The 53,489-nt window shown below is 36.0% G+C and overlaps 9 protein-coding genes and 1 long non-coding RNA gene across 11 annotated transcripts in view; 6 read left to right on the forward strand and 4 right to left on the reverse strand.

Annotated features, from left to right (window-relative positions):
- Window positions 1–1,549, forward strand: part of LOC114717306 (UDP-glucuronic acid decarboxylase 1) — a 4,639-nt gene extending 3,090 nt beyond the window's left edge. The window contains exons 5-7 of the mRNA XM_028902413.1: window positions 1–23; window positions 556–648; window positions 944–1,549. The exon at window positions 1–23 is cut by the window's left edge and continues 52 nt beyond it. Coding sequence (XP_028758246.1) covers window positions 1–23; window positions 556–648; window positions 944–1,150 — 323 coding nt within the window. The 3' untranslated portion in view covers window positions 1,151–1,549. The remainder of the gene's footprint in view (window positions 24–555; window positions 649–943) is intronic.
- A 2,153-nt stretch (window positions 1,550–3,702) lies between these two features.
- LOC114717309 (protein SODIUM POTASSIUM ROOT DEFECTIVE 2) lies at window positions 3,703–5,672 on the forward strand. The gene is made up of 3 exons (XM_028902417.1): window positions 3,703–4,813; window positions 4,926–5,001; window positions 5,149–5,672. The coding sequence occupies exons 1-3, from the start codon at window positions 4,214–4,216 to the stop codon at window positions 5,298–5,300; spliced, it is 828 nt and encodes a 275-aa protein (XP_028758250.1). The 5' UTR covers window positions 3,703–4,213; the 3' UTR covers window positions 5,301–5,672.
- Window positions 5,673–7,319: 1,647 nt separating this feature from the next.
- On the reverse strand, window positions 7,320–8,731 carry LOC114717308 (protein SLOW GREEN 1, chloroplastic-like). The gene has a single exon (XM_028902416.1). It carries the CDS (start codon window positions 8,629–8,631, stop codon window positions 7,540–7,542), a length of 1,092 nt encoding a protein of 363 aa, XP_028758249.1. The 5' UTR covers window positions 8,632–8,731; the 3' UTR covers window positions 7,320–7,539.
- Window positions 8,732–12,201: 3,470 nt separating this feature from the next.
- On the reverse strand, window positions 12,202–13,522 carry LOC114717311 (uncharacterized). Its single transcript, XM_028902420.1, has 3 exons — window positions 13,307–13,522; window positions 13,053–13,158; window positions 12,202–12,804 (listed from the first exon to the last, which is right to left on the reverse strand). Exons 1-3 carry the CDS (start codon window positions 13,343–13,345, stop codon window positions 12,659–12,661), a joined length of 291 nt encoding a protein of 96 aa, XP_028758253.1. The 5' UTR covers window positions 13,346–13,522; the 3' UTR covers window positions 12,202–12,658.
- A 4,338-nt stretch (window positions 13,523–17,860) lies between these two features.
- LOC114717310 (uncharacterized) lies at window positions 17,861–19,577 on the reverse strand. Of its 2 annotated transcripts, none has more exons than XM_028902418.1 (2): window positions 19,440–19,577; window positions 17,861–18,676 (listed from the first exon to the last, which is right to left on the reverse strand). In XM_028902418.1, the coding sequence occupies exons 1-2, from the start codon at window positions 19,470–19,472 to the stop codon at window positions 18,035–18,037; spliced, it is 675 nt and encodes a 224-aa protein (XP_028758251.1). In that variant the 5' UTR covers window positions 19,473–19,577; the 3' UTR covers window positions 17,861–18,034. The 2 variants fall into 2 exon arrangements, with proteins under 2 accessions (XP_028758251.1, XP_028758252.1); XM_028902419.1 differs by having other exon boundaries at window positions 17,861–18,706.
- Window positions 19,578–21,483: 1,906 nt separating this feature from the next.
- LOC114717307 (diaminopimelate epimerase, chloroplastic-like) lies at window positions 21,484–25,241 on the forward strand. Its single transcript, XM_028902414.1, has 9 exons — window positions 21,484–21,828; window positions 21,993–22,160; window positions 22,366–22,436; window positions 22,659–22,716; window positions 22,918–23,097; window positions 23,438–23,522; window positions 24,084–24,143; window positions 24,278–24,351; window positions 24,925–25,241. Exons 1-9 carry the CDS (start codon window positions 21,550–21,552, stop codon window positions 25,039–25,041), a joined length of 1,092 nt encoding a protein of 363 aa, XP_028758247.1. The 5' UTR covers window positions 21,484–21,549; the 3' UTR covers window positions 25,042–25,241.
- A 1,630-nt stretch (window positions 25,242–26,871) lies between these two features.
- On the forward strand, window positions 26,872–33,851 carry LOC114717265 (kinesin-like protein KIN-5B). The gene is made up of 24 exons (XM_028902363.1): window positions 26,872–26,892; window positions 27,099–27,296; window positions 27,626–27,755; window positions 27,869–28,024; window positions 28,123–28,460; window positions 28,541–28,679; window positions 29,050–29,147; window positions 29,239–29,395; window positions 29,489–29,558; window positions 29,654–29,730; window positions 30,166–30,219; window positions 30,300–30,380; window positions 30,456–30,567; window positions 30,670–30,756; window positions 30,845–31,020; window positions 31,107–31,268; window positions 31,384–31,491; window positions 31,601–31,759; window positions 31,856–31,939; window positions 32,035–32,240; window positions 32,686–32,787; window positions 32,876–32,985; window positions 33,087–33,238; window positions 33,324–33,851. Exons 2-24 carry the CDS (start codon window positions 27,118–27,120, stop codon window positions 33,522–33,524), a joined length of 3,138 nt encoding a protein of 1,045 aa, XP_028758196.1. The 5' UTR covers window positions 26,872–26,892; window positions 27,099–27,117; the 3' UTR covers window positions 33,525–33,851.
- Window positions 33,005–33,422, reverse strand: LOC114717266 (uncharacterized). Its single transcript, XR_003737698.1, has 2 exons — window positions 33,338–33,422; window positions 33,005–33,261 (listed from the first exon to the last, which is right to left on the reverse strand). It is a non-coding gene; the product is annotated as an uncharacterized LOC114717266 (long non-coding RNA).
- Window positions 33,852–34,112: 261 nt separating the features above from the next.
- On the forward strand, window positions 34,113–34,784 carry LOC114717301 (zinc finger protein ZAT11). The gene has a single exon (XM_028902409.1). It carries the CDS (start codon window positions 34,177–34,179, stop codon window positions 34,669–34,671), a length of 495 nt encoding a protein of 164 aa, XP_028758242.1. The 5' UTR covers window positions 34,113–34,176; the 3' UTR covers window positions 34,672–34,784.
- Window positions 34,785–41,288: 6,504 nt separating this feature from the next.
- LOC114717305 (zinc finger protein ZAT11-like) lies at window positions 41,289–42,036 on the forward strand. The gene has a single exon (XM_028902412.1). It carries the CDS (start codon window positions 41,349–41,351, stop codon window positions 41,832–41,834), a length of 486 nt encoding a protein of 161 aa, XP_028758245.1. The 5' UTR covers window positions 41,289–41,348; the 3' UTR covers window positions 41,835–42,036.
- Window positions 42,037–53,489: the final 11,453 nt, after the last annotated feature.

A 53,489-nucleotide genomic window follows, 5' to 3' on the forward strand; every position in this document is an offset into this window, starting at 1 on the left:
GCTTCCAATATGTCTCCGACTTGGTATGGCGCATATTATTTTGTTTTGAGACAATTTCTTTGGATCCTGTTTGTGCCAACTGCTGTCGCTTATGCCTACAATGGTTTTTGAAGCTCCTCTTTGGAGCTTGGAAAATTTATTGAAAGCTTTTTAATATAGCGCAAGTTTCTAGCTGGCAGAGTCAAGTGTTAAATGGACACTACATGTGAATTTTTATGTCATGACAAAAGTTGAAGTATAAAAATTATGAATTCCCGCTTCTGATGATGCTTAATTAGGATGCATGACCTGATTTTCTTGTGTGAAATTGCAACTCCTAAGACCACTTGTGCGCTAATACAGTATCTCTAGAGAAATAGTGTTTCGGAAGATCGAATGAAATGATTGGTCTTCACATATGGTTTAGGTAAGATGAATATGAAAATATGATGGCCTCCATTTGCTCTTTCAAGATGGAAATATATTGCATCGGATAGGTTCAAGTGAAAGAGACTGAGAACCTGTGCAGCATTGAAAATGATGCTATGATGAACTTAACTTGTATGCGATACACAGGTTGAAGGGCTTGTGGCTCTGATGGAAGGGGAACATGTGGGACCTTTCAACCTTGGTAACCCTGGGGAGTTCACCATGTTAGAGCTGGCTGAGGTATCTCATCTTTCTCTCTTATTTTCTTCTTTGCTTTGTTTTGTCATCTAATCATGCCTGTTCCTTATGTAGACGTTCAGATCAGATTTGGATGTGTATATTTTACACTTTTTCCTAAATGAATGGATATCCGTCCAAATCATGATATCCAAGATATCCATAGCGTATATTTTTCTTTTTCAGGGAGGGAGAGGGGGGTTGCAAAGATCAGAGATTTATGCTGACATCTGTCTTCTTGTCACGTTCTGTGTGTGTGTTTTATCATTATTAATTTTTAAATAAATACAATACGCAGGTTGTCAAAGAAACAATTGATTCAAGTGCTACAATTGAGTACAAACCTAATACAGCAGATGATCCACACATGAGGAAACCGGATATCAGCAAAGCAAAAGAACTTCTAAACTGGGAACCAAAAATCTCACTAAGAGAAGGGCTGCCTCTTATGGTCAACGATTTCCGAAATAGAATTTTGAATGAAGATGAAGGAAAAGGGTTATGAATGAAGAATTGATGATGAATAAGAAGGGATGAAACGAGGATGGAGGCAGACCTTGTATCTTTATGGTGAAGAGAGCTTCTGTCCTTCAACTTTTGCGTCTACGATTACCGCCATTAGAGCCAGAATGTTAACAACGGGTCCATTTACATATATGCTTGCTAAGCTCCCGATTGACTTGCTATGTTAAATTTTTGACAATTTTTTTTACCCGCACTTTTCTTGCCTGATGTATGGGTTAGATTTTTTAGTATCTATTTTAGTCTGGTATGGCCTGAATGAAAGTATTCTATAGAAATCGTGATGTGATTAGTCAGTTGAACAAAAACGGAATTGGCATTGCGGGTTGCTGGTAGTCACAGTATTCATCCTATGTAACAGATCCGAGTCTATTCCATTTTAGTTGGAGATTGCGTATTCTTTAAACTCGTGTTCGAGTATACTTCCAATAAAACTTTAAGTTTTATTTGTTACTAAAACTAGTTTCATTGATTCATGGGTCACCTTAAAATATTTTGCGGCACTCTTAAAAGTATTTTTTAGATGCATTAAATATCTTGTATCTTAAAATATTTTGTAGTTTATTCGACATCTTGAAATATTTTTTTCAAGTGCATTTAGTATCATAAAAACTATTTTATGGTGCTTGATATCTATTTATTTAATAGACCTTTTGAGAAGTTAACGACAAAGTTAAAATTACTCATGAAATAATACTTTAAAAGCACGGTTGCTTCTTAAAAAACTAATACTTTAAAAGTAAAATTATACCATAAAATATTTTAAAATATTAGATATATCTAAAAAATATTTTAGGGCGCGGAATGCAATGCATAGTAAAATATTTGAAAGTGCGTTTATAATTCAGGGTGGAGACGCACATTCCCGTTCAAAGGAAAGGTGGAAGCGGGGAAGGAAAGCTGGGAAGTTGGGTAGCAATGTAGCACCAGACTTGGCCCTTGTTGTAAAATGAGTCAGGTTCGATTTAATTGCAGTCTTTCAGCCCACACTTCTTGGATACTTTTACAGGCCCAGTTTCTGCTGCGGCCTTGGTGACCCAAAAATTTAAAAAAAAAAAAAGGAAAAAAGAAAAGCGACCCTGGACTGGAATAACATCCTCAGGAGGATTGAGGATTTCTGCTTCCATGATTATACATCCTCTTGTATTATTAAAGTGGATAGAGTGATGATAGTATTGGTATTGCAAGACCTCGTTCTGGTTAGTGAATTAGGCTCCCCCCAATTGAAAAAGAAAAGGTGATAGCATTTCATATTGTCAACCCAAAAGAGATGCCCTTCTATTTCTTTCTTTATGCTTTCGGTTCTGATGGTTATTCGGGATCACACCCACTACTTGGTTCTCCTGGACCACGCGTCAGAACTCTAGAGGAATCAAAACCCTATCTGCCTGTTGGAAAATGTAAATCAAATTTTCCTTCTAGTGTTTTAAAAACGGTTTTGTTACATTTACCCATGATTGACTCGATGTTACTATTTATTTTCCTGGTTCATAATCAAATATCAGCGTTGAAGAAAATTATATTAATATCTGCGGCTTTCTAAGGTTTCTTTTCCCGCAGCTGTTACATGGCTCGACGAAGGCCTAAATTTGAATTTTTTCCAATGAAAAAAGATAGTGTGTCTTGTGAAAGAAGCTCAAGAAGGACGCGACAAATAATCGTGAAAACAGGAAAAGGCTAGCCTGGGGTCATCAACTTAAGATGGGTCAGGCACGGGAAGGAAGAAGGAAAGCCATGGAAGCATCTGATTCCGCAAATTGTGAGGAGGACTTTCTTTTTTGTTAATGGAAGAGACGAAGAAAGTGGCTTTGCGTCTCATCCTCCCACAGCAAAGCAAAATTCGAAATGGTTTGCTAACTGGCAGCATTTGTTCCCTTAGAATCTCAATCATATTGCGTTTCCATTCTCTTTTACAATCCTTTCTTTATTTCTTTCTTTCTTTTCCTCATAATTATTATTATCATCATCATTAGGTTTAAGTCTCACTCTTCATGTGCAACCAGGATCGAACGTTTGTGCTAGTTTGATGCTTTTTAATTTCTCTGTGCTTTCAGAAAAGGTTTGCAAAAACAAAGAAAGCATTATTCTCAACTTCAAATGCCATTTTTAAAATTCAGACGATGTGTTAGATTTCTAATTGCTCAATTCAAAGTAACCAGAAAACGATACCTACTTTCGTTAATGATCTTTAAATAACTTTATTTAATCACTAACGTCAATTAGCATCACACTGCACTTAACATATTTGATTCAATGTCTTAATCTGATAAGTGCCCTCTGTCTTTAACAGAAAGTTACAGACGCATAGCTCTCAAGTGCTAGGTCTGAATTAAAACCTGCAGGGCATGCCCAACATGTCAGCAGGTTCACAGAGCACAAGCATTTTCACAGTGCTTTAGGTGTTCGTGCCCCCCCTTTTTTTTTTTTTGGTCACTTCGCTTCACTTGGAAGTAAATAATGCATATCACTGTCATATATATTATAATAACAATGTAGTTTCAAATTTTTAGGACAAAATCATTACAAAGGAAAAGACATGCTTCTGAGTTACAGTGAAGTTGAGAATCGAAGCTACAACAGAACTGTAGTCCTCTATACTTGTGAGACCTTAGAAACACCCTTAAAAAAGAGAGGCAGGGTCTAGACTGGTTGTTATATTATCTATTTGTGAATGGGGTCCCCAGAGAAATAGAAATGTGCCAGCGAGGCAGCAACTGTCTTAGGTGGTACACTATTACGACATACATCCAAACTGATTTGAATTTAAGTCTTCGTCCAAGAGAAACATGACTTCAACATTAGCCCTTTGATTCTTTCATCCATATTCATAGAACTGTAGAAAAACTTTAAGCGTTTCCTGCCCACATTATCTCATTCGAACCTTACACTCTCTTTAGCTCACCTCAGACAGCCCCAAGGAATTGAAGTTTAAAAGCAATCAGTGCCAACCTTTTTTGCTTTGCTCTTTAGTCTCTATATCTTCCTCTCTGTTTAATGCTGATTCTCTATACTAGTACCAATTCTTCTTCGTTATCACTATCCAAAGATGAAAGGCATAGAAATCTTCTGCGCTTCGCAAGCCTCAACAGCCATATGTGTTAGTACGGATGAAGCCTCCTCTTCCTCTTCTAAATCTGTTCAACTCGGTGGACGAGCCATCGACCGCCACAACCCCATCATCAGAGATTCAAGAAGAGCCCCGTGTGCTTCTCCTTCCTCCTCGCCTCTGCCACCAAAAGATCCAAAACCTCAGGAGCAACCCCAAAAGGCCAAGAAAAACTCATCTTCAAAGCCGAGGGACGAGAACAAGAGGAACTCAAGGAAGGGTCATGATCAGAGGAAGAAAAGTGCTGCGGCAAGGCTGACTGAACATATCACAAACAGTTACTCTTCGAAGCCACTTGAAAGTATAATTCGAAGAAGCTGGGTTAGGCCACCTCCAGATTTGATCACTCCTCCAGGTTCTTCCAGATATCTGCTTACTGAGACTTCCGTGTTGGATGGCTTGTCCAACTATGACCCAGTTTTGGCCTTGACTCCGTTTGATGATAACAACCAGAAGGCTCAACCTGTTCATCAGGATGAAACCAATCGTACTTCTAAACCCTCCACTTCTTCTCTCTCAAGACCTCCTTCCTCAGACAAGGTTAGTTATCTCCACAATGTATGCTCCGTGTTTAGGATTCTCCGTCGTAGCCGGCCGTCATATTGCAGGGTAATGATATACACAAACACCTCTGTGTGGATCTTTCTTGCAGGTAGTGGTATTGAGGGTTTCTCTGCACTGCAGAGGTTGTGAAGGAAAACTCAGGAAACATCTCTCCAGAATGGAAGGTCAGCTAGTCGTCAAGCTTCTCTTAAAACTTTCTTAGCCCCACGAGTTATTTTTGCATGGTGTCGAAATTTCTTTGCCATTAATAACATCATTCTCTTGATATTTGATAACCAAGAATTCACTCAAAATTCTTACGATTTTGGCAGGAGTTACGTCCTTCAACATAGATTTTGCAGCGAAAAAGGTGACAATAGTTGGAGACGTGACTCCATTGAGTGTATTGGCAAGTGTGTCGAAGGTGAAGAATGCACAGTTCTGGCCAGTACCCGCAACCCCAACAGCTGAAATTAGGAAATGAAATTAATAATTTATATTGTCGAAGAAAAAGAAATTTAGTAGAATATTGCGGTGGAGCAGTATGATTTTTAATGTGGATCAGGTAATGATTTAATTAGTGTAAATTGGAAGCGTTGGCAAGTGTGGTTGCCGATTTGGATCATGTAAACTGAAAAGCGCTGACGAGGTAGGAAAGTTGATGTAGCCGAGAAAATAGTGTCGTCCTAATGCTTTATTAGTGTCGGAGTTTGAATTGAATTTGCTTAATAATTTTGCTTTCCTTTTCGTTAATCCAATCCAAGCCACGCTTTCTGAAATGGATGGATGAATGATTGGATATTGCAATCTCAATCAAACATGCCTACTTTTCCACAATTATGATTATTTACGCCAACAATTACATCCAAATGTTCCTGTCGATCTCTAGCTACTTAAGAGTGGTCAGATGGAAATATATTTATTGTTATTCGTCCTTAGTTCGACATTAATACCGACATCCTTTCAGATATCATGTTCTGTTTACTTATTGTGAAACAAGAGACCTTGCACTTTCGCTTCCGGCTCCCAATTTTTCAACCTTCCATTAAAGGTCGAACAAATAACTAAGCTAGGCAGAACGTCCCCAAAAAAAAAAAAAAGGTTGGAAGCTGACTCTATTTCCTGAAGTCTCAACGATGTTCTAAACTGGGCATGTTAATTTTTTTATTGTGATATAGTTTTAGTATTTTTTGACAAGTAAAATTTTATGATTTTCTTGGGGCAGATACTATCAGTATTTTATTTATTAAAAGACTTCTATTAAGGACATTTTTATCGTTTAATTAGGAAATCTACTGAGATTAGATTTTTATGTACACTCACAAGACAACCAGGATTAAAGATAAAAAGGCAGTAGAGAATTCAAGGCTTCAATCAAGTCATATTTTCGTTTTATTTTCTCACTTACATCCACATATTTAAATACTCGCCGTCTTCTCAGTTTTTCTCCGGCAATCTTCTATTTCCAGGTTTCTGTTGACCTAGCACCATCCAATCCCTCTTTCACAATTAATGCATCCCTCTTCCTCACCGCTCGGCTTCCTTTTTTCATTAACGACATCTTCCTCCTCCCTGCAACTGCACCAAGAACCACCATTCCACTATTTCTCTCAACCAGATCGCCACCTGAACAGCAGAAGTACCTGTGGTGAAGTTCGTTGCAAGGGGTGCGAGGAGAAGTACCAGGTTGAGTACGATTTGTCGACCAAGTTATCAGTGGACTGAGACAAAGGGCCGTAGAACCGAAAAAGGGGCGCAATCCTGAGAATTTAGACTGGAAGCTTTGTGGTTCTAGCAAATGCGTTGAACCTCTTATTGCCAAGAAGAAATCCACCAATTGGATGTTTTTGTTGCAACTACAAATGATTGGGTATTGCAATATCACTCATCTCAGGTACTTTTGCAAGTGTGTCAACTTTCACAGGGTCGCAGCCAAAGATTGCTTTATTCCACTTGCATGGATTTACAACGGCAATCAGATACAAATGCTTATGTTCTTTAAGGCCTTTTCTTTTATTCAATCTTCGCCCCATGATATCTCCAAAAGAATTTTTCTTCAACAACACCATTCATGTTGTATGTAATTATAAAATACACTTTACAATGCAAAGAAACTAGCAAATTTCAACCAAAAGAAAAGGTTCTCGTCATGTTTTTCTCCAGCAGCCCAATACCATCCATCCATTACTCGAACTACATTGTATGTCTTACGTACAATTCAATGGAGTAAGCATTTCCAGAATTTGCATATTCCTACTTAACCAGGAATATAATCCCATTATCATCTCAAAAAAGCATAGCAAGTGGGGATCAAATCAATGCATGCATGCTCTGCTGACAAGATCCATGTTATAGAACGTAGGAAGCATAAGGGATAATCTAAAGACTAACATGATGTAATAGATGTGTTTCATCCTTTCAAAATTAAAAAGGTTTCACTGACGACCCCCACCCCGCTCCCCAAGTCCTAACAATTCCGAATCTACCAAAGAGAACGAAAGCAGTAATTCTCAAACCCCGTTAGAGGGCTAACAGATGCTCTATATTATCAATGGGGTCGGTATCCATCATCCAAATCATTTGACCAGACAAGAGGAAAGAGTCGCAAGAGAAATCAAAATTCCCATTTAAAAGCGAAAAAACAAAAAGAGAAAGACTAAGGACAACCTTTTTATTAACACGGTCATTGTTATGTAGGGAAAAAATTCAGTAAGCCATGTTGCTCAGCTCCTTGTTCCAGCCCCCTCCCTCTCAAACTTCTGCGAGAAAAACTTGGTTGCGAACATATTGTCCTCAAGATACTCCTTGTAAGGGTGATTCTTTGGGACGAGCCTCCGGAACTTTTCAAACTGTTTCTCCGCTTCATCTTTCTTTTTCAGCAGGGTATATATGATACCCTGACATAAGTACGGCCTGAAATCTCTTGGTTCTTCCTTGACAAGTGCCTGATAGGACTTCAGCGCATCAGTAAAGGACCCCTCCATGACTTTAATCTGCGCAAGTAATAGCTTCAAGTCTCTGACATCTGAGTTCCTCTTTTCCTTTTTGCAAAACTCCACTGCTTTTTCAACCCTTTTCACCAAGTCGTTCAATGGCTCATTTGATTCGGAAGTAGCCATTGCAAGGCCATGATAAGCTTCAAAACGGTAGGGATCTTTATTCAGAATGTCTTCGAACCCACGTTTGGCCAATTGGTAGTCACCATTATAGATATACATATGAGCTTTCATAAGCGGCCACTCAAAGTCCTGGGGTTCAAGTTCAATCAGACGGTCAAGGACCTGAATAGCCTGTCCAATTTTATTCGCTCTGATTTTAAGCTCCAAGAAAGACCGAAGAGCTTCGACGTTATTAGGGTTATCCAGCAATTGCTCTACAACAGGTCTCTCCTTTTCATCAAACCAAAGTTTATCCATCGACTCTTGGGCGGACTCCACCGTGGGCGACGAAACCGGAGCTGCAATAACAGGCATATTCTGAAAACGCATGAAGGAAAATGCAGACGCGGCTATAATGATGCAAACAGTTTCGACAACGGGCGACAACAGAGGATTTAGGGTTCGGAGCAGACGGGTCAGAATGGGTCCGGGCTTATGAAATGAGGGATCGCTGGAGGAGGATGAGCACGACGATGGGGAAGAGGCTCTGAGAGGCGATAAGCGGAAGGATGAAGAAGGACATTGGAGGGGCGAAGCCGGGGGTGGTAGTGATCTGAAGGAGACCGAGGAAAAGGGGCTTGGAAAGGACAGGCGGTGGTGACTAGTTGATATGTGCAACGGTTGGCCACAGTGGTGCAATTTAGAGAGAGACTCCATAGTGTGAGGTCTCTGTGAGAGAGAAGGAGGGAGAAGAAGCGAAGATAGGGGATCGGGAGGTAGCCTAAAACCCTGATTTCAGACAGCAAATGGTAATTGATGGAAAGGAGAGGGGTAATCGATTGCTCTCACCCTGGTTTGAGGGATGAATGTAGCAACGATGTCGTTTCGTCTCCTCTATGGCTTTTCCTTCGTTCCACCGCTTTTGAGTTGCCCAAAAAAAAAAAACTACTTCCGTTTTTAGTATAAAAAATAATTAACTCATTTAAGTAAAGTAAAAAAATTAGTTAAATTAGTTATTTATAATAAATATGTATTGTCTTTCTTAAAATATTTTTGTTAATCAAATATATTGATTAGAATTATCATTATTATAAAGACTATTTTAGGAAAAAAATAAATATGAGAGATAAAATAAATTAAAATTTTATATTTATGATCAAAATAAAAATTAAACAAGATGTTATATTAAGTACTACCTCATACCCTTAATATAAGATCTTGTTTAACTTTTATTTTAATCCTAAATATAAGATCCAAATCCACCTTATCTTTTATATTTATTTATTTATTCTTAATGTAGTCTTTTTAACAATGGTAGTCCTAACTAGTATACTTCATTAGCAGGGATATTTTAGGAAAGACAACAGCTATTTATTATAAATAACTAATTTAATTTCTTTTGTTAATCTTCTCAAATTAGTCAACTAACTCTTATAATTAAAACCGGAGGTAGTAAAACAAAATACAGAGGAATGGGGTGTTTGGATTAAACCAAACCATTGTTTGGAAAATAACTTATGAAGAATAGATTTTTTTTAAGAATAAATTTTGTAAAAAAGTGATTCTGATAAAGTGAAAGTGTTTGGATAGTTGTTATCAGAAACACTTTTTATATATGCAAATTACTAAAAAGGGCACAAATTAATATGATAATTACATAAAAGATAGATTTTATAATATATTTTAATTTGAAGGAACAAAATTGTTAATAATAAAATTTTTACCAACATAATTAATAATATATAAGATAATATAATTAGTAAATAATTAATATGTGCATATATATTTATAAATTATAAGATTAAATATATTTATAAAAAAATAATTAAGAGATGTTAAAGTCATATTACCATTGAGATCTACTGTAACAGTTACAATCATACTTTCCGATTTGAGTTAGAAGCAGAATATATTCACTTGTGTTTGAAACCATGGTTTTGAATAAAAACCGTGATTTGCTGATTTCTTTCCTGTTTAGCGAATTCATGGTTTCGGTCCCAAAATTATGGTCTTAGCCATTTGCTAAACAGACCCGATGTTATTAGTCAGGCATTGTGAAAAGGAGATGAGAACGGTAGTGCAGTGAAACTGACTTTTTTCTCATACACATGTTGAGGTCGAAAAGCATGTCACTCCGTTGTTCTAAGATTGGCAAAGAAAAACTGGCAAAAAAGTTATAAAAAAATATTCTACGAGAAATTAATCAGTTCGACCTCTTTTTTATTTTTCGAGAGACATTTCATAAAAGCCAAAGTAATGCGTTATCAGTGAACCTCAATAAAATGAATTGAATATAAGAAAAATGAAAACATCTTTTTTTTATTTCATAAAGGATGAGATGCGAATGAGAGGGTCCAGCGAAGGGAACGAATTCAGTATGTACTTAATTTTATTATTACTTAAAAAAATAATTATGATATATTTGTGATAGTTTTTATACCAGGAATTATTATGATATACAAATAGTGGGCCCGGATTTTTTGGGCAACCGAAGGAGGATGCTTGAGTTGTGATGGGAGGCCCATATAATAAGGCCTGTACAAGATTTAACGAATTGCCCAACTCATTGTGAGCTGTGCCGTGATCCTCCTCCTTTCAAAATTTTTCATGCGATTGATTCATGAAGTTTCTGGACCCTCCATGAAAAATCTCTGTCCAACACCTCAAAAATTTCTTGCTTTTCTTCCCCTCTGAATTGAATTTTAAATTTTAGCGCGGTGAATTATCAGCGAATAATACTGTGCTCTTGTTATGATCCGGGGGGGAGAAAAATCTTATACTCCTGTGCATGAAAGTTTCTAAATATAAAGTCATTAATTTAAGCCTGCCTATAACCTCAAGCGGATAGTTCATACCTCTTTCTTATATCTTTCCAGATTACAACGACTCATGATTCATACATCATGATCATACAAAATCTAACATTTCATCCTTCTCCTCGTTTAGATTGCCCGTGCAAACTTCACGCAAATCCCCCTTCTTCTCTTGTCTCACCAGCATGTATCAAATTTTTATTATTTATGTAATTCGTATTCAAAATACAGAACTTTGCATAGCAAGTATAACGGGTCAACTTATGCTTTTTCCTGCCAGCTAATTTATAATACATTTATATCTCGATATATTATTTTTTTAACATCTTATAAATTTATTTTGCTCACCAATTGTTACTTTAATTATTATGTTCACAAGTTTTTCTGCATGTGTGATGTGGTGTTTTTGGTGGACATTTTGATTTTGAGTTTACCTATTTCTTATATCTTTGCAGATTACATGAAGTTCAGGACAAGAAAAAAATTACAGGAAGTTTTTTTTCCTTTGCTCCGAATTTTTAGCCAAATTTTACTTTTTTTTAATAAAATTTTTATCATGGTTTTTTATACCCTCTGATTTTTAAATATTATAGTAAAAAACAAATGAGATGTGATATTTTCATACCATCCCAGTCGAGACTCAAGAAGACATATCGGACACGAGACAAAAATGTCATTCTGATTATTACTGAGGGGGTGTTTGGATGAGTCTATACATTTTTTCGCAAATCTATACAAACTTCTCCACATATTTATTTCGTAAATCGTGAAATCACTTCTGAAATTATAATTTTGTTTATATCTAAACACTCCTGAGATGAGGTTGTTCTAGACAAAATTAAAAAGCTACAAAGAATCTTGAGTTGGAAAATAAACATTTGAAAGTAATCTTACCTCGAATATGAAAACGATCATTTTAAGCGAAGGTGAATAAGTATTTCCCCTGCTGGCAAAAAAACAAAAAGAGAGAGAGGGTATTTCCTCTTCTTTTTTCGTGGCGAAGGGGATTGGATTGGATCGGATCTTTTCATCCGACATGGATATACATGATACTAATAATTGTACTTCGCATCAGAGAATAGTGCTAAAAAACAATTGTGCGTTATATAGATAAGCGTAATAATTGTACTTTGTGATGCTGCTTACATGCAAAGCCAGAGCAGCCCATTACACGCGAAGTCGAAATCTGTTATTAGCTTCATGCGATAATTTATTCAATTTTTATTATATGTACTGATGACGCCTTACTAACAATACTTTTTTGCTATTACGTGGTAAATAAGAGACGTGCTTCTATTTATTTGCGTTAATCAATCATGTGATGTGGAGTCTTCAGTTACATATGTGTTGACTGTTGGAGATCCATCAGAAACTGACAAGTTAATAGATAGCGGTGTCTTTATTATGAATAATTGAAGAAATTAAAATGCGATCTGGGGGACCAGAAACAGGGGGGTCCAAGAGCATGCCACCGTGATTATCAATTTCCAAAAATCCATTACAAAGCAGGCACATAAGGCGAAACGATACCGTATCAGTGATGGCAACTCAGTCCCTTACAAAACAATACAAGTCAACATACTATCAGTCCATCACCATTCGGCGGTGTGAACTATACATAACACCAAACGACACAACCGTCACATTATACTACGCAGGACGGGGGCTGGCTGTGGCACGCGTCTCGTATTGGATCATCTCCTTCGCATTTACACACGTGTACGCCGTGTCATATTTCCCCCGTCGCTGTGGAGTTCCCATTTCAAACTCCTGGACCACTACGACGACGTTTCATCCCTTTTTTTTTTATTTTTGTCTTGCTCCGAAGAAAAAAGGTCGCTAGCTAGCAGGCACTTGGCAGGGGCGTTATTGCGGGTACTGTCCGTCTTGAATTATTAATTTGAACGACTAAGGTTGTTTGCGTCCGAAACCTAAACTCCATGGGAGGAGGAGGAGGAAGACTCCGAAACCACGTCGTGTATCCTTCTCCTTGTCTCTGTCTCTGAAGCCCTATCCGCTCTGTTTCTCATGTATGCCTCGAAGAACTCCTTATTCTCTTTCTCCAGCTCCTTCCACACTGCTTCCCCCACATCAATACATCATGCATGCACGTGTCTCATTTATTCATTCATTCCATACATGTTACTTAACATCTATATATTTAAATGCAACAAATTGTACTTTCTACCAAAAAAAGGGGAACAAATCATCTCAATATATCTACGTATATGTATCCATACACTTCCATACTCGCATAATATATATAAAAGGGAGTTTTATTATGTGACCTATATAAAGGAAAAGGTGGGAGCGGTGGGAACTGACCGGTGGAAGTAATGACTGGTTTGATGTTGGCGTGTTTGGAAAGAGCTTCCATGCACTCTTCCTTGCTCATGTTGAACAGGATGCATTCCTCAATTAGACGGTGCACCTATTCATATATTTGCCTTTGATTAGTTCAGCCCTTGGGCTAATACTCATCAACTTGACCAAAAGAAGGAGGTTGAAGATTAATAAAGTAGAAATCGTAATTATATGATTAAAAACCGTGCGCATATATATAAAGGGATAGAACTAACCAATCGGATATAAGAATCAGGGGATGAGCAGTTTTCCATGCCGTCCGAGTTGCTCGTTTCTGAACCAGAGGACGAGACGGTAATATAAAGAATATCTGCAGGGAGAGGGAGGGAGATCGCAGAAGTTGAAATGAACAGAGATGAGCGAAGAAGCTAGAAATTAAAGAACGATCTTGAGCTGGAAAAGAGAGAGATGATGGGAGAAGAAAAAGGGAAGGAGGAGGGAGACGAAGAAGGCGTTGGATTTATATGGAAATAGCTGCACAATGAGGGGAATGAATTGAGTCCCACTGTGTGTCAGTAAAATAACGATTATTGAAACCTAAACAGTAAAAGAGAACATAGACGAGGGACGCCCCTCATGAACATATCATGCCATGCCAAGCGGCTGTGGGGTCCATACTCCCACGTGGGACTAAAACAGCGATTGGTCGAGAGGCGATTAGGGGAGATTCTATGAGTTTTATGATGACGTGGAGAAGTGGGCCATTGTCCACGTGAATACTGGGCCCCGTGTCCCTCCCTCTTTCGCCCCGCCACTCTCACCCACTACCCGCGAATGACTCCCTTATTGACTTGCTTGTTTAGGCAAGAATCCAACCCTCGTAATCAACCCAACAAAAAATCCAACGGTGATGCTCCGCTTTTTCGCTTTGCACGAAAATTTTTAATTTTCTTTAAATTAATATATATTTTTTCACCCTTCATTTGCCAACTTGTTTTTTTTTTTTTTTTTTTACCTCTCCCCCTCTCTCTCGAAGTAAGGGTTGGCAGGTGTGGCCATTGCATAACATAGCGCAGACGGTGACGTGGGTTCCCTGACTTTTTTTGTCTCTAACTTTTCTTTTTCAAATTTATATTTAAGACTGAAGTAATTAATATATATATATATAACCATGGCTAAATTAATAAATATTTCATAAAGTAAGTAGTAATTACTAAAGCGATAATGATGAGGGGGCACAAATATAAACCAAGTTGAGAAACATTACAAGTTGCATCCCAATATCGATCAACAATATATGATATGGTAAATTTGATAATTCCTTTTTTGCCGGCAAATTTGATAGTTTCTTTAATTATCTTTGATTGATTTAGCTTTGATCGGGCTTTCTGCTTCTTAGAACATAACTTTTTTTATTCACCATACGCAGTTTTTTATTCTAAATAAAAAACCTTACATGATAACAAGTTTCCTCGATCAGTAAAAAGGTGCCTGAACTGAGAGTCTGAAACCAAATTAGTGAGACCTGTATAAATTGATCTCACCATAAAAGCGTTATTTTCACCGTTTTTAGACTTCAGAGCTGAGCAAACCAATCGAACTCACTTGTAAATATTATTCCACTTCAACTTTTTGGCCTCCTGGGAGTGATCAGAAAACAAAAGTTTTGTTTAGCTCATTGGCTTCCATGCAGTACTGATCTTGATCTGAATAATATCTAATCTGACTGGTGAATCACATGCCAGACTTGCCTAGAGACGCATCCTTGATTAGCTAAATTAAATTCGAAAAATATATTTTCCTCATGATAACTTCTCGATCAAGTTATTGGGAAATAAAATATAATAAATCCGACGAGAGTGCAACATTTGCTTTGATGCCGTTCTACATATATAGGCGTCAACCAAAGTATCATTTATGCACAGGTTATTTATATTTGTGCTGTGTACCAGATTTGACTTTAATTGCGTGTATTTGAATGTTATGAAGTATGAACATAACATTTACTATAAATAAATGGCCAGCTGTGCCCACATTCTTTTACTTTTGGACAAATATATACAGGACAATGGGGGAAAAAAGGACGGGATGGGGAATATATGCATATAGAAATCAGTCACCAAGCCACGAACTGTTAAATGAACAGATTAAGGATCTTTCTGGGTTTAAATTCTGATCTTTGTTAGGTTAACAATACAGCTCATCATCGAGGGCCCCCACCATATATATCTTGATCTTATTATGAGCTTTGTTGCAGAACCGGTATTGCATGATTGAGATTGGCAAATACTCCTCCAGTATTTAATATAAGATCTAATTGTCGAGTTGATTCTGGTTCTAAATATGAAACATATTTATCATATTTATCAATTTTTCTTAAAGTATTCTTATTGATACTCCTTCAATCATAATCAAATAAAAAAGAGAGGAATAATATTAAGAAAGAATATTATGATGTTTGAGGAAAAACATATCATATTTTTTATAATTAGCTAACTTACCTAACTTTCTTAATCTAGCTGAATTAGTTAAATATGTCTCACATTAAGCACCGAAAGAGTATTAAATCCATGTGTCATGATTTTAGAGGTTATGTTATTTCAATGAACTTATTTTTAATTGGTTTTGTTGAAGGTTTTTGAAACACAGATTTTTATTATTCACATAATTATTACATATTTTGTTTGATTAAAATAATTTAGACATGTTTCATGGAGCTTCACAGATGAAAATAACAATGCAACTTATTGTAGAGACTTCATCTGATTACTAGCTAAAATCAAACTTTTATATCCAAATGAGGTACAGAACATTTAAAGGACAAAAGTTGGCAAAACAAATTAATGGGTGAAAATAACTCATAACATACATTTTTTTCCCCCGGCCATGACTTACGCACCAACTGTCCTTTTTACTGAAAATTCAAACATGTAATCTCATCGTGCTTAAAAAAATGTATAGAAGATGCTTAGTGCCATACAGTCAGATGATTTCAACAGTTTTTCTTTGGGGCATTGATGCAGTTATAATTAATTTTGAATATACTTATTGAAAAAGACTAATTATTTAACATGAAACGTGCATGGCATATAATGTTTTTCCCTATAGCAATTTGGTTTGTTGTAGCATTTATAAAAAATTAAAATCTATGTTAAAATATATTAATCTAATAATTAGAGATTTAAAAAAAAAAAAGGAGGAGAAGTTTCGAGCAGTTAACAAATTGAAAACTTGTTTCAAAAGGTCGCAGTATTATTTTAAGGGCAAACAGGGTGACATAATTATGCGTGTCAACCACGCTATACCGTGGGGGAGTGTCGTCATTTGAATAATATATTTAAAGTATTAAGCACTATATCTGATATTATATATTAATTAAATCACGCAATTACTTTATGGTAATGATGGTCTCACATGAGAGGCTTATCGTTTATCTTCCAGATCACCTCGTCTTGGTCCCGTGATGGCTACCCTTGTACAGTGTCCAGGCTTCGCAAAATGCGATGCCCATCGGTGGCACCCATAATTAATTAATTAATTAATTGAGGTCCGATTCTTCTTAATTAGTTATACTGCTTGCGATAATAGTAGTATAATACAGCAATCGAAGTATATATGTGTATACAAATATGACGTTCATTAAAATTTTGATTATGTTTAGCATTAATTAATTTCGTCCCTCTTTTTTCATGTTTATCATATTGTTTTTTTGGTACGATGATCTGTCTCTCTTTTAATTTTTTTTTTTTAATGCCCCGTATGTGATTCACGTGATGATGTTGAGCAAATTGAGAGGCTATATGGAAAGAGAAATCACGAGCATATTTTACCTCTGTTTATGCTTATACATATTAAGAAGAACGCACCCAACCGTTAGGTTTCAAAAAAGGCGTACACCTAAATGTTACTCTTTCGATCCTTAATATAAGACTCAATTTTTAAGTTGGTTTTGGTCCTAAATATAAGACCTATTTCTCATATTTATTAATTTTTCCTAAATTACCCCTATGAATACTCCTTTAACCATAATCAAGTAAAAGAAGGAGAGGGGTATTAAGAAAAATGATTATGGTATTTTAGAAAAAATGTGTTACTTTTTTTTTATAATTAACTAACTTACCTAACTTTCTTAATATAATCAAATTAGTTAAATGTATCTTATATTAAGGACCGGAGGAGTACGTTTTTTCTTCTTTAATTTGTACGGGCATGAGCCTTGGTTTAGTGCTTGTTTGGAACTGCTTGTATGTTAAATGCTTATAAGCATGTTTATGTAAGTCGGGTTAAAACTCTACTAATATACTTATCTTGTATTTCATAAATCATGATTGAAAAGTTACTTTTTGACGAATGCTATTATCATTTCAAACATAGAAATATATAGACATGCATATATTTAGTAATGTACGAGATGAAAACTTGTAGAGACCGAACAGCATCAAAAAAATAAAATACTCAGGGAATGAAATATGCTGCTAGATCATATATATTCGCGTGATGTTGGAAATTGCAACAACGAACCTATATTGTAAACTAATCGCCAAGCATGATTTTACCTGAATCAATTAGGATCACCTCTCCATTATATGATCACTCAAGATCATATGCAACTTGGGCATTAAATCCTGATTAGGGATCTCCCTGCTTCAAGTTTTAACTCTATCCAAGTATACTAATCCTGAAACTGGTCAGGGAAGTTAGGCATTTGGGAAATCTATGAATTCTATCAAAGCTAAAATTGTTATTGTCGCCTTGTCGTGACCTCAGCAATTAAAGTTTCCGAAGATGCGATCCCCTTGCTGATGTGGTCTCAGTGAGAGGTATGCGTGTAATATGCACATGACTTCCCTTTTATTAGAGAAAACGAAGTTGAACTATTATTAACCATCGAAATATACACACAAGCACCTGTTACTTTACACACACGGACGCACAAACACACAAAAGCTAGGCAGAGATCAGATTGAAGGGGGAGGGCAGGGAACAGAGCTAGCTTTCCACCCTCACAGGAACCTCCTCTTCTTTCCAGTAAAATTATGATGAGTAAGATGCACGATACCGGGATTCACATCCAAAGATGGTGAAGACATTCGAGAATTGCCATGAAATGCTAAACTCAAAGAAGTGGGAATAACATCATCGACCTTCTCATTATCATTGTCAAAAGGAGGAGGGTTTCGCCACTGTGGAGGCGGTGCAAGGAGAAGTGTGTGAAGCAAAGGACCAGCCTCTGTCACAGTTCGTAGCAATCTACCTTTCTGAGGCAAAGGTTTGCCACAAACCAGTCTATCAACCATATTAATGTCTCTAGAAAGAGCGACATAATCTGACTCCTTTGTTCCGCCACTGGCAAGAGATAAATAATCACAATGAGAAGTGAATGATTTATAGCTCGTACCTGAGCAGTGTTTGGTGCTCACTGATGATTTCTTGCTCGTGTGAGGTGGAGTACATGGCTGCAATTTTCTGAGTAGGACTTGAATTTGGCGTCTTGCTTCATCTCTTTCTTGGCAAACTATTTTCAACTGCTGCATCAAGCGTTTAATGGTCTCCTCGTATTTCCTTATCTTTGTGTTGTCTTCCATCGTTGACGACTTCCATTGATGTTTGGTGCGCGCTAGTTTATCCTTAATCTCATCTATACTCTGTCATTAGCAAATGGTTTTAGCTAGCTCCTAGAAACTCAAAAGTAAGCATAAGAGAAATATCAACTTCTGATCATAATATGAGGACCCGAAAAAAGAAATATTGTAGCAGGCTTGTTTGGGTGCGTCCTACAGCTAGGCAGCTAGCAGGGGCTCTCTTGTTATACTGTGTGTGTGTGAGGACAAAAGAGCGAGTATGCGGTAGTTAATGACTTGCTACTTGTTAGAATAATTGTTTTACATTTGAAACATCAGTTTCAAAAGTTGCACCTTGAAACCTGTTATTAATCACACACAACTTGGTGAAAAACTGGAAAGATGAAGCTATATCCACACCTAGGGATATGTTACATACGATTATTAGGACGAACTATTCTTTAATTAAGAACAGTCTAAAGTACGTTTGCTTCACTATAGAGTAACATAACACATACTCTTCAAACTATAAAAACTACTGATAGATACCATAAGGATAATTGATTACTACTTGCCAAATTAGACATCGATTATGGGCTTTAATTTCAACCCGTCATTGTGCCGCACTCGTCTTCAATTTGTATTCAGAAGTGCCTAAAGGAATTAATGGAGATTGACTGATTCATCATAACTATCACCTAATAAAATAGTTTTACTGGCTTGTCCTTTTGCCGCCAGTGAGTTCTCATATATATATATATATATATATATATATATATCAGAGCAAAACCAGTGGGAGATAGAGGGTGCATATAATAAGAGAGGAAAGAAGAAGAATTATTATTACCTGGTAGTGAGGGGTCCAGAGATGAGGCATCATGGCCGCACGGAGATGATGAAACGGAGGAAGACGAACAAGCAAGGAAGCAGATTAAGCGATGCAGATACTAGATAGCAGCAGTGACTGGTCGGAGTGGGTGGCCTTTTTCTGTGAAGTTGGGGAGACAACCTTATATACGCGAACTGCATACATGCACCAAAAGTTTCGTTGCAGACAAGAAAACTATTTAAGGACAGATTATCAAATCTAAAAAAGCCTGTGAGATTAAGATACACACACACATATGTTTTATTATTGGACAAGGGTTGCGTGGATCGTGCCCCTTTCCGTGGTTAATGGGATTCTGTCTCCCCCCAAATTATCGTCCTTTCGTCAAATTAAACTGTGTCAGGACCTACATTCCATTCCACTGTTACTCCGTTTCTGAACTAACAGCTTTCACGGCTTATCGACACCGCTCCTTGCTTGTTGCTGACCGCATCTCACACTGATGTCTGATACTACATGGGGAAATGTCTCTGACTTGTGTTGATGGAAAATACATCAGAGTATCGATTCTGTGTTTACAAAATTCACATGATATAATACTCATCTAATTTTTAATATATGATCCAATTATTGAGTTGGTTTTGCTCTTTTATATATAAGACCCATTTCTCATATTTATTAATTTTCTCTAAATTACCCTTATGGATACTCCCTCAACCATAATAAAGTAGAAGAGGAAGAGGGGTATTAAGAAAGATGATTATGGTATTTTAAGAAAAACGTGTCGCATTTCTTATAATTAACTAACTTGCTTAACTTTCTTAATCTAATCAACTACGAACAGCTATAGCTCATAGAATTTTATATCTTCCGGTCGTGGGCACTTGGAAATGCTAGCATAGGGATTTGAGGGGAAAAAGCGGGGGTGGAAAGTTGATGAAAAATATTTCGTGTGTTTCCTAAATGACAAAGGGCCTCCATGTACATGCATGATTTGACTTCAAAAAGAGAGTTTTCGACGCGGCAAGGTTTCCTCAATAGTAATGCCGTCGGTCCCTTCAGAAGAAAAGGAACAGAAACAGGCCTTGACCAGTTGACCCGTTTTTGTTAAGAAAAAATTATTATTCCGTTTTCTCCTCACCGCCAAATGATTTAGTTAGAGGATAATTTAAAGGCAGAAACAACTCAGTTTACCTCAGGCAAATAGCAGTCAAAGATAAATTAAAGGAAATACCACCTCACTCCTTGATAGCTAATTAGCTAATTTGAGTATATTAAATAAACTAATTAAGTCAAGTATTCATAATAAACATGTGTTCTCTTTTCTAAAATATCATTGCTAATCATGTGTATTAGCTAGAACTACTATTTAATAAAACTTTTAATATGCACAATTAATCATTACAATGACTATCTTAAAAAAAACTAATGAACATGAAAAAAAAAGTCAATTAGGGTCTTATTCTTATATTAAGAAGTAAAAGTCGTAATAAACAAGAACAAAGGGAAACCTTCAGTCTTCATGACTAGAAGGGAAAAGAAAAACTTAATTTTCATTTTATATATAACTATATATGTTATATTAGAGTAAATTTATGACATGATTCATAAAAATATTTTCTCAATTAGCCTTTGCAAATTAAAATCTCTTAATTTAGTTTTTTTTTTTCTTGATCAAATAAGCCCTTCTTTAGACAAAGCGACGATAAGTTAATATATTATGAGTGAAAAACTCATGCCTGATGTAATCATCTGGATGGCTATACAAATTTATTGAACTATTTGACTATCTTTACCAACCCCACTGCCGCCTCAAAAGGGAAAAGAAAGACTGCTCTGTTTTTTAAACAAAGGGACAAGTTATAGATATTGAGAAAATTAACTACATTAATTATTAATATTAAATGTGTATGTTTTCCATAAAATATTTCCGCTAACCATTATTAAAAAATTATCAATTTCTGAGGCATAATCTGTAGACAAGCCCGATAATAACTTAGGCCCAAGTCCAATGAGATGCATAAAGCAAAATACCAGCCAGACTGTCGGGACAACTGAGGCCGCCGTGGAGTTTTTGACAGAAGACGACGGCTGGTGAGAGGGAGTTTCCACCACTGTTGAGTCAGACATGGCCATGACCGCCACCATTTCTCTTCCTTTCACATCCTCCCGTCGCCGCTCTTCACCGTCCAGCGGCCTCCCTCGTTCTTCAACATCCTTACGTGCTTTCCCTTCCAGTTTGCCTCTATCTCGATATTCCGTCGAGTGCCCTAGTTTTCGCATTATAGCTTCCTCAACGAGCATTGAAACCCCCGTGAAAAGTTCGTCCGTTTCTTTCTTAGACAGAAAAGAGTCTGGGTTTCTCCATTTCGCCAAGTATCACGGCCTCGGCAATGACTTCATTTTGGTAAGTCTGAAGTCAATGCTTGCAGTCTTCCCATTCTTCACTCTGATGAAGTAATTTGGTGCACTATATGAAAACTTAGATAATAATTATTTTTAAATGTTCCTTGCTTTTCTTTTTTCATTATGATTTTAATTTATTTGGCCATTTTGAGTGATTTTAAATAGGTCGACAACAGAGACTCTCTGGAGCCTAAGATCAGCTCAGATAAAGCTGTTCATCTATGTGATCGTAACTTTGGGATTGGTGCCGATGGAGTTATCTTTGTCATGGCTGGCACTAATGGCGCTGACTATACCATGAGAATCTTCAATTCTGATGGTAGCGAGCCTGAGGTGATTTCTCTTGCCTCAAGTGTTATATTTCCCTATCTTACGATCCCGTGGGTCTTTTTGTTGGAATTTGGGGACATTTCGATATCTTCAGTTTTTGGAGAGTGCTGGATGGACCAGTTCTTTCTTTCTTTCCTTCCTTTTTCTTTTTGTTTTTTTTGGACGATAGACTTCATCATGTTTAATAATTTAACCTTATAATCCTTAGATGTGTGGAAATGGAATGCGGTGCTTTGCCAAATTCGTTGCTCAGCTTGAGAACTTACACGGTAGGCAAAGGTAAGGACCATTTTTTTTTTTTCCTTCCATTGGTAAGAACATCCACTGGTGGAGTTTTCTTTTCTTTTTTTCTTTTTTTTTTCCTCCTCATCTTTTATTTCGTGGTGAAATTTATGTTAAAAACATAATTTTTGCATACTTAAACAGTGGCGCCTTTATAATTATCACTAGATAACCGATGTATGTTCATATTTTGTTGAACTACTTTTTCTTATCTTGCAGTTTTACTGTACATACTGGTGCTGGCCTGATTATTCCAGAAATCGTAGAGGATGGAAATGTATGTTCTTTTGTGGGATTGTGTCGTTGTATACTTTAAAGACACTAGGTCATGTCACCTAGCTGCCAAAATGCCTTTCATGCCTGAACGCTGTAGTCATTATCATTTTGAATGGTTTTAACATGTAAGGGAGGTCCCTTTCTGTCCCTTATCTGGTATTGTTTTTTTGGTCTAAGTTGCTACAAAATGATGCTGGTTCAGGTCAGAGTTGACATGGGGGAGCCAATTCTTAAAGCGTCAGATGTGCCTACTAAATTACCTGCAAATAAGGATCACTCAGTTGTTAAGGCAGAGCTAGATGTAGATGGAGTTATCTGGAATGTAACATGTGTTAGCATGGGAAATCCACATTGTGTAACATTCGGTACAAAAGAAAGTCAGGTTCGTATTCTAGACATATGTGTTATAGATGCTGCAAATTTGTAATTTTTGTGTTATGTTTTCTGTTTCCTGAACTTAGAAATGTATTGAAAGGAAACATACCTGTAATAGGATATGCATACTTGTAGATGCTGACACACTCAACTGAAGATTGAACTCAGCCACATCAAAAGAAATTTTTTTGAGAATTTGCTTTTCTAAATGTCATTAATCTTTAATGGGCTTACTTAGCACATGTTTTAAATGCAAGCATTCTGCTATCTTACAGCTGTGCCAGACATTTGACTTTTTCTTTCCCTTTGGGCATGTAGTTCATGTTTATTTTGTTGCTTGTGAACAGAACTTATTGGTCGATGATTTGAACCTAGCAGAAATTGGTCCTAAGTTTGAACATCACAAGGTGTTTCCTGCACGAACAAACACAGGTTTGTGTTGGCCATTAATATGATTGAAATGCTATTTTAAACTTTTTTAGAGGTTTTTTCCCCCTCCTGCCCTTTTCATTTTTCCTAGTATGATTTGTGCCTCTGCTTTCCTTTTTCTTGCGCTTATGGTTATGATGCTGAATGTATTGGCTGGTAATAGAGAGTCACAGGAGCAGAAAATGCTTCCGGGTTGATGGCTCCTTGATCTTTATCAATGCTACCTCGTTCAATTTGTGGGTAACACTACTCTTGTTGTTTGCTTTTTGTTTTTTTGGTAAAAAGAGTTGCGGTGGTTAGTTGCATCAAAGGACCCTTATCACGTGCCGTCGACTCCTGGCACAAGTCTTTACAATTTTATTTTAATTACCATTTTTTAGATTATTGCGAATTTTAAAACAATCCAATTGATGAAACTTCCTGGGAATTCCACGTATCCTTGGAGATTACCATTCCTCTATTATAAAAAGACCTAAATGATTGTGGTGAGATCATTACTCTTATCATGTGGCTATCCCTCTCACCTCATGATTGGCATGGTCTGTCGTGTGATTTCATTTGCAGAATTTATTCAAGTTCTGTCTGATCATCACCTAAAGATGCGTGTTTGGGAGCGTGGAGCAGGTTAGAATGACTAGAATCTATCTTAATGCATTTGATAAGTACATAGACATTATTGCTAGTCAGCATCTAGCAAAATCAAAGGTGCACCTAACTTTTACATTTGAGGGCTCTTCTTTTAAATTCTTAATGTGCAGGAGCAACTCTAGCCTGTGGAACTGGAGCTTGTGCTGTAGTTGTTGCGGCAGTTCTCGAGGGTCGTGCGAAGAGGGTAAGCATGCTAATGTAGACAAAGATCTGCAGTGCTGTGCTAATATTTTTCATTTGCTATAGAATTGGGCAAACTACATCTATTTGGTTGGGAAAATAGGGATATTGTGCCCCCTGTAGCGTAATTTTAGCGGATCTTTTATTTCAAGGAATCTGGGGTAGTAAGTGTGCCTGCAAGTGGCAACATGAAAATTGTTAATTGTTTATTACCAAATTATTAATTATCTGTTCAGAACAACCAAGTGACGCTTCAATCGAGTTTTTTTTTTTTGGGGGGGGGTTAAATCAGCATTTTGATGCAAATAATGAATTCTTTCGATAAAATTTTCTAGTTTTCCCTGTTAATCGTAATTATTTTGTTAAGTGCTTCTCTATTTTAAAATTCTTGTTAACTGTCTTTTGCATCAAGAGAACTGTTTGGCTTTATAAATTAGAGATCTCTATTATCTGGAAAAAGGCTAATTTATGATGGATATTCAGTTATAGTTCAAACAGTATCGTCTGATCTTGATATTTTCTATAGCTAATCCCGCTCATTGAGGCCATTAAAACTTTGGTTTGGGGATTGTGACAGATTTGCAGGGTTGATCTACCCGGAGGGCCATTGGAGATTGAGTGGAGAGAGGAGAATAATCATGTGTATTTATCGGGCCCAGCTGAAGTAGTTTATTACGGATCTTTACCCCTTTAATTTGTTGTTCTCTCTGATATTTATGGTTAAGCTTGACAACCTTCTGGACTTTCCAGCTCTCTGTATTATAGAATGGCAACATTTGTCCCGTCGTAGTTTACTCTCACTTTGTGTTGATTTCAATATTTTCGAATTTAGCTTTGGACGGGTTTATTGTATTGCATTCACCGTTTCCCTAGGAAAATGAATTCCTGTCTGCAGATATATCTTTGGAATCTGATAATAAGATGAAATTTTAACATGCTACTGTGCGATGGGCATTTTTATTTTTGATTTAATTCCCAGGCATACTTTAGTTAGTATTTGGAATCTGATGATAATATGAAATCATGCAAAATGAAATTTGGATGATCAGGTATGGTACAAAAATATTCAGTCATTCTAATTTCTAAGTTGAACTACTCTAAGATTTGAAGTGTCTTAAGAAATTTTTATTGATGATGCAGTAAGATTTGTGTTTTGCTAATCTGAATTTTCTTCTGCTGAAGTTGTGGGAGCCGACGCAAGTTTAAAGATTAGTGTAAGCAAAAGAAAAGGGAAGACAATATTTTTAAATAAATAAATAAATAAAACCTTGGGCTTAGCCACTACTCTTATACCAGAAAAATTCCAAATCTGTTAATCTAGAGCTAATACAATCAAGAAACAAAAGACCACCGGACACGGTAACATACCAATTGAGGCAGTGATTCGCGGTTCTAAGTCAGATTAAGTTAACTCGGAATCAAATTAGTCATATTAAAATAATAAAATATAATTAAAAATAATAAAACACATAACTCCTAACGTAAATTATTTGTCACGATTATATAGTGTTGTTTGGAATTGCTCCATTCATGCAGCTTACCAATAAGAATCGGTCTAGTTGATAAGAAATCAGCTCATGACCCACAAAGTCGTGAGTTTGAATCATATTGTCGATATAAAAAACCTTATTAGTGAGTAATATGCAAATACCTCTATAACCGTTTTTTGAGCTTGAAAATATATCTTGGTCTTGACAAACCCAAGACCCAACTTATCTAATTTTCTTTTTTTTACAAAAAAAAAAATTCACGTGGCTTATTTGTTACATTTATTAATTAATTAAAAAAATTTATATAATACGACAATTTAGCAGGTGGGACATAATAGTTGGTCCCGACACGTATTTATGAAAATTTATTATATAATAAATCATAACATATAGGTTGGAATATGAAACTTAAGGTTGACATATATTACCTCCGATTTTATTTATAAGATCTTTTATAAATTATAAATGAGGTCTTATAATTAGAACCAGAGGTAGTATTTGAATCAATCATGCATAATTATAGGATAAATATAAAATTTTCACAGCTACTTCAATTTTTCTCTTTAATGACTAAAAACATTATGTGCAATTTTTAATTCAGTTCCCATCATTAATAATAATAGTTACGTGTTACATAAGAATGGAGATTCTCCATTCTCTGCTGAGATGTTTGAATGGCTCTAAATATTGAAAGTGACTTTCAGCCCAATAACGCGACCCAATAAAAAGGTGGGAGTCTTAGGGGAAAGGCAAGCGCCTGGTTTGAAATTTTGAGAGATGGCGGGTCCCACATTCCGCCCAGTGCTGGACCTCTCTGCATGACTCTAACGGCTATCTCGGCCTACAAATGCTCTCAATTAGCCGTTGCCAGTGCATCTCACTCCCATTTTTCACTTTTGAAAATACGCTTCTAAACAGCGAAATTCACCCCCAAGTAGAACTACCAAAGTCGGGGCAACACTCAGATCGCCAAAGGAAAGATCAAAGGAATCTCTTTCTGATCACTCTTTCTCAGGTTCTCGGCCCCTCCGTGCATATTCTCTGCCAAGATAACTGTACGTTTTTTCTTCGGTCTTTTATCTTCTTACTTCATGTATGGGTTCATTGGTTGCTGAGAAATTTGAGCTTTCAATTCAATCTCCGGACTTCCCTGGTCGTTCGATCTGAGATGTTCAATTTGCAATTGGGTTTTGCAGTCAGACAGAGATTATCATTTTTATGACAATATGCTGATGGGTGCTCCTCATTTTTTTTTATGCAGGCTATTGTAAAAGAGAAAAATGGTGTCAGTAACGCCTGATCAGTCTAAGAAGGTGGGATTGGGACTGTCAGCATCTCCATCTCCATTTCTCACTCCCCGCCCTGAGCGGCGACGCCCCGACTCAAGAGGTTCTGACTGGAACCCTAACCGTCAGGAGAGGGATAAGGAGACCAATGTGCAAGTTTTGCTTAGATGCAGGTTGCTTGTTGCGTTTTTTTTCGCCCCCTAATTGTTCTTGCATTTGCTTAACCTCTAAAAGACTTACGTTGCGAACGTTGTTTTTGTCTTGTTCTGTTCTGTTTTCCCTTTTCCTTCCTAAACTGTCTGTCATCCTTTATCTGAGAGCATTACTTTACAGTTTGAGCTTAACCAAGTGATAATTTGGATAGTTGAGCTACAAGTGTGGCAAGCTTGCAAAACTATTCTAGTGTATTCATTATTGTGTATGTTATTTGTAACCGAGAGTATTGGGTACGCATGTTGATCGGGTTTGATGAGAAAATCCGGATGTTCAATCTTTAAATCAGGCCATTAAGCGACGATGAACTAAGGCTGAACGTTGCCAGCATGGTCTCATGCAATGAGCATAGAAGAGAAGTCACCGTTACCCAAACTCTTGCTAACAAGCAAATAGATAGAGTTTTTGCCTTTGACAAGGTATACTTCTTTTACCTTTTGATGCTATCTTGCTCAATGATACTACCTATGGTATATGCTGAGTAGTAATTTGACTTAACCTCAAGTTAATTTTTACTTTTTGCGTTGCTTAGGTTTTTGGACCCAAAGCACAGCAAAGATCAATATATGACCAAGCAATTGCCCCGATTGTTAATGAGGTCCTTGATGGTTTCAACTGCACTGTCTTTGCTTATGGCCAAACAGGCACCGGTAAAACGTATACAATGGAGGGTGGGATGAGAAACAAGGTATTGAATTATTGTCCATCGTGCTTCTATTTTCCCTTATTGTGTTATGTGTCTTTTTTATCACGGCAAGTATGTCATGTCCCATGATTGATGCATAGGGTGGAGATTTACCAGTCGAGGCTGGTGTTATTCCTAGGGCAGTTCGCCAAATTTTTGATATGTTGGAGGCACAGAATGCAGACTATACCATGAAAGTTACATTTCTTGAACTTTACAATGAAGAAATTACCGATTTATTGGCCCCTGAAGACAACTCTAGGTCTGTAGAAGAAAAGCAAAAGAAACCTCCTACTCTTATGGAAGACGGGAAGGGCTGTGTGTTTGTAAGAGGTCTAGAAGAAGAATCTGTTTATGGAGTAAATGAAATTTATGCCCTGCTGGAACGTGGGGCATCAAAAAGGCGCACAGCTGATACATTGCTTAACAAGCGAAGCAGGTGGATTTCCTTTTGACCTACCAAAGTTTTTTGAGCAAGTAGATGCCATTTTTTCACCCAATCATGTTATTTTGGTGCAGCCGCTCACATTCAGTCTTAACAATTACCATATATGTGAAAGAAGCAGTCATTGGTGGTGAGGAATTGATTAAATGTGGCAAGCTTAATCTTGTTGACTTGGCAGGTTCAGAAAATATATTGCGCTCAGGAGCACGTGAGGTATAGGCAATGTTCCACTTAATTCCTGATCATTCATTAATTGCATGTTCATCAACAAGCAAAGCAGCAGTACTAGTATCATGTTCAATTGAACATCTAACCCCATTAAGTCTGCATACCTACCTTTTTCCTTTTTTTTTTTTTTTGTGGGTTCTTACAAGCAGAATGACATTCTGAGTTTGGTGTACATCTCATAAGATGTTGGAAGGAAGTGAGGAAGGGGGCAGATGGTTTTGTTATGCTTTTGAAGTCTGGAAATTTCAAATGACTTTCATGACAGTTGTTTTTTCCAATTTTTTCGGTGTTTAGACCTTCAATATGCTTGCCATAATTTCTTAATTCTGTGTGCATTAACAATTGCCAATTGCAGGGTCGTGCAAGAGAAGCAGGGGAGATAAACAAGAGCTTGCTTACCCTTGGACGGGTCATAAATGCACTTGTGGAGCATTCCGCTCATGTGCCTTACAGGTTCACCCAAATATCTTATTCAACCATAATGCATGCATTTAAGGTCTTGATGTTTTCCTTAATATGCATGCCATTTTGGTTTTTGTTCCAGGGATAGTAAGCTTACAAGGATTTTAAGGGACTCCTTAGGGGGGAAAACAAAAACATGCATAATAGCTACTATTTCACCATCTGCTTATTGTTTGGAAGAAACATTAAGCACACTGGATTATGCTAGTCGTGCCAAGAACATAAAGAATAGGCCCGAGGTTAGGTTCACCTCTTGTGATCTCATATGGATTTCTAAATGTAATTATTATTTCTTTGGGATGATGATCGAAGCTCATGTTAATTATTAACAGGCGAACCAAAAGTTTTCAAAGGCTGTTTTGCTGAAGGACTTGTACATGGAAATTGAGAGGATGAAAGAAGGTCTATTATTCACCATGGTTTTTCCAATTTTTTTGGGATGTATAGGGATGATGTAGAAATTCTCACGGCATTTTGTTACTGAATATGAAGTGCAGATGTTCGAGCAGCAAGAGAAAAGAATGGTGTATATGTTCCTCATGAGAGATTTGCCAGGGAGGAAGCAGAAAAGAAGGTTGTTAATTTGTTTTTTGTTAACATCGAAATTTTTAACCTAAAACTGGCCTACTGCATATTATTAGTTAAATTATGGTACTAAACAACAGAGCTCGTAGTTAACACAAATCAAGTATCTCAGATCATAGCATTTCTCATAAGTCAAATTGCCTACTCAAAAAAAAAAAAAAAAAAAAATCAGATGGTAGGAGTATATTTCAGTCAACATTTAATTTTTTATGAGTTTCATTAAGGATTGTAATGCATTACTCATAGATAAGATAATTGAGCAACCTGAGTTTCAAGGGAAACTGCAATTTTGTGGATTAAAGGACTAACTAATAACTAATTATGAAATGGTCAGTCAACTGTCTCATTATATTATCATTGAGTCAAAGGTACATGGGGGGGTTTGCCCGTAGCTTAAGTAATTTGCTTCAACTATAACCTGCAGGCAAGAAATGAGAAGATAGAGCAATTGGAGAATGACCTCAGTCTTAGTGAGAAGGTATTCTTGGTATCCATGATTAAAATACTCCATCTTCATTGGGATAAGTTATTATAGCCATTTTCCCATATATCTTGCAGGAAGTGGACAAGTTCCGGGAGCTTTATCAAAATGAGCAAGAACAGAAACTAGATTTGGAATGTGAGCTTAAGGACTGCAAGGTATTAAGTGGAACTTTTTCTTTCATGTTTTTTATCAGCCACGAAGGTTTGGTCTCAATCAAATTACTCTGCTAGGTTAATTTAGAGAAAACAAGCAGTGCTTTGCATAATCTCCAAGAGACTTACAATCAAGTAGTGTCAACTTTGAAGGAGAAAGAGCTTACAATTTCCAAGTTATTGAAATCGGGTTAGTCCTTGGTGGCACTCAACAAGGCAACTCTTATACTGAGTTTGTTAAATCCTAATTTTTCTCACCATATATGATTTGCATTCTTCTATGAGTGAACAGAAAATTGTTTAATTGAGCGCGCAAAGGAGTTGTGTACAGATCTGCAGAATGCATCAAATGATATTGATTCACTGTCCCTTAAGTTGGGTAAGGCAATTTTATCCCTTGAGTTTTCACATTCACGTTAAATGATCTAGGCTTTAGTCTAATCCTTTGGAGGTTTTCATCCTTGCAGATAACAAAACAAAGATGGAGGCTGAAAATCAGAAATTAATCTTGAATTTTGGTTCTCTACTGAACCGGAGATTAGGAGACTTACATAAGACGATCATGGGGTCAATTTCTCAGCAACAGGAACAACTAAGATGCATGGAAGACCATGCCAGTTCTTACCTTAGGAATAAAAGTGAAGTAAGGAAAAAAGATGAACACACTTGTTTAGTTCTTTCCTGGTCTTTTCACCCCAGCAATAACCGATTGACAATAATTTTCTCCAGGCAGCTCAAGCATTAGAAACAAGGATCAAGAAAATGACTGAGATATATACTTCAGGAACAGGGGTCCTGAAGGAGCTAGCCAACACATTTCATGTAAAAGTTTCATCTGATATGGAGCAGATCCAATCTAAAGTGTCATCACAGACATTGGCTGCTGAGAGTGTAAGACAACAAAAGCTTGTTCTGTTAATAATGAAGTTTGTCAATCATAGGATACCAGAAGTCAAAAGAATATATTATTTATATCCAAGATTGATTATGCTGTGCCCTTTTGCAGTTTCTTGCCACTGCTGTGGTCGAGGCTGAGGATGTTATATGCAGCATCCAGAATTCTGTTGATGAGCAAAAACATTTGCTAGAATTCTCCATTCAACAGCAAGAGGAGGTAGGTTGCATTTATACCGAGAATTCGTTTTTTGGGCGTGTTGTGTATTAGCAAAGTTACTTGTACATGATATCGAATTACTGCTAAAACAAGTTCATCCAAAATATAGGGATTGAAGCAGAGTCTGACTTCAGCACAATTGATTTCGGAGGCAACTGTGAATTTCTTCGATGACATTCATCAACATTCTTCAAGAGTAGTGAAAATTATTGAAGAAACTCAACATGAGAGAACCGACCAATTAGCTAACTTTGAGCAGTCGTTCAAGGTAAGCAAAATTTGAGCTTGTTGTTCCAATGCATACTCAAGTCTCATGGCACTCCTTGAGTCTCATTGTTAATTTTATTCCTTTCACCTTAAACAGGAAGAGGCCGCCAGAGAGGAAGAGCAGGCCTTAGAAAAAATCGCTGCAATTTTAGCAGACCTGACATCCAAGAGAACTGCTAGGGTGATTTGGCATTGTTCTTTTCTTTTCCTCTTTGTCCTGTTTTTTTTTTTTTTTTCCTTCTTCAAATTCTTACTGTTGAATTACATATGGTTTAGGTCTCAGAAGCATCAAGAAATATGCAAGACGCAAGCATGAAAGAGTCGAAAAGATTACAGCTTGCGATGTACAGCATGCAGCAAATTTCAGAAGATGCTACAAAGGAAGTTGGGAAGTACGTAGAGAATGCAAAAAGTCATTTCATGGCACAATCGATCTCTGCAAGTGATTCTAAGGCGTTGATGGAAGATTGCCTCCATGATTGGTTAGTTTTCATTTCTTATTCCTTATTTCTTCGTTATCTTCTTCCTCATCATCATCTTTCTTTCTGTCTTACATGTGTTTTCTTTAATTACAAATTTCTCTATACTGATGATGTCCTTCACCACTTGGATGTTGCAATTTAAATTAACCAACAATTGAACACTTCGCCGTTTGTACGTGCGCGCATCATTGCATGTATCAATAATGTGATTCTGTTCTCAAGTCAAACGGAAGCAACGTTATTACGGTCTTTTTCAAATATTTTGATACTCGTACTCAAGTTGAGCTTGAAATGAACGCTTTTGCATATATTAAACAAGATACCCAAGGACGAGAGTTCGTGAACGATTTAGTATGCTTGTAATTTAAATGCTTCTGACATTGCTTGTGACTCATATCATTGGTGAGAATTTAGATTTGTACTCAATTCTCATTGGTATATGCAGCTCAAGGAGAGTGAACCACGCAGGGGAGCAGTGGGAAAATGCGCAGATGTCCTTGAACACTCTCAACAAGAACAATCTTGCAGATATAGAAAATACAGTAACGTTAGTTCTCTCTGCTGGCATGGGAGATTTGGTATGGTGATCATTACAATTTTGGATTTTCCTAAACTTTTGCTGATATATTTGACAGGGCAAATATAAACTCAAACCACACTTTGAATCAAGAATTTGTGTCTGCATCATCATGTATGGATTCAGATTATGATGTAGGAACCCACAACCTGGTAGAAGCTGTAAATGGTAATATGAAGTTCTAACATTAATACTACGCAGATTTCTTCTTGTTAAATTATCATATGAACTCTCTCTCACGAGAGGAAAAAAACCTGCGTACTTTTCAGATTCACTAATGTTGGACCGTGAGAACAAGAAGGAAATTGATTCTACGACCGCACAATGGTCGGAGCAGCTCCGTTCTGTACAAGAGAAGCATGGTGAAAGCATATCAAGCATCCAAGCCCAAGCAGAAAAGTGCCTTGAAAATGATTACTTGGTAATATGGAATTTCTGCAATACCTATTACATAGTGAAAATAAGCTATTTCTAAGGTGCGAATTTGGTGTTGTGTATGAGAGCAGGTTGATGAGCATACAGGTCTAACACCAAAGAAACGAGTGAAACCTCTGCCCAGCCATGCATCTATTGAGGAGATGAGAACACAAATCACTGAAGAAGACAACTCCCCAGAGGAGAGATCCAAATGGATCCAAGCAGAGTCCAAAATTCCGCGTCTAACAGCAGCATCTCCAAATCGAACTCCTTTTGCCGACGTCAATTGACTTTGCCTCCGCAGTTAGCTCGACGGATCTGGGGAAGAAGCTCATCGCCCGATGAGCTCCCACTCCTCTTTTCCCCTGTAATGTTTCAACTGGTTCTTCCCAGAACCCAGGAAAATTTTAGGTAACCTGTAGCGTATGCTTCATTCTTATTTGAATTTTCTGTACTTGGATCCTAGAGAGCTTGAGGAGAGATGCCTGTGGGACACAGCACAAGTCATATGAAGTCCTCCGACGAAGGTGCTAGACCTTTTCCTTTGAAGCATGTAATGATACTATTCTAATTTCTATGTAATGAAAATAGAGGCTATCTAGTAGCATTCTACTGTTGTACCGTGTCTACGCGTAATTGGCCGCAAAAATAATAATAATCTCCGCAAGTAAAACATCCGAAGCTGCTTGCGGCCCACGTTCACCTTTATCCACGCGCCTAAGAAACGACAATTTAGTATTCCATAGGCGGTTATGTAAGCATAGTTTCTTTCGTCATTACAAGATCATCGTCGAAAGTTCTACACTCCGTCCCCCAGCCGCCATGCCATGTCTTGTGATTCTGCCTATATAAACCCGTCCACACGCTCTCTGGTTTCTCATCTCATAACTTCACATTCTTCTTCAACACTTCATTCTTCTTCGCGTTTGCACTAGTTCTTCCATGAAAAGACAGATAGAAAACCAAAACAGAGAGAGCTTAGATCTGGCCATCTCTCTAATGCTTCTCTCTCAACCGGCATCCAAGGCCCTCAACATGTCATCGTTGCCTCATGAATTTGAATGCAAGACCTGCAACCGCAAGTTCTCGTCGTTTCAGGCGCTCGGAGGTCACAGAGCCAGCCACAAGAAGCCCAGACTTGATTCCCAAGTAGAGTTACAGAAACCCCATTCGGAGAAATCGTTGCACGAGTGTTCTATTTGTGGGCAGCGATTCTCTCTGGGACAAGCTCTGGGAGGCCACATGCGAAAGCACAGAGCAGCCATGAACGAAGCCTCTGCTTCCATAAATGAGGTGATTTCTGATGTCCCAGTTCTCAGACGATCAAACAGCAGCAAAAGGGTTATGTGCTTGGACTTGAACCTGACCCCTCTCGAGAACGATTTGAAGTTGCTTTTCGGAAACAAGGCTCCTTCTGTTAATCTTTCCATGTGCTGACCATCAGCTTTTCTGTACTTATGGACCATTCTTTCATTCTTATGTTGTTTATGTAAACTAGGATGCTCTGTCATCCATATATAAATATATATATTTTTTGTTTGTTTGAATCATTTTCATCGTGCACAACATTAAACCTGTTCTATAGGACGAAATTTGAAAAGCCAAAAACATCCAAACATTATGCGCTCCACAATCAATCATAAATCTAAAACTATGTCTATCTCATAAACCCAAACACTCCTGTACTTACCAAAGATTATATGGTTATCTCAGGCTACTAAGTTATTATTACCTTTTTTTCAATTATACTCTTTTAAGAATTTATTCAAACACCCTATTAAATAAATTATGCTCATAAATTAATTTTATTAACTCTGTTCCTCTCAATGCCAATCCAAATGCATCATAAACATGTGGGGCTGTTTATAAGAAATGTAATTGATGGTAAGGGGCAGATTTGCCCTAAAAATTTATGTTTAGGAGTGCTGGGTATCTGAAAATATTTTTTGACTCAATATCACCCTAGAAGTTTTCAAATCATAGCAATATCGTCTTGGTCATTATCTAAGTTAAGTTTGACTGTTAGTTGATTAATTATGTTGAGTTGGCATGTTCACGTATCGCCCACGTTATTGTTTTTCTAGATTAAATGCAAATTTACTCTGAAAGTTTTTACTCATAACATGTGGCATCTGAAAGCTTTCAAATTGTAGCAATATTGTTATAACTGTTATCCATATTAAATTTGATAATTAATCAACCAGTAATTGAGCTGGTAGATCCACATGTGATCCACTTTATTTTATTTTTTCAAGATGAGGATTTAGCACTAACTCTAAAAAATTCATTGATTTTGTACTTTCCAAGCCTATGACTATTCCCAAAGTCGATCTCGTCATTTACATCTTTTAAAAATTCTTAGTGGGCTTTACATATATTATTTACTTTATTTGTATGTCCTACTTTTGTTTTTATAAAAACCACTAAACTAAGAGCAAATGACGAAATAATAGATGTATGAAAAGAGTTGTTTTTGTGTGGGAGAAATGGCACTATAGTTATGAACCAATGGATAATTTGAAGGGAAAAAAATAAAGTGGATCTCACGGTCAATTGTAAAAGTCAAAACCGTAATTTTTTAAGACTTAATCAGAAATATGTTGAATCCAACAGTCATGATTTGGAGTTTCTAGATGAAAGTCCATTACGCGAAACATGAAAGCGTTTGCATTCCGTGCTCATTAGGCTGATGAGCATGGAGTGCTCAGCAGTCAAAATGCCGTGTGTTTTGAGTGCTGAGCTCTTTAATTTTTTTTGACTTTTTTTTTCCTTTTTTGTTTTGCTATAGAAAAATCTATGTTACCTCAAATCATTAATATAAAAACTAGTTTGATATTTAATTTAATTTTAAATATAAGATCTCAATCCACATTTTATATATATAAATATATATCTATTTTTTAATATAATTTTTGTAATAATTGCACATGTTAAAGATTTAATCAATTAGTGGTTCTAGTTAATATACATAATTAGTAAAAAGTATTTTAGATAAAAAAATATCTATTTATTACAAATAACTAATTTAACTAATTTTTTTAATATACATGAATTAGTCGAACTAACTCTTATATTAAGAATTAAATAAAGTATGTATTAAAATTATTTTTGGTTAACATTTATCTAGTACTCTAAAATATTTTTTTAGATGTTTTCAATACCTTAAAGTATTTTATAATTCATTTAGTACCTTAAAATATTTTTTCATACACATTTAATGTCTTAAAAAATTTTCTATTTCTTGATATTGTATCACAAAATATTTTAGATTGCTGAAAAGTTATTTTAGGATACTAGATAAATCATAAAAGATTCTACAATACTAGACCTAAAGTATTTTAGAATGATGAATGCATATGGAAAAATATTTCAGAGTACTAAATAAACAACAAAATACTTTAAAATATTAGATTCTTAAATACTTTAGAATACTAAATACACATAAGAAAATATTTCAGGATATCATAAAATATTTTAAAATATTAAACATATCTAAAAAATATTTTAAAGTATTAGATAAATCTTAACTAAAAATAATTTTAATACATATATTTTTTTGTAGTGAAAAAAATTTAAAAAAATAAAGGTCCCTTGTTATCCTACTCAGGACGTTTTGAGTCCGTGCTCATCAAGATGATGAGACGAGCACGGAATGCGGATCCAACATGAAGCGTGAAAGGGAGCGAGCAAAGGCTGAAGAAGTTAACGCCCATGCTGATTGTCGGGGCGGTCCTACCCTAATTTGAATGACCTGCCATATGCGTAATTCGCTGTACCGCAGACGTTGACATTTCATCCGTCAAATCCCCCACGCCTCACTCTTCCCGCTGCTCCATTCAACATTTCCTCCTTTGCACACTTACGGATAGCAACAGAACAGTATATATAAAAATTAAATAATTAATTTGCATCTATTAATTAAAATTAGTATATTTAATACTTGTTTTTTAATTGAATCTTTAATAATTTTTATTGAAAAGAGAGAAAAAAGAGATATAAGAATAGTTTGTAAATGTAAAAAAATTTAATAAAAATTAAAAAAAAAAGTGTTATAAGTGAGTTCTAAATGAGGTGGATGGAGTAGAAGAAGGGTAAGACCAGACAGCAATGTAAAGTGAGGAAGGTTGAATATCCGCATCTCGGCGCGCGATGAGAGGCACTTGAGGGATAATGCCTTACGTCACCCCAATAAATACAGAGGCTGTTACTTCATTTAACGTAACGGCCAATGGCTTTTTCTTCAGAGCTTCCATTTGCGTGTCCTCGCAAATGGGCCAATTTGGGTATCCTCGTGAGGAAAGCAATTACGTCAGCCCGCCGAGGCAGTCATCTGAGTTTCGGCTGACTCATAAGGGCTTTTTTGTAATTGCAATTCGGTCAATAATGGACTTCAAAGCTCATTCAAAACCGGACGAAGCGTTGTTGACTACGTGTACCATTCAGTATCCAACGTGATTTTTTCCCCCTGATCAAGAAATTTGCATGACATTAAAAATATAAACTACTACAGTATTTATGTTTTATGAATGGCGTAACTACCTGTAAATTTTATTTTTTCTTGTATTGATTTTGATTTTGCCGATAATGTATGCAATATGCTCATTTTCCTAACGTGGTGGTGGGCCAAAAAAGCTCATTTTTCTTAATATTTAAAACGCTACTTAAATAATTGGAAAGATATTAAAATGCGGAAATAAAGTTGAGAGAGTGCGAACGATTGCAGAAGTATGGAAAATAATAATACAATGATACGTTGTTTCTTCGAAATTCTATTTCGTTATTTTATATTTGAAATCGAAAATTATTGTAAAATATTTGTGCCCTGATAGATTTCAAGCTGACTAGGGATTTTGAACGACTAGGGATTTTGAACATTATGGAGAGTTGAAATATTGTTGGCCAAGAAAACTAAAAAGAAAGCCGGAGAATTGAAATATTCTATAGTGGAGTGCTTAAGATATAACAGCGTCGCCAGCAACTATTATATTCCTACTGACGCAACCACAGCCAAATTGGATTTCACCATACACTGAATAATCAGTTATTGGTATCTATACTTAATGCAATGGCTTTTGGCCTCCTCGGGAAAAAGATTCATCAACAAATTAACTGGAGAATAAAAAAAAATCCCACAACATTAAATTAGACGTATCTTGAAGCATGTATTAGTCAATATATATATATATAATTATATTGACTCATTCAAAGTGACGGTTCTTAGGGATTACTATAATATATATATATATCTATCTCAAAGTGCGGTTCAGGGATTACTAGGGCTTCATAGTAATTAAGTTACTTAATGTTTGAATTTGACTGCAAGAATTTTAATCAACATAGTACAAACTACGAAGGGGATCACATATATAAATGTCTGACTTGCTATTATCTTATCTTTTGCATATGGGTCTGAAGTATCATTTAAAATATTAGTAAATAATTGAGTTGTTCTTTTCTTTATCTGTCGTGTTTTTTAAGCTTTGTTCAATGCATGTGTTACGTCGTTGCATACGCAGCTATTTTGTCACTTGAAACTTTAAAAATTGCTACTTCTGCCTATAAAACTTTAATTTGCATTCGTTGAGTTTGAATATGAAAAATTTATATACAAGAACTTTATGATTGAATTTTAAAATTATTTGTAAAATTGGAACTCAAAGCCAATTTAATGTTAAATACTCCAATTCGAATTTTATATCCAAATCTAGACTGGTCATGTACTACTTTCAGTCCTTAATATAAAAATTAGTTTAATGTTTAATTTAATCTTAAATATAAGAACCTAATCTATTTTATCTTCATACTTATCTATTTTTTAAAGTAATTCTTGTAGTAATTACATATGTTAAATATTTCATCAAATGGTAATTCTAACTAATATACATGATTAGAAAATATATTTTTAAAAAGATAATACTTATTTATTATAAATAACTAATTTAACTAATTTTTTAATCTCTTTAAATTAGTTAACTAGATCTTATATTAAGGATAAGAGTGAGTATTATATATCACGCACAGGCATATGCATCTGAATTATCTGATGATGAGGGCGTGACGTGATTTCACACTTGAGAGTTGAGACTGCTGGCTGCTGCCACTAGTCAACGGGACATCTTCTTGCTTTAAGTGCTAACTGCTCAAAACGCAGACAATGGTAAAATATTCATTATTCACTAAATTAAACTTACCCGGCACACAAACTTCTCTAGTCTATTACGTACAAGTATATGATATATCAGTTCTTATTGTTTTTTTTTTTTTGTGACAAGTTTTTATTTTTAATCAGCCAAATAAATTGACTTGATCCCGATGACGATCGTCTGAAAATGCTGTTAAATAAAATAATATGGCACGATATGACAACGTGCGTTCAGATAGAATGATCCACTTTAGACCAAGTTTGAGGCATTTGTCCCCACCCTCATGGCCTAGCCTCTCTGAAATTAGGCATCAAATTGTTGATTACGATATGAGTAGGTATAGGTTTTTCTTTTAAGAAAATACCATCCATTTATTAATATAAGAATTAGCTAATTAATTTTAAAAAATTAAAAATAATTAAGTTAGTTATTTATAATAAATATGTGTTGAATTTTTTTAATTATTCTATTTAATTATGGACATTAGAATTAAATTAACCCCTTAGTGAAAATCTTTTACAGTCAATGATAAAATTTTAGAGAAGACAATAAAAATTTAAGAGATAAAGTTAATTAAGATATTATATTTTAATTCTAACTAGCTCTTATATTCAAATCGAGGTAATAAATAACATAACTGACATGAATTATTAATCCAAAACAATAACAAAAATGACTGAGAACATGTGGAGCTTCACCATCTCCTTACCTTTTACATTAATCCTGCTTCCTCCCCACATATATGAGCATATACATGCACATATGTAAGTGCACGTTTAAATAGTGTTAGGAAGTCTCAGAAAATCAGTTGGAACCGATAAAAAAATTAGTTAGATGAAAATGGCATCTGACATAATTGTTAGGAGTAGCTGACCTTTTCACTTTAAAGTTCAAGTTGAACATTTTGAAGGCCAAAATATCTCAATTACACTAGTGATAATTCCTCCTTCTGCTGCTATATATCTTTCAAAACGTGTCCGTCTGTTGGGAATAATAATGATGTTTAATTTGCTGAGAAACGTAATGACATAATTTCAGTGAAAACCGTAAGCAATAATATTGTATGTGAGAGTAATTGGATCGAAGTGTGATGGAAATGGGACGTAATGCTGCACAACTGGTGTTTAACAAGTCAGCTAATTTAGGTTGCCCGCTTCTCCGTTCCCTCCGTTATTGCTCAACCCCTATTCACACGCCAATAATATATCTTCTCGACCACAACTAGCGAGTGTAGTGTTCAACATTTTCCATGGGAAAGGAAAGTAAATTAAAGTAGGCACCAAATAACGTTGTCCTTTGAATGCTTCCTCATCAGGTTGGCCGTTATACCTACCCTGCATGGAACTCGATTCCCACTAACGTGTGTGGAAGAAGCCTTGCACGTACAATTGAGCACAGGCGTCACAAAGCAATCAATCGGAACGCGGCCTTCCACACACGGACATGGTTATTGCAAACACCGTAGCACCAATTAATTGATTAATAAACTTCAAACATGCAGTTGTTAATTGAGACTTGAATGAATTGGTGTCCAAATGCGACGACGTTTCTCATTTAGCAGCCGGCGAAGTTTCCAGGAAGGAAAGACCCCATCAGTTGTTCACCAAAACTACACTTTTGGTCCCCCCGCCACGCGCTCCTTCGAGCCCAGACGTAACGTAAACCCCACGTGATCAAAATCCCTCAACCGTCAACATCGAAAACAAAAAGGGCCGAACAATCATTCACTAAGTATTCCCAGGGGCATTCTCGTCCTCACGCACGACTCCCCTTGCCACGCTCCTTTGGCAACATCGTTTGAACGCGGACTCAGCTTAAAACCAGTCAAACACTCTTTGACTACTCTTCTTATTGAACTCTATATATACCTGTCCCCCCCGGACTACTCCTCACACATCACACAGATTACAGTTCTCATCCCATCTTATATCCTCACACGCACAAGTTCGCTTACAGATCTAACTTGGAGGCATGAAAAGGGAGAGAGATTGCGAGACGAGCTTGGACTTGGCCAATTGTCTCATGCTGCTGTCTCACCGTTCTCACCAGCAAACAAAGACTGATAGTTTAGAATTTGAGTGCAAGACCTGCAGGCGGAAGTTCTCGTCGTTTCAGGCGCTGGGAGGGCACAGGGCGAGCCACAAGAGGCCGAAGCTCGACGGAGAAGACGACCTGAAAGCAGAGGCCAAATCTCTCAAGTTGGGGAACAGACCCAAGATGCACGAGTGCTCCGTTTGCGGGATGGAGTTCTCGTTGGGCCAAGCTCTTGGAGGCCACATGAGGAAGCACAGAGCCGCTCTTCACCCTGACACGAACCAAGTCGACCATGTGCTCGCCAAGGTCCCTGTTCTTAAGAGATCCAATAGTAAAAGGGTGTTTTGTTTGGACCTCAACCTAACGCCTCTCCAGAATGACTTGAACTTATTGTTTGGAAAGACGGCGCCCGCCTTCACTTGATATCTTCCTTTGTTTCATTCTTTTAATTCTTGTCGCGCCAGCTCTGCTGAATTTCATTTGTATTCATTAGCCTTGATCTTAACATTCATTGTGTATATTTTTCAATTCTTTCATTCACAATTTGGTAGGAGTTTAGAATTCGATCACATCCATCTTTCATGTATTTTAACCACAAGTTAATGTTTGAAGAGACTTCCCCTCACCAGCTGAATCCCTCTTGCAAATTAAATAAAACAAACAATCATCCAGAAAGAGTTATTGATAAGTTTTTCTTAAGAGTCTGAACTTTCGATCTATTATTCCCAGATCTCATTTTATCCTTATCGCCTAAGTTAGGTTGAATGCTTCTATATGATACTTAACACGGTCAACTATGTATGAAAGCGAACATCCAAATTCAATTGTGGGTAAAATACGGCCAGCGTGCGTTTCCATGAAACACAGAAGAGAGCGGTTGAAAATTTACAAGAGGACGAGTTGAATCGTTATTTGTGTTGTCAACAATGAACACAGCTAACACAGTGGGAACACAGAGAGAACTGGCAATATTGAACAGGAATGCTGTTTCATTGACTTGAATAGGAATGTTATTTCTAGAACATTTTCCTTTCGGCCATTGACATTTATACGCGTACATATTCCAAATTACCGATAATTTACGTGTACGCTCGTTTTCTTGAGGCAAGACTTATATACGCGTTCTTTTTTCGGGTGATCCCGGGGGATCCAGTGGATCGGGCCCAGTAACATAGAGGGAAGACGTTATGGGCCGCGCTGGCCTGCTTTTACTTGGGCTACCTCGAGATAAAAGCCCATATTATTGGGGTCAAACGTTAAGCCTTTAATTGGGTGGTTTTACTTCTTCAAATAGAGAGCTCCATAATTCCTCAACAGCAACTAAAAATGGGGAAAAATAATCGTAGGGAAAGGATGGAAGCAAAGCGACGGTGTGAACTAAGAAGAACGAGTCATTGTCCGAATAGTTGCACCCTCGTCTAGGACCTCCCAAAAATTAAAAAAAAACTGCGATTCAAATTCTTGTCCCTGTCACAATGCTTCAATGAATACGACTGCAGCACCTTAATTCCCAACAAGCACACGCATGTTTCTGTCACCGCTACAACATGAACAGATTCCCCCAACATTATTACTTGCCGAATAATAATTATAGTAAAAACAGGCTAGAATACGTCATCGATAACTGTTTGTATGTAATTGCTTCCTCTATATCTATATATATATATATAAAGAAAAACGGAAAGATGCTTGAGATATTAATGGCTGAGCGTGGACAGTTATGTACAGTATTTATATAATGCAAATTGTGCATCGGCCGTGACGCAGGCAATAGTAAGGAATCTTGGTCACGTGAAAGTAGACCTTCAAGAACGTTCCATTATATATCACGCAGAGCAGAAATAATCTTACAATCGACCTATACTTTCTGATAGAAGGAGGAGGAAGAAGAAGCAGCAGCAGCGAAAGCCCCCTAAAGTTCAGAAAGTGGCGGGGCATAATTATGGGAACTTTATCAGATCAGATATGCATGCAGGCTTGCTCTTTTTGATGAGTCTTATCTCATATGAATACAAGAAAATGAAAGACTTAATCATCACGAGACATGTGTGGTCCAAGCATGAAGCTATATGGGACACGTTATTTTAACTAACACAGTTGCTTCTTTCTTTCTTTCTTTCTCTGTTTTCTTTTTCTTGGCGAGAGGTTTCCATCATCATCGCCTTGAAACAGTTGTTTGGGGGTATATGATTATGACGCTGAGCTTAACTTTATGTCAATAAGACCGTTAATGATGATATATGCATTTATATTTAGAGGTTTGATTTCTTGTGAATTTAAATATGGAGAACAGTTCATGCAGAGACGCATTCCGTGAGCTTTTCCATCATGACCATCCACCCGAACATTATTTAATAAATAAACAAACAGGCATTTCACGATCCATCACACAGCTCTCATAAAAGAGAATTTGTTTATAATTCTAAACGAAGATAGATGATGGAAGAGAGTTCATTATACATATATATGAGAGCAATCAACTGAGATGATGAGACCCAAATAATTGCCTGAACTGATTGATAAGGGACCCATGCACATCAAGTTGAAAATAAAATGGTGATCATAATTAGTGCTTATATATATATATATATATATATATATCTCAAAATGAGCAAGTGGCGAGGAAGCGACCACTTCAATGAGTTGACATTCTGAACTAAATACGGGCATATATATATATATATATATATATATATAACACAAATATATTGAAGTCATGCATCATGAGGTTAATATAATACTGTCTAAATATAGGAAAAAACAAAAGCAGTTCGGCATTTATCAGTTATACAACCCATACCACAAACGTTCAACAAAATCCATCCACAAGCTAAACACCGATCCGTATGCTCGTTGCATTAAAGATAGGGTGTCGATCCAAAAGTACTTGTGGTTTTATATATACAGGGTAAAGACCGTTTGGCCAAGTGCCTAAAAATGTCATGTACATATTCTGAATCACATATATCGTAGCGCATAGTTCATATGTCATATGGTTATGGACCATATAATAGTTCCCACAAGTTAATTAAGTCTCTCATATAGAGTCAACTTTTACAATACTCACACCTACAGTTTTATACTTAGAGAGTGTTTGGATAGAAATCAAACCATGGTTTCAGAAGTGCTTTCACGGATTACGAAGTAAATATGTGGAGGAGGTTACCTCGTTTTGTGAAAAAGTGCTTCTGAAACCACGGTTTTGGAGCACCCAAACAGGCCTTTAGTATTACTCAATGTTCTGCAGTTTCCATGTTTCAATCCCGTGTCTTTGGACTATATATATATATAACTAATGCCAGGTAATATTTAACTTGATGGTGTTGTTAAGCTGGCACACTCTTTAAGAATTGATATCCACGCTTGCAAGTGGCAAATAATGTTCCAGTCATCCAAGTTCTATGGAACCAATATTGAAATTGTATATAACGATATATCTATTGAAATATGCTTGCTCTTAAATACAGGATCATATTCTATGCTTTTTATTGGATTTTCTGCAAAGCATCTTGAGTTTTCCAATGGTTTATTCCGTTTAATTTGAACGTTCTTGCCAGTTGTAAGATTTTCTTTCAACGTAACCTAGCTCGGAGTAACATATATAGGTCTGGTTTAGAAAACATTTAGCGCACGATGCATCATGAGACCCACTTTACAGAGAGAGAGAGAGTATTAATGCATACGATGAACTTAGAGAGAGATGGGAAAAAAAATCAATGAGGGTAATTATATAGATGCGCCATGTACAACTACACACACACACACTCACATATATATTACCTCGTCTCTTCTTCTTCTTCTTCTTTTGAATATATGAATCCACGATTCATTTTACAAAACAATTATATGTGCAAAAACGCGCTAGCCATCCAAAATTAACCAAGACATGCCATACTCCATAACTTTACAATATATCCGAGAGAAATAGAAAAGAGATAAAGTGTGTGAGAATGATTATTTTCCTTTTTTTTATCCATCAATTCATTCTGTCCTGTATTCTCTCTTTAATTAAAATGAACATAGAATATTCAAATTTCAGTTTTTTATTGGTTAGTGCTCAGCTTATATATGTAGCTATACCTATTATGAATTATTAATTTCCACTCTAGGTAAAATTAGAGTTCCGATTATAAAACTCATTGATTGCTCAACATAATGCCAAGCATCCAAGGAATTATAAAGTGGTCAGTCAACGAGGTTCAGGAGAGTTCTAGCGCCTATGATCTGTCCCAATACTACTGAACTTAACCCGAGTTAACATCAAAATTAAAATATATTCTGATCCTAATTTCAATCGCCCGTCCTCATGCTATTTTGCTGGCCTAATAATGAAAATCGATCAACTTGTTTCAGGCTTCAAACACATGCATGTGCCAATGAATATATATTAATTTAAGGCTATATGATTAGTAGTACGAATAGAAGTAATAAATATCTTAATTTGACATTAATACCAGACATTTCTATATTTGAAGATAATCGTGTTTAAAAATGGATTTCGCTTGTCATATTTAATATGAGAGAGAGAGTTAATGGGAAATTATTAGAGCGTGAAAGCCCCCCGTGCAGTCTAATTTATTTGAAAATTATCGTATTTCTGAAGCGGCTAACCATTAACGAAAAAACATTATTAATTGATTAATATAATCAGAAATTTAGAACTATAATTCCCCATTTTGTTAAATAAACAGGTAATATATACTGTGTTATTTAAACTTCACGTAAATCACATTTCCCCACTGTGACTCTAGAATCGACTTTGGATCGGAGCTATATGGAGCTTTCTGCATCTGAAAACAAGCAGGAAGCCCCACGTAAAGGAAAGTCAGTCAAGATATATATAATATAGCAAATTAATTAATTACAGCAAATTAATTAATTACAGGTGTAGGCTAGAAGATACCATAATGGATGGTTAGCGTATATTAGGGTGGGTATATACACGGGATTAGGTTGGAGCACTTGCTTAAGCACGAGATTAGTTGAAAAGCTAAGCAAAAGGCTGGTCAGAAAGAGCCATTAGACGAGCAGAGGAAGTAATTGACAGAAACAAGAATAAAGGTGGCGAAAACAACAAAGCTTCACTCCAAAAAGCTTCAAAATGATTGCTGGGAAAAAGGAAAAGCTCTCTGGAGAAAAAGATATGGAGTGAGGATGAGGAAGATCTAAGTATATGAATCGAAATATTATTTACATAAAGGATGTCATGATTAGGACGCTTAACCCCTAATAATCATGCCAGTACTTACCTAATAATTGGGTTAGCTTTTGATTGCTATATGCCACACTCTCCATCAAAACCTTTCCTATATAAAAATCTCTTCCTGCTAAGGTTGATTCATGGACCTGCAATAAAGATGGTTGTTAAAATTGTGAATGCGTTATTTTCTTGTGCATGCCCATTAATTGTGCCAACCCTAACCAAATTAACCTAGCATCTTGGGTCGTTGTATGTAAGAGATGACGATAACACAATGTTATCATCGTGCGATTTACATATATAAACTTATCTTCCCACGGCTCCAAATTAAATATCTGCGTACAAAGTTAGGAAGTAGTCTCAATCTAAATCCACTATGTACAATATTTATGCAGTAACTATTTGTTCATGCCTTACTCCTCCTATTGAATGGAACAAAAAATATTGCAAAATGAAGAATGCAGGCACTATGGACGATGGGGATTCTGAATAATTATATTTGTCAGAAAAATAATAATAGTGCCTGCTAATCTTATGATTCTGGAAAAACGAAATGGTGCTTAGCTTAATTAGTGTGTGCGTGTGCGTGTGCGTGCGTGACAGAGACTTCACCATGGACGATAATCATTATAAGTGGGGACATAAATGGGAGAAAAAGCAAACTATTATCATGATCATATATATGCACACACAATAGGCATTGTCTCTTTTTCAAATTCGTCTATTATTAGCTTGCTAGCTAGCCAGTATATACATAGCATATACATGAGTAAGCGAAACTTTTCTTTTGCGCACTCAACCACGTGGCTATGGGACATTATCGTACTAATTAATATTGTTATCGTACGTACCAAGAAAAACCAATATAATGCCTCATCATCGCGTAGTACGGGAATTAACCTAAATTAAAAATGCCATTTCACCAGATCCGTCTAACATTATAGCGCGTTCAACCTAAATTACGTACTTATCATGCAGATGAATGGTCTTTGAAAATATGTCCCCTCAGTTTTCAAAAGTCAGGGATTATCCCATTCTTTCAACTACTTTCTCGTGGCATACCACTGTCATTTCTAATAAAGTATTAACCTGTTTTAGCTTAATTATTATAATACCAGCAGATTAACTAATAAGTTCTTTTACTGTGTCAAGGCACGTTAAGCTGAAGGAATAGCGACACGGAAGGTCATACCTCAGCAAGTCTATTTAGAGACAGAAACGTCAAAAATCATAGCGTAACATAGGATAACGAAGAGAGCTAGCCCTAGATACTGCATGAATCATCACCTTCCAGCTCCACAAGAGACAATTCATCACTTGCGTCACTCTCTGTTTCAAAACCCTTGGACAGTTCATATTTTAACACTTTGCGAACGTGTCTTATAATTCCAACTCTTTAGATTTAGTTTATTATAGTACGGATATTACAGATGGTGGTGCCAAATTTTCTCCTATGTAGAAGGCTTGGCAGATATTAACAAATTTGAAGAAGGTTATCTATATCGGCCAACATCTTTAATTTGAGCACGATCAATTAATTTTTATTACTTTTGGTGTTCTTAGTCACCAAAAGTGAAATTTTATAATTAATCCAGCCGTCAAAAAAGTTGCAGATAAATTGTAATTAAGACAAATAAGCTTACGTGTCTTCCTAAGCGAAGCCTTGTTAATTGACTGGAATATATATTTTTGTAACACGTTGCGTTTGATCCGTGAGGCACATAGGATAATTTATTTGTTTATAGATAATGGAGACATTAAAAAAATGCATATGGAAATAAAAGGCACAATCAAAGAAAATCTGGTACGGCGAGAAATAGGATTAGGGCGATGACTTCAATTTCCAAATGGAAGGTTATATATTAGCAATGCGCATGGCTTTCACTGTCAAGAATAACGCGAGGTGCATTCTGATATCACATGCAAATCTACCTCAGGATTTTAGGTATAATTAATTATAAGATAAAAAATCAGAGTGAGGCTGGTCCGTGTTTACATGTAAATTGAAATCAACTACTATTTGGTTTCAAAATATTTGTCATTTGATTAAATTAGAGTGATGCTGGTGCACACGTTTAAGAACATTATTAGAGTAAAATTGATGTTATTTAATTAAAACATCCTTAATAAATAAAGAAAGAAAGTTTAGTTAAGATGGTTTGACTTGTGATTAATTATTACCAACGGGAAAAATCGTATAGAATAATTGATACTTATTGAAATTCTATAAAGTTGCAATTATTTGGGGGGGGGGGGGAAAGCTCTAAAATGACAGATTTTTTGAAACGGACAATACGGTTATATAGTTTTCACAGTTCATGAATAATAAAAAATTTTGTAGTTTTTATAGACATATTGATATGATCGATACGCAATTGAGAATATGTTTTATGTGGCTGTACAGTTTATGAATTAAAATCGTTATATCTGTGTAATAATAAAATCATATTTACTTGGTCACTTGATTTATATAAAATATCAATGCAATTAAATAATTTATATAAAATATTATGCCCCGATATGCGCCAAGAAAAAATTATCATGAATAATTGTCTCGTAATTCTTTTTTATTTGGTGATAATTGTCTCATAATTTGTGGAAGTTCAGTTTAGTTGACATAATTTGTTTGAGTTTCCATTTAATATAAAGATTCATATCTTCTGGTTCCACTCACCTGCTTTTGTCCTGCCCTTTTGAATGTGTTTCTAAATACAATGTACAAACCCCTTACTTATCCAAATGGTGGTAATAATTCAACAAGATGTTCTAATCCTGTTTTTTTTTTTTTTGACCAGAGGTTCTAATCCTGTTTTTATCTTCATAATATACTATCATGTACAGGTACATGAAATTAAAGTATATTAAAGCAATCATAACAATTGACCTGCACCAAATCGTAATGGGAAAGGAAAATAGAAGTCACGTTCAAGTCATCAAACAAATTGTCCGTAAGATTGAAGTACAATTGATTCTATCCCTGTTTAATAGGCGCCGCCCCTATGCCCTCTCTATATATAACCTGGAAAGTAAATACATAACGAACTCTTTTACTTACTTTATAAGAATTTTCGATTAGTTTAATGAATATTTTAGGCTTTTCAATGGGGTTAGGTTATAGGCATGATCTTTTTGAATCCTCTCAGGCCTCAGCTACTGAGAGCTCCAAAACAAAGGCTAATTAATTACTGTGTTGTAGGGTTACAGATTGTCGCTAAGCATTGGTCCCTATTTTATTAAAACAGTATATTATCTTTCAATATCTCAAGCTTATCTTACATTGTTCAACTAATGGGGCGCATGACTGAGGCACTCAGCACTAATCAGCTTCTCTCAGTGATATAAAGCTGGGCGCCTCATAATTAATGGATATGATTGGGACACTGTTAGTGTTCATAGATTCTTCGCCCTTTTGCAGTATCGTATTTTCTACCTTCGTATGTGCTATGATCTTTGACCATATCTGGAGACCAAATTACGACTTGGCACGTGTGATGAACCCAAAACACTACTGATGAGTCTTGATTATATTGGATACGTGTTTGTTTTTTTTTTTTTAATGAAAACTTGAAGAGTACGTAAGCAAGATACACATGTTCGTATGCTAGAGAGTTGGAATTAGCCTTGTTGGTATTTGACGAGGGAGGAGCTCCGAGAAAATTAGCACTCTTCGACCAATATCATTTAATAAGTTTATCTGTTTATGCTGATATCTGGATTTGCTTATAGGTATGGTTTCTAGAAATCACCTTTTTTAATTAATACAACGTGGATTCAGTTGACATAAGAATTTGACCTATAATTTTAAACTTTTGAGTTCATGTTATCTTATTAATGTAAAAAAATTTTATTAGTGAATAATCTATAAGTACCTATAAATATTAACACTTTTTTAAGTTTTGGTTTTGATGATTTCGAGATTCAATTCTTTTAAATTTTTTTTTGGATTAAAAAGAGATGACTTTATATGTATGTATACATATGAAGGAAAGTTACGAGATAAATTATAGAATTATATAAGCCCCATCAATGAGTGTTATCCCTTGCTGTGTGATACATATATTGTTGACCCGATCAATATATATATATATATATATATAGGTGTATATAATGAGAAGGCCTATGGAGAGAGACATGTCGACGTGTCCTGCCACGATGAAAGGGTAGTAGGTTTTGGTTGGCGGGGTACTCTTCCTTCCACTTTAATTTAAGGTGGCTTTTTTTATTTGCAATACTGTCAATACTTGCATAATAATATTATATTGTTTTTCTCGTTTTCTCAGGGATAACCCTAGTTCGTATGTTATGCTTTTAGGTCCTGACCCATAGGTATTAGCATATCAGATCTTAGCTTTTTTTTTTTGTATAGCAAGATTTTTATTTGTATCCTCAAATAATAATTTTTCAAAAAAAAGAAATGCAATTATATAAAGTATTGCTGAGTATTAATAGTTAAAAACACACACACACAAAGATGCATGGCAAGCGTAACTCTTTTTCTGCTGCATAGTCCCAGTGATTTAATTTTCAGTAGAGGTGAATGAAGAACATATAGTTAATGAAAAGGAAAAAGAAAGACATAAGCGTGGCCCATGCATTTTGATTCATTGAAGGGATCGGAATATGTAGGAAAATTAAAGGGGATAGGCGGACGCACGTCCGAAACGGGAAAACTCTTATTTGTTTGCGTTTGTTGTTGCTGTGGTAGTGAGAAGGAACAGGTTGTCGGGCTATATGAAGCAGGTGGAGGGTAATTGAAGAAGGAACCACACAAGTGTCCAGTTTTTGAGGCTCCCACTCGGTCTGCGTCCATCCATATATACTCCTCCGGTCCTTAATATAGGACCCAATTATTGAGTTGGTTTTGGTCGTAAATATAAGACCCATTTATCATATTTATCAATTTTTTCTAAATTACCTCTATAGATACTTTCTCAACAATAATCAAGTAGAAGAGGGAGATGGGGTATTAGATAAAATTATTATGGTGTTTTAGGAAAAACATGTCACATTTTTTATAATTAACTAACTTACCTAACTTTTTTAATTTAATCAAATTAATCAAATGGGTCTTATATTAAGGAACGGAGGAGTATTATATATATGGATGCTCGTGTTTCATATATCCCCCGTAAGCATCAAGTTTGGAACACAGCTTGTCTTCTCCATTTTCCTACACATGGCCTCCTCCTTTATACCTAAACCTAACCCCCTCTTTATTTATTCCTTTATTTCTGACTCTCCATTAGTATCCCCACATTCTTTATTACTATTTCCTCCCGTGTTATTTTGGTCGGTCGTGTCACCAATATCTCTTTCAATTTCTGCCTTCCTCCACCATTTACTGCCTCTTTATCACCATTACTTTTTATGAATTCTTTTTCGTGACCTTAATTATTTCCCTGGCTTCTGCATCCTGCTTATTTCTGAGGACATCAATAAAACGAAAATAATGTTAAAGAATAACACTGGCCCAGAAATGGGTAAGGGTAAATACCATCATCATCATATTTTAAAATCGGGGCAGGATGTCCTCGCGTAGTCCCACACCATATATATGGGCACACTTCAGGACTCTACCTTTTGCTCTGCCACTATGCATCTATATATGTATCCTTCCATCCAAGGGAATGACCAAAATAATTAGAAACATTAAGGGAATGTGAGGCCTGCATTGAAGCCAAAGGGTGCGTGTGAAGCTTCCAATAAAACAACATGGATGTGAGACTCATCACAACAAAATTTAGGTGAATATGTATATGTGGGTGGTAAAAAAGCCAATAGTGGTGGTGTGGGGTTTTACTTCAGCTCCAGACTTGCAGCCAAATGGCGGGATCATATAATTGCATCTTCCTGTAAATGGAGTTTAAAAAGTAATACTCCTTTAGTCCTTAATATAAGATCTAATTAACTATTTTGAGTAGATTAAAAATATTAGTTAAGTTGCTTAATATGATATGCTCTCTCTAAAACGCTCTAAACATTTTTCCTAACTCTCTCCCTTCGCCCTTACTTGATTATTTGTTGAAAAATATTGATAGAGTTAATTTGAAAAAAAAAAACAGTAAACACATGAAATAGATCTTACATATAGGAACAACATCAACTTTCTAATTACGTCATATATTAAAGATCAGAAGAGTATTAGTTTTCTAATTGAAAACATTAAAAGGCGGCAAGAGAGAGGGGAAAAAAAAACATTGCAGGTATGGACACGAGATTTCTCCTTCTGTATTCGTTAGTATCTGTCTCGCTCACTGTGTTTATTTCATAAATATGAACACCAGAATTTCACAAAAGATTCTTACAAAGCGAAAGAAAAACACATGAGCATAATTCACGCGTCGACGTTCTTTCTTATTTATAGAATTGATAATAATAATAATAATAATAATAATAATAATAATAATAATAATAATAATAATAATATAAAATAGCGTGCTAAATGTAGCTATGTATACAAGAAAAGGAATAATAGAAGCCTCGCACTCTTGCAAGTGGGCAGGGGTAGATTCCATCAGAAACATGCATGTGTGGGGGAAAGAATCATTTAAGGAAAAAAAGTGAGAATTTGAATTTTATGATTGACAGACATACACACCATTCTGTTGGGTGCAATTGCTCATGGGAGGAGCAATCTAAATAGAGGTAATTCCAGAGCCCATCACTCACAAATCTAAACCATTCAAATCAACTGGATGGTCAATATTATTTTACTTTTATATTTTCAACCTCTTATTACTTTGATACGTGCAAAAAAAAATGAATTTATTATTTAAATATTTTAAATATAAATATTCAAAACTAATATAAACAATCCAAAACTCACATGCAAGGATCAGCACTGAGATGATCATCCAAACCCTTTTCAACATAATATG

Source organism: Neltuma alba, unplaced genomic scaffold (assembly GCF_004799145.2).
Source record: "Neltuma alba isolate B1F8T4 unplaced genomic scaffold, ASM479914v2 tig00011729_pilon, whole genome shotgun sequence".
NCBI lineage: Eukaryota > Viridiplantae > Streptophyta > Magnoliopsida > Fabales > Fabaceae > Neltuma > Neltuma alba.

What these genes read in the sequence shown, in the direction of transcription:
- LOC114717305 (XM_028902412.1), top strand. Translation starts at nt 41,349, where the DNA reads ATGAAAAGGGAGAGAGATTGCGAGACGAGCTTGGACTTGGCCAATTGT.
- LOC114717310 (XM_028902418.1), bottom strand. Translation starts at nt 19,472, where the DNA reads ATGATGCCTCATCTCTGGACCCCTCACTACCAG. An exon ending in TCTGGACCCCTCACTACCAG is followed by an intron (nt 18,677 to 19,439) that starts GTAATAATAATT and finishes TGCTAATGACAG; the next exon opens with AGTATAGATGAGATTAAGGA.
- LOC114717308 (XM_028902416.1), bottom strand. Translation starts at nt 8,631, where the DNA reads ATGGAGTCTCTCTCTAAATTGCACCACTGTGGCCAACCGTTGCACATA.
- LOC114717311 (XM_028902420.1), bottom strand. Translation starts at nt 13,345, where the DNA reads ATGGAAAACTGCTCATCCCCTGATTCTTATATCCGATTG. An exon ending in CTGATTCTTATATCCGATTG is followed by an intron (nt 13,159 to 13,306) that starts GTTAGTTCTATC and finishes ATATATGAATAG; the next exon opens with GTGCACCGTCTAATTGAGGA. An exon ending in ACCAGTCATTACTTCCACCG is followed by an intron (nt 12,805 to 13,052) that starts GTCAGTTCCCAC and finishes TGGGGGAAGCAG; the next exon opens with TGTGGAAGGAGCTGGAGAAA.
- LOC114717309 (XM_028902417.1), top strand. Translation starts at nt 4,214, where the DNA reads ATGAAAGGCATAGAAATCTTCTGCGCTTCGCAAGCCTCAACAGCCATA. An exon ending in GACCTCCTTCCTCAGACAAG is followed by an intron (nt 4,814 to 4,925) that starts GTTAGTTATCTC and finishes TCTTTCTTGCAG; the next exon opens with GTAGTGGTATTGAGGGTTTC. An exon ending in ACATCTCTCCAGAATGGAAG is followed by an intron (nt 5,002 to 5,148) that starts GTCAGCTAGTCG and finishes CGATTTTGGCAG; the next exon opens with GAGTTACGTCCTTCAACATA.
- LOC114717301 (XM_028902409.1), top strand. Translation starts at nt 34,177, where the DNA reads ATGAAAAGACAGATAGAAAACCAAAACAGAGAGAGCTTAGATCTGGCC.
- LOC114717265 (XM_028902363.1), top strand. Translation starts at nt 27,118, where the DNA reads ATGGTGTCAGTAACGCCTGATCAGTCTAAGAAGGTGGGATTGGGACTG. An exon ending in GATATAGAAAATACAGTAAC is followed by an intron (nt 32,788 to 32,875) that starts GTTAGTTCTCTC and finishes TATATTTGACAG; the next exon opens with GGCAAATATAAACTCAAACC. An exon ending in GCCTTGAAAATGATTACTTG is followed by an intron (nt 33,239 to 33,323) that starts GTAATATGGAAT and finishes GTATGAGAGCAG; the next exon opens with GTTGATGAGCATACAGGTCT.
- LOC114717307 (XM_028902414.1), top strand. Translation starts at nt 21,550, where the DNA reads ATGGCCATGACCGCCACCATTTCTCTTCCTTTCACATCCTCCCGTCGC. An exon ending in AACTTACACGGTAGGCAAAG is followed by an intron (nt 22,437 to 22,658) that starts GTAAGGACCATT and finishes CTTATCTTGCAG; the next exon opens with TTTTACTGTACATACTGGTG. An exon ending in AAATCGTAGAGGATGGAAAT is followed by an intron (nt 22,717 to 22,917) that starts GTATGTTCTTTT and finishes ATGCTGGTTCAG; the next exon opens with GTCAGAGTTGACATGGGGGA.